The sequence below is a fragment of the Pyrus communis genome, chromosome 8, assembly GCF_963583255.1.
Source record: "Pyrus communis chromosome 8, drPyrComm1.1, whole genome shotgun sequence".
Lineage (NCBI taxonomy): Eukaryota > Viridiplantae > Streptophyta > Magnoliopsida > Rosales > Rosaceae > Pyrus > Pyrus communis.
This window is the reverse complement of record NC_084810.1, coordinates 17,734,580-17,806,668: the sequence shown is the minus strand read 5'-3', so window position 1 is coordinate 17,806,668 and position 72,089 is coordinate 17,734,580. Positions and strand designations below refer to the sequence as shown.

Here is a 72,089-nt window from a genome sequence, read left to right as displayed (position 1 = left end):
TGCAAACTAAATAATATGTCATCAAAAAATAAATAAACACGTTAATCAACACTTGAGTAATAGGGTAATGCTAGGGAGACTAAATTTAGAAACAATGTTTTGAAAACTAAAGGACTTGGAAATAGATGATTGGTTGATTACTCAAATGTTGATAAACATGTTTATTCTTATTAGTGACACATCATTTAGTTTGCAAATTTGAAGACAAAGTTTTGAAAATTAAAGGACTTGGAATTTGATGGTTGGTTAATTACTTAAACGCTGATAACATATTAAGGAAGTTTGGCTGCTTAACACACCAGTTGACTTGGAATTTGGGAGTTTGGAAGGCTCGGGGGAACTAACCATGTAAAAGGTTGCTTGATAGACGTTGTTTGATTGGTTGGCTTAAAGACTTCCATGGCCTCTTACGGGGGAAAGGGATCCTTTCTGGATCCCTTCTACCTAATCCTCCTCATCAAACAATCCAGGTCTTTGAAATTTGATCGAACGGCTAAAATTATTATAACTTTTAGAGTAGACTCGTGTTTTTAGCCGTTAGATTAAATTTCAAGGGCCCGTATTGTTTGATAAGAAAAATTAGGTAGAAGAGATCCGGAAATGATTCATTTCCTATTAGGGGAGTTTCCTTCCCAACTTCCCCAATGACCAGCACCAGAAAGATTTTGACCGCTTGACTATTCAACCATTCTCGTTAAAATGATGTCATTTAAAAAGGGTAATGTTAGAGAGATAAAATTTATAAATTAAATATTAGAAACTAAAGGACGTGAAAGTTCATGATTGATTTATTACTTAAGCATTGATAAACATGTTCATTCTTATTAATGCCACATAATTTAGTTGATAAATTTAACATAAAATATGACTTTAACCCTTAAAATTTAATTTTCACTACATAAAACCTGTCATAAGTTTTTTCCTCAAATAAAACTCATTGACTAGATTCTACATCAGCAAATTCATTAATTATATTTGACTTTACACATTTAAAAATTGTCGATGCCCAAAACACCCCTATTTGAATGTTTGATGTACACAATTAGTTCCATATAGATTGTAAGGGAGAATTAATGGTTTTACAAAATTAAAAAAATAATAAATTTATTGCCTAATATATAATAACAACAAAACATGCCTAATATATGTAATAATACATGCTTAGTTAAGTCAACAAATTATATTTTACATATAAATGTAGGTAAATTATTTCACACACATATATAACAACAACAAAAAACATGGCTGGTATACGTAAAAATTCATGCAAAATAATTTACCTAGAGAAAATGTTATTTGATTCAGTGCACCTACTATTCGAAGTTTAAAATGTTAGATTGCTTAAAAAAAAAGCAAAATAATTTCTCCACTATATGTAAAATACATGCAAAATAATTTACCTACGTATAAAGCAAACCCAATGTATGCAAAATAATGTACCTACATTAAAAAAAATAAAAAATAAAAAAATTATTATTTTATTCAATACCATTTTACCCATTATTTTGTACATATAATAATAAAATGTGCCCAATATATATGATGATGCATACAAAATAAAATAACTACAAAATATATGTTATTTGCTCATCGTAAATTTACATATAGGTAGATTAATTAGTATAATATGTTTGATCATAACTGTAGTACTGTGCATGCATACATACATACATACATATATATATATATATATGTTTTTTTTTAACGTATAGTAGTACTATATATATAGGTAAACTATATATATATATATATATATATATTGAGCTTATGGTAATACTATATACATTTGAACGTATATATGTGTATATATGTGTGTGTTAGGGGTAATAATATGCAATAAATTATTTGTTCATTGTAATTAAGGTGAGCAATAATATTTATTAATTTATTTTGAATATTGTGGTACAAGTTGTAAATATTTTGTATTAATAGGTCAATTACTTTCCTACATGGCAATCACTTTTAAATTTGGGTTTTATTTGGATGTTTATAATTAGGTGAGTTTTTATATAGGAAATAAGAGTTGTAAGGGTCTATATCTAAAGAACCCTAAATTGGTAATTTAATCTCTAAATTTAATCTCATTAGCACTACCCATTCAAAAATCCTTGAAACTCCTCTGAACCACACATATTACGGAAAGGATCGACTGTTCAGTGTTCACTCGTAGCATCGTGAAACTCCTCTGAACCACACATATTACGAAAATGATCGACTGTTCAGTGTTCACTCGTAGCATCGTGAAACATGATTGGCCTTACGTGTCCGGCCCGTCTCGCTTTCGGGTCTACTTATTCGTGTGAACGCTGAATGGATCCATAGCTGAAAAGCATATCCTAGTTCTAACGTTGGAATTTACTTACATCATATGATAAATTTGGTCATTTGTGGCTGTCATTTTCTGTAGCGGTCTTGATGATGTAAGTAGGAGACGGGGCAAGAGAGAAAAACGTATCCACAATGCCACCTTCCCGAAGACTTGTGGTGTTAGTCTTGCTGGTTGGCGCAGTGGCTACGGAAGCAACCACGACTTTCTGGGTTTTGTTATCTATTCTCTCTTTCATCCATCCTTCAGGAGTGTTGAATCCGAAAAGCGCGTCGAGTCTTCAAGCGTCTTAGTGTCTTGCCTGTGATTTCTTCGATATGGGGAGATTCTGGTTTCCTTCGATTGATGGGTTTTGTTGGTTCTTCTATACAGGAAGATTCTAATCGTAAGTTTTATCTTTGTGAAAGATAATCAACTTCCATGTCATAGATTTTGAGAATATATTATGGAAGTTAATATAATCATCGACTTTCATGTTATTTAGTTTACAAAATTTAGTTTAAACAAATAGTCTCACTAGCATTACCATTTCTTTTCAACCCTCCTATTAGTATCGGGTAATATTAGGGAGACAAAATTTGCAGATTAAAATTTTGTAAACTAAATGACATCAAATTGATGATTGAATTATTATTTAAATATTAATTAACGTACTTATTTTTTATTGATGACACATCATTTAAATTTATAATTTTAACTTACGTATTCAGTCTACCTACCGATGCCCATTATTATCATACTTAATATATGTACAATCCTCCACTTACTGGTCAACAATGCAACAAATTCAAACTTATTCTTTCCTATTCCAAATTCCAACTTCCAACTTCCAACTTCCTGGTCTGGTCACATCCCACCGCTCACTCTAATATTTTATTATAGTTATATGAATAAACTTAATAATCTTTATAATATTTGATAAAATACCCTTAACATAAACCTTCACTTTTAAATTTTTTTTAAAAAAATCTCCATCTACTTTGATTAACTTCCAACTTCCTGGTCTGGTTACATCCCACCGCTCACTCTAATATTTTATTATAGTTATATGAATAAACTTAATAATCTTTATAATATTTGATAAAATACCCTTAACATAAACCTTCTGTCACATCCCAACCCGGACGGGACCACTTCTCGGGCCCGATTCCACCGCCGTAGCACGATATTGTCTGCTTTGAGCTCTGACTACGCCCTCACGGTTTTGTTTCTGGGAACTCACATGAGAACTTCCCGATGGGTCACCCATCCTAGGAATGCTCTCGCGCACTACTCGCTTAACTTCGGAGTTCCCATGGAACCTGAAGCCAGTGAGCTCCCAAAAAGTCTCGTGCTAGGTAAGGATGGGAATATACATATAAGAATCACTCCCCTGGACGATGTGGGATGTCACAATCCACCCCCCTTAGGGGCCTGACGTCCTCATCGGCACACTCGCGGCCAGGGTTAGGCTCTGATACCACATTGTCACATCCCAGCCCGGGCGGGATCACTTCCCGGGCCCGACTCCACTGCCGTAGCACGATATTGTCCGCTTTGGGCTTCGACTACGCCCTCACGGTTTTGTTTCTGGGAACTCACATGAGAACTTTCCGATGGGTCATCCATCCTGGAAATGCTCTTGAGCACTCCTCGCTTAACTTCGGAGTTCCCATGGAACCCAAAGCTAGTGAGCTCCCAAAAGGCCTCGTGCTAGGTAGGGATGGGAATATACATATAAGGATCACTCCCCTGGGCGATGTGGGATGATACCAAATGTCACATCCTGGCCCGGGGCGGATCACTTCCAGGCCCGCTCCACCACCGTAGCATGATATTGTCCGTTTTGGAATTACCATTCCTTCACGGTTTTGTTTTTGGGAACTCAAGAGCAACTTCCCAGTGAGTCACCCATCATGAGATTGCTCTAGCCCCTTTCTCGCTTAACTTCGGAGTTCCTACGGAACCCAAAGCCAGTGAGCTCCCAAAATGCCTCGTACTAGGTAGGAATGGGAATATACATTTAAGGATCACTCCCCTGGACGATGTGGGATGTCACACCTTCACTTTTAAAAAAAAAAAAAACCATCTACTTTGATTTTTTTCTCTTTCACTCTGCAACCCTTTGATGCGTTATTTATACGCACACAAATTAAACCCTCTTTTTGTCAATTGTAGTATAAGTATAAGTAGGGATCGTTCTTAACCGGGGATTAGGAGGGATTGCAAATCACTTGGAAACTGACTCAAAAATGTAAAATACAGTTTAAAACACTAAACTAAACTCAAGGAATGCGAAGCTAAACGCTTAAAACACTAAAACAAACCAAAAGACTCAAACATCACCCAAAACACTCAAAACTGCCTTAAAAACACTTTCTGGGCAGTTTTGAACACTTTGGTGAATTTGGACGAAATTGGGAAATAAATTTAATCAAAACTCTTAAAAACACAAACTAAGATACTTTCTAACTAAATTGGACAATAAAGTAAAGGGGGATTGAGGTTTATACGAAATTAAATTAAATGAACAAATTGCAATTAAAACAGAATGTAACTATGAATATGATGAAATGGAATGAATGGATGATAGAATAGCTAAGGGGTTCATCTCCATGCATGTTACACTTGCATAATAAAACGATTTCCAATTGCATTTCAATAAACCATGAATTCTCAATGCTCCAAGTTAATTAGGTCCGCTTAAATTAACTTTCAGATTTCCCTAGATTCATTGGATTGAATGGAATACGCATTACAACCAAATTATTCCTAATCAAAGTCCCTAACTATGGAATACGCATGATAGAGACATTCAACAAAGATCATTAAGTTCAATGGAAATCATAAACATCGACGAGGCATTCGTTACTATGGAATACGCATGAAACTTATGCCAAGAATTCGTTTAACGCGATTGTTTATAAGCAACCTCCACTACTTGTGAATATAAGTTCATAACGATTAGGTGAAACTCACTTATATTCTAGCGTCATATTCATGCATGAAAATTAAGCGCGCATTCTCAATAAACATACATAAATAAGTTATCAATCAAACGGTTAAACAAATTGAATCCACAACTTATGAAACGCAATTAGAAGTAATCAAATCAAAATGCAAGCATAAACATATATTTCGAATCCCCCCCTAGCCAAGGGGGGTTTAGTTCCTCATAACTTTGAAATCAAAGAAACACCTAAACATTCCAACAACTCAAACTTGAATTGTATGAACGTTTAGGCACTCTTCTCTTCCATTCCTCATACGTACAAAACAAAGAGAATTGAATTTAAACATTGAAATCAAAGAAACACCTAAACATTCCAACAACTCAAACTTGAATTGTATGAACGTTTAGGCACTCTTCTCTTCCTCGATGTTGTATCACAAGGTCTAAGGTGAGTTTTGGTGGTGTGAATGGTTTGGGGAGTGGTTGGAGTGGCTGCAATGGAAGAGAAAAGTGTTTTGGTGGCTGCTGCAAGGGTGTGGAGAGGTTTTGACGAATTTCTGGAATATGGAAGAGTCTATTGTGTTGTGAATGGAATGAATCAATTGTGGCTGCAATGGATGCTTATTTATAGGTGAAATGGGGGGAACATGACAGCTAGGAACTTGGTGGAAATCTGGAATGGTGATGGGAGATGCATGTGGCTGATTTATGCATGTGATTAAAGGGTGGAAATGCATGTGTAATGAATATGTGGCTGCATGTGCAAAGGGGACAATCTGGAAATGAAGGTGAATGTGCTGATTTGTGGTGCAATGATGAAAGGCAAAGTGCATGTGCAGAAATGATAAAGGGGGAAATGCATGTGGCTGCAATGGTAAAGGATGGGAGTGCATGTGCAATGTTTTAATGAATTGGGAAAGAATGTGCAAAAGGGGAATGCATGTGGCTGCAAGGTGTGAATGATTATGAGTATGATAAGTGATAAGTGTATGGTTATGATAAGTGATATGATATGTGGTGATGATAAGTGATAAGTGGTGATAATAAGTGATATGATATGTGGTGATGATAAGTGTATGATATGTGATTATGATAAGTGATAAGTGTATGGTTATGATGAGTGATAAGTGATAAGTGTATGATAAGTGATAAGTGATAAATGTATGATATGTGGTGATGATAAGTAATGGGAAAGCATGTGGATTAGGTTGTGAAAGCATGTGAATGCATGTGTTGATGAATGGGATTGTGGAGATGCACGGCATAAGGGAATTGGAAAGGTTTAAATGTCCTAAAACTAAAGGGAACAAGGTTCCAACACTTTGGTCTTCAATTAGGTCTTCAATTTCGTCCAACACTTTGGCTCCAAGCATAAGCTATCCATCCTTAGCCCAAAAGTGCTCCAAAAGTCTCCAAAATGCATCTTTTTGCTCCTTTAGCCCTTTGGACCTACAAACACACGAAAATAGCTTAAAGTACTAAAATAACTAAAGAAACATAACGTAAATGCACGAGAACAAGCCATTTAAGTTGCATGAATATGCTCCTATCACCCTTAAGTAGGACTCCAAGTCTACAACTAATTCAAATTAATAACAACAATAAGATTTGTAAAATCTAACTTATTCTCTATAACTTTTTTTATTGTTTTTCCTCTATCTTACCTATTATTAAATGTTAATGTTTAGCATTTTTTAGCGATTCTCCCTCTTAAATTTAATATCATAGATGACAAGGTTATCATGCAATGACTAATATTGTGCATGTTTGGAAGTATATTTAAAATGACTATAAGTGTTTTTGTGAAAGTGTTGATGGGTTCCAAAAGCACTGTAAGTGAATTTTGGGAGAATCACCAGTTATGTACTTCTTGCAAGAAGTACTTCATGTTCGTTTTCGAGATTCACTTGTATTTTAATTAAGAATTAGTTCTAAAATCACCTTCATCAAAAACTTCTTCAGTTATTTTCAAAGCACTTTCAAATACACCATTATTGATGAATATGTTATTATGATGTTTTGATTAATAGTTTTGTAATTGTTATTTACCATTCTTTTAAATTTATGAAAAGCTTCTCCTCACATGAAATCTTGACTCTACCATTAGCATATATTTTCAAATGAAACTTGGAAAATTGAACGGATTCAATTATTGTAAAAATACTTTTATTTGCAAGAGGTAGTATATATTAGTACATTCCCATGAGCCTTCAAGTTTTTCGCTTATAAATATAAGTGCACACAATCTCCTTCTTGTCTCACTCCCAACTCGTTTATATTCCAAAAGAATTACCAAATGGCAAGTAATTTAGGGCTTTTGGTTCCCCTTACCCTCATCGTCTTTAGTGTCGTCTCCCTCCCTCTCCCGTCCACCGCCATCTCCTCCTGCAATGACGCATGCAAAACCCTCGACGACTGCGCTGGCCAGCTCATCTGCATCAACGGCAAGTGTAACGACGACCCCGATATTGGGTCAACAGAATGCAGACACGGCTCTTCACCACCTCCTACGACTGACAACTGTAAGTCGTCAGGAACTCTAGTTTGTGACGGCAAATCATACCCGACATACACATGCTCTCCAGCTGTGACATCATCCACAAAAGCCAGCCTTACTCTCAACGATTTCAGCCAAGGCGGGGATGGCGGTGGCCCGTCATATTGTGACGGAAATTACCATAACAACAGCGAGCGGGTTGTGGCACTTTCCACTGGGTGGTTTAATAATAAGTCGAGGTGTTTTAATATGATAAGAATTACGGCAAGCAATGGGAAGAGTGTGACGGCAAAAGTGGTTGACGAATGTGATTCGCGTGCTGGATGCGATGAGGAGCATGGAGGTCAACCGCCGTGTCAGAACAACATTGTTGATGGATCTTCGGCTGTGTGGGACGCTTTGGGACTGAACAAAGATTTGGGCGTTGTGCCTGTTACTTGGTCCATGGCCTAGTTATAGTTACCATTATAGAACTTAATAAAATAAAGGGTTCTTTATATATAAGTCCATACAACTCGTAATTTTTAGATTAAAACTCACATATCTTTAAACATCTAAAATAAACCCAAAATTCAAATATGTAGCCACATTAGAAATTAAATGACCTATTACTTCAAATAATTTACAACATATGCCACAACCCTTCTAACGTTTTCTCACACATAACATTCCAATTTTGGCTTCAATCATGCCCACATAATATGGGCATTAAATTCTAATTACTCCTCTTCACGTTTTTTAGCCACTTATAATTATATGTATTTGAAATAAAGTAATATTTTTATATTTTGTAGATAAACCATTACACATATTGTCACATCCCAGCCCGGGCCCCCACCACATCCCGGGCTCGACTCCGCCGTAGCACGATATATATTGTCCGCTTTGGGCCCCAACCACGCCCTCACAGTTTTGTTTCTGGGAACTCACACGAGAACTTTCTAGTAGGTCACCCATCCTGTGATTGCTCTCACGCGAACTTGCTTAATTTCGGAATTTCGATAGAACCCAAAGCTAATGAGCTCCCAAAAGGTCTCGTGCTAGGTAGAGATGAGAATATACATATAAGGCTTACAGGATCCACTCCCCTGGTCGATGTGGGATGTTACACACACACACACACACACACATATATATATATATATATATATATATATATATATATATATATTCATCACATTATTATCATGGTCTGTAACATAATTTACCTATATTTATATGTCATATATAGGTAAATTAATGTTGTAGTTAAATTAATTTGCATGTATTAGTACATATGTTAGGCTTGGATAAAAAAAAAAATTACATATGTTAGGCACATTTTATTGTTACCATATGTATGTATGTGTAAAGTAATTTACCAATATCTATATGTAAAATATAGGTAATTAACTTTGAATAAAATAACATTTCTATATGTTATAGATAAATTATTTTACATGTATTAATATATATATATAAGGCACATGTTATTATTATTATTATTATTATTATTATTATTATTATTATTATTATTATTATTATTATATGTGCGTGTAAAATAATTTGCCTATATTTATATGTAAAATATTATTATTATATATGTGTGTGTAAAATAATTTACCTATATTTATATGTAAAATAACTTTGAGGCAAATAACATTTCTTTATGTAGTAGGTAAATTATTCTCCATATATTAGCACAACTATTAGGCACATTTATTGATTCCCCACATATTAGTTAAATTATATCATATATATATTGTGATCAAATCACAGTATGAATATTAATGCTTATTTCTCTTTTCAAGAATCACTAATCCACCTTTTAATCCGTATACAATTACTTGTATAGGTCAAAAATGTAATTAAGGGTATATTAGGCATTCAAAAAATGTACAATGGTGTCACATCCTGGCCCGGGGCGGATCACTTCCCGGGCCCGCTCCACCACCGTAGCACGATATTGTCCGCTTTGGGCCCCAACCACGCCCTCACGGTTTTGTTTCTGGGAACTCACACGAGAACTTCCCAATGGGTCACCCATCCTGAGAGTGCTCTCGCGCGCTACTCGCTTAACTTCGGAGTTCCCATGGAACCCGAAGCCAGTGAGCTCCCAAAAGGCCTCGTGCTAGGTAGAGATGGGAATATATATATGAGGATCACTCCCCTGAGTGAAGTGGGATGGCACAAATGGTGAAGTCAAACATAGTTAATGAATTTGTTTGTGTGGAGCCTAATCAATGAGTTTTAATCAAGTAAAAAAATTATGTTGGGTTTTATGTAATGAAAATTAAGTTTCAGGGGCTAAAGTCATATTTTCAGGAAAATAAATAGGAAACTTCATTTTAATTATTGGCAAAGTTGACTTTTAGACTAAAACCATACGTAAGATCAAAATCTAATTTTAATCCCTTGATACATTAATCACCTCATTTATTAATTATATTTTTGATGTTTTAATTATTTCTCTTTTTCTTCCTAATTTTAATGTATTAATTTTATTTCATTATAATTATATAATTTTCATTTAATTCATTGTAATATATTTTGCTGTAAACATTTAGATAAACTAATGTTTATTTTACAATATATTTTGTCTTCTTCATTTAGGTACATTAAATTCATTATAATACATTTCGGTGCATACATTTAGGTACACACATTTAGGTACATTAGTTTAATATAATACATTTGGGTACATACATTTCGGTACTAACATTTAAATACATTAATTCAATATAATACATTTCAGTGCTAACATTTGAGTACATACATTTCGATACTAACATTTAGGCACATTAATTAAGTTTGAAGAATGTCAAATAAAATTAATAAATTTAAAATAAAATAAAATAAAAAAAACTTTGGTTTGGTCAAAAATGTATTAATAAATTTAAATATTTAATGGGAGATATTGAATAAAATATACATGAATTATTTTGAATTAAGGACACATCAAGAGACTATAATCAATTTGTAATCTAACACTAGGTTTATTTTAAATTTCAATTTTCTTCAAGGATTAAAGTTAGAAAATCCCTCAAATAATTAATGAATAAATCAAGGCCTAGAACTTTGTAAGACACCAATATGGATCATCAAATTGTAATTTATGCCACTACAGTTTCCATCCTTGTTTCTGTTAATTTGTGTTTGATATTACATAATTGAGTCTCCATTTCAAGTCTGAAAGCAACTCCTTACCTAATTATATTGTTGTTAACCTCTATAAAATTTGATGGAGCTTGCGTGGCTACATATTTCAAGAATTCCGTTTTAATCCTCCTAAAAACGGTAAGATTAGAAGAGACGTGTCACATCCCGACCCGGGCCCCCACCACATCCCGGGCTCGACTCCACTGTAGCACGACATTGTCCGCTTTGGGTCCCGATCATGCCCTCATGGTTTTGTTTCTGGGAACTCACACGAGAACTTCCAAGTGGGTCACCCATCCTGGGATTGCTCTTGTGCAAACTCATTTAACTTCGGAGTTCTAATGAACTCCGAAGCCAATGAGCTCCCAAAAAGCCTCGTGCTAGGTAGAGATGAGAATATACATATAAGGCTTGCAGGATCCACCCCTCTGGGCGATGTGGGATGTCACAATCCACCCCCCTTAAGGGGCCCGACGTCCTCGTTGGCACGGCACACATCTGGCCAGGGATTGGCTCTGATACCAAATTGTCACATCCCGGCCTGGGGTCCACCACATCCCGGGCCCGCTCCACTACCATAGCACGATATTGTCCGTTTTGGGCCCCGACCACACCCTCACGGTTTTGTTTCTGGGAACTCACACAAGAATTTCCCAATGGGTCACCCATCATGGGATTGCTCTAGCGCAAACTCGTTTAACTTCAGAGTTTCGATGAACTCTGAAGCCAGTGAGCTCCCAAAAAGCCTTGTGCTAGGTAGAGATGAAAATATACATATAAAGCTTACAGGATCCATTCCCCTGAGCGATGTGGGATGTTACAGACGAATTTCCTTCATATCTAATTCTTTCCTAGTCATCTCTAAATGATTATCAAATGACCTTACCTTTTTCAAGTTTTGAAATTGTTTTCACAGCATGAGTATAAGATAATTACCACGAAATTGTTGGAATTTTGTTAGATTGACGGGTTCGAGAAGTCTACTCTAACGATACCGATACTAAGTGTGGAGTTTTACCACAAAAAGCCTCGTATTAGTTAGAGTGGGGTAATCATATTTAAAGTCATTGCTTTTCTTTACTCCCACCGATGTGGGACTACTAACATGCCCCCTCACGTGTAACCTCATTCAGTGGTTCACACGTGAAGATCCACACATCAACAATTGAAACTCAGAGGTCGACTCTAATGGAATCCAAAACTTCTTTCCAATCTCTTTTAGGAAGTGACTCTCATTTAGTGGTTCATAAGTAGAGATCCACACATCGGCAATTGAAACTCAAAGGTCGGCTCCAATGGAGTCCAAACTTGTTTTCAATCTTTTTTCAGGAAGTGACTCTTAAGAACTCAGAGGCCGACTCTATGTTAAGAGTCCAAGCTTGTTTCCAAGCCCACACTTCCTAGTGACAAGCCCGTTGGCTTGCATGGGCCCGTAACCGTGGACTCTGATACCATGTTGGAATTTTTTTAGATCGACGGGCCTAGGGGACCACTCTAATGACACTGATATTGTCCCCAACTTTACCACCTGCCCAATCTGTCAGGTGTGAAATTTTACCACAAAAAGCATCGGTCATAGTTAAAGTAAGGTAATCCTATTTAAAGTCATTACCTTTCTTTACCCCCACCGATGTGGGACTGCTAACAGAAATGCCACTTATTTCTTACCCCAGTATCTTTACCACTATTGTGGATCATACATCGTATTCTTAGTTATAACTATTACATATATTATACACTTCATTAATTAATTGGCATATTTGGGCTTGGTGCACTACATGTACCACCACTCAATATTACATCACCAGCCACTTTGCCGCCTCCTCCCACTGTTGCGACCTTATCTTCTCATCAGTTCCTTCATCCCTCTCTATGGTGACAAGGTCAAAGACAGGTTCTCTTAAGCCTAATTCCAAGTCTACCCATTCTGCTACACTTGATTCAACAAACGCTTCCATTGAGCCCACACGCTATAGCCAGGCCCACATTCTAACCCGAAAATGGTTAGCCACTTTCGAGCCATTTTCCGGTCAAACCAGAAAGGTACCATTATTTTCGTCTCGTCGAGAAGTATGATTTTCGTTTTTGAATCACTTGATTTCGTTGAGTATTGACGTTTAAAATTTCCCCAGTTTCCGGCGAGTTTTCCAGTTTTCCAGCGGACCAGTCACCTTTCAAGCTATTTTCTGACCATCTTCGACAACCATTGGGCTTCCAAATAGGTATAATCTTGTTCTACACTTTCCTATCTTCATTTTGATATATTATGCGTCGAATTTAGTTAAGAAACGATTGAGTTACGAAGCTTTGAAAATTGCCCAAAGAGTTTTCAACAGAAGGACCAAAATCATGGATAGTGGACAATCTCAGGAACCATTTCTATTGATTTTCAATCTCAGAGACCATTTCTATTGATTATGTAAATCTCAGAGACCATTTTGACTATTTAGCCATTATTTACTGTTGTTTTAACTTTAGCATGTCTCTTCAGTTTAAGTGGCATGTTCGATAGTTGGATGTTCAAAATGCATTTATTCAAGGGACTTTATCAGAGAAGGTGATTTTCGTTTTTGAATCACTTGATTTCATTGAGTATTGAAGAAGTTATGAACGTTTAAAATTTACCTAGTTTCCGACGAGTTTTCCAGTTTTCCAGCGGACCAGTCACCTTTCAAGCTATTTTCCGACCATCTCCGGCAACCATTGGGTTTCCAAATAGGTATAATCTTGTTCTACACTTTCCTATCTTCATTTTGATATATTATGCGTTGAATTTAGTTAAGAAACGATTGAGTTACGAAGCTTTGAAAATTGCCCAAAGAGTTTTCAACAGAAGGACCAAAATCATGGATAGTAGACAATCTCAGGGACCATTTCTATTGATTTTCAATCTCAGAGACCATTTATAGTAGACAATCTACCATTTCTATTTAGCCATTATTTACTGTTGTTTTAACTTTAGCATGTCTCTTCAGTTTAAGTGGCATTTTCGACAGTTGGATGTTCAGAATGCATTTCTTCAAGGGACTTTATCATAGAAGGTGTACATGCAATACCCTCATAGTTTTATTTATCCTCAATTTCTTCACCATGTCTGCAAGTTACGCGGCTTTCTATTAGCTCAAACAGGTACCTAGAGCCTGGTTTCAATGTTTTTTCACTCATTTGGAGGATTTGGGTTTTCGTTCGTCTCATGCGAATACTTCAATTTTTACTTATATTCATGGCTCTTTTCTCATTATTTGTTTGATATACGTTGACGATATCCTGATTACATGAAATAATACTGCTCATACTGTACAGGAAATAATTCTGCTCATATTACTACTCTTATACGCGATTTGGGAAATCATTTATCCATGAAGGATCTTGACCATGTTCATTATTTTTTGGGCATGGAGGTTGTTAACACCTCTGATGGGCTCTCTTTCCCAGCATAAATACATTATTGAAAGACTCAAACGCACCAAAATGGATGGTGTCAAATCAGTCCCTACACCTGCTGCTAGTGGGAAAAGGCTCAGCCTTCACGATGGTGATCCTTTGCCGGATCCAACCGAATATCGCAGTGTTGTTGGCGCTTTTCAATATCTAATTTCTTAGGTACTGTATAACATATTATAACATAAACCCACACTCTTTTATTTGGTGTATGTTAGTAACGTTGAGACAGTCATGAAACGAAATAATTATAATGCCTAGTCCAAGTAATAGAAGTGGAAATGGCACATTCAACTAATGGCAATAATGATAAATATATCCATAATCCAATCCTTGATTTATTCATATACACACTTGGTATACATGATAGTTAACACCAAATCAAGACAATTAACCAGGGACTTGACTAAATGGCCAGTATGTACTGAAACTCAAAATCATATGGCATTTTCTCAACAGTCGTACTAATCTTGCCCCTGCTAATGTGGCCCCTGAAGCAATCCACCATTGATTTTCTCAATGATCCAGATGTTGGTAACTGGTGGCAAACCCACTGAACTAGTGAGTCCACATCCACAGCAAAATCAAGCAAGTTTCCTAGCAGTAGTTCTGGGATCACAATTTTCTTTGAGCTGGTCACCACAATTGATGCTTGCAGGTACTCCAACTTTGATTTCTCCAACTCAGCTACGACACCGTCGGCTGTGTATATCCTCACCTAAAAAAACTTAACATTATTTTCCAGAAAAAAAAAAAAAAAAAAAATCGTGATAATAGCACGCTAATGAAATGCAATGTTAGATCGTTTATATGCAATTTTACCGCAGGAGAAGAACGAGTTCCACAACACAGAGCAAATGTGACATTGGGATCCATGGAATCGAGACCATAGAGTTCGTGAGCAACGGATTTATCGACTGTGTCACCATTCTGAAACGCCTATGATCACATGATATATTGAGATCTTTTATACTAATACAATTACTACTGATAAAACATGTATTTGATTCATAGGATCAGTCATATTTACCTCTTGCATATTGGAAGGTGCTGGCTTCCTCAGAATGTAATGCTCTATGGATTCAGCATTTAAAATCTTACCCCCTATGTTTAGAGTTGCCTGAATCAAATATCACTCGTTATTCGTTAGATTAATAAGAAAATAAACTTTTGAGCCAATATCCAAAGTCGTTTTCTGCCAGTCAACGCCTAATTTCATATATATAACAATTTGATGCTTAATTTCAGCTAAATTTTGGAGCTTACCTTGGTCATCAATGTGAGTAATTTTTCCACCGAAGCAGGCACTCCGTACTGGAGAAAACCCTGAGAAATGAAAAAAATTCAGTAATCCAACACGAGAGCTTGAACAGGAACGGTCACAATTCAAACTGACGTCTCTTAATTCAAATTGAATAGCAGAATATTAATAGCATTTTTTTTTACACATTTACATTCATGATACAAGCATTGTAAATGTTGATCCAGAATGCTAGCTTCTGTTGGTATGTCAAGGACCCCAAATCCACCACCTGGAGATTGTTCATCAATACCCTGTGATGCACAAGGATAATAGGGAAAATAATTTTTAAAAAAAAGTCATGATCTGGTACCATGTGATAGTGTTACAATCACAAAGACAAAAACAACTTGGAAGTAGTGGAGACTATATAAGTAGTTTTTTTTTTTTTTTTTAGTACATTGATATTTTTACACTACGTAGAGGGGGAGTTCGGCTAAGCCACACAATAGGCAGCCTAATTTGGTATCGAATTCGTCATCTACGAGATTCAAACCTAAGACCTCTCACTTCCAAATGAAGAGGAATATCATCATACCGTAGTACTGAGTGGCAACTATATACGTAGTTATGTACCTTAATTTTTTTAGTAAAGGAAAAGAGTTGGAGGCTGAAATGGATTTTGGGTCCATAGAGATTGAGGTGAAAATAACCAAGTTCTTGTAAGGGCCAATGTCTCTAGGAATACACTCTTCCACATTGAAGATGCCATAAGGGTCTTGTTGCCTTGATTCCTTTTGTAACAAAAGGTTTGACTTTGAGTTTACGCCGGTATCATCTCTGAAGCTTCTTGAGGTTGTGGAAGAGTTGACAGACCTTGAAATGGGGCCTGACTTCTCTAATTCCATTGTTCTTGTTGTTCTAAGCAGCCTAATGTATATGAAGTTTAGGCACTTCATGATTTCCTCAGAGAGCCTGTTTGGTTGCCAGTTATGGCTGTTCTCTTCTAATTGTGTTGGAACCGGTAGAGATTTTGGTGGGAGTTCTGAAGTAATCCCTGGATTACGTTCTTTTAGCTGGAAAAATAAAAAGAACAAAAAACCATCGATTAATTAGTGATACGTATCTAGGGGCATAACATTTTGAAAATTGATTGGCCTCATGCAATTAACAAAATTAGTAGTCCATTTTACCTAGCATGATAAAATAAAAAAAGGAAAAATAACTTTTGGATGCAACTAGTTATACACACCACAATAAATCTCGCTCTCAAAACATGCATGTATAGTATCAGTTAGATCCACATGCATATTATAACAAAAGGTTGTTGCATATAACCGACGCATACAATAATTATTTTTAAACTATAAAGACAGAATTAAATGGAATGCAACAAGTTAGGGCACACCTTGGGTGATGGAGGTCTTGGGGCTCGTAGGGGCGAGAGTGCCCTCAAAATTCCGTTTTTTCTCGGAAACTTATTTCCAAATTTAACATCCTCATAGAAATAATTTTCTTTCTGATGAGAAAATCCTCTCGAGTTTCCAATTTTCTCGTTCTGCCTACGATCGTTAAAATGATCATAATCACCTTTGATAGCTTTACTTATGAAATGCAACGCCTTGGTCTCATAATACGCCATTCTCTGGCTCTCGTTGTTAACACTTTTGTGCATGGGACTTGACATTGCTATATTTGATGCACGAGGAATGGGGTTACTAATTAGGTTTCCATGTTGCCATTGGTTTGATAGTTTTGATTCCTTTGGAGCTTCTTGTTCATGCTTCAATCCAGGTTGTAGTTGGCTGATTTGGCCTTCAAGTCGAGCAATTTCTCCTTCAACCATAGCTAGCTCTGCCAAAAGCTCCTTCATCTGCATTACTCATAGAGACAGTATTATATTTACTCTTTTATGAACAATAAAGTAGTTATATACTAGTAGAACAATAAAGTAATTTTATGAACATCATATTTTTTTTGGAACTTTAACGAAAAGTTACCAGTACTGTTTACTTTAACGAAAAATCACATTTTTATATTAAAAAGTCAACCATGGTACTATTCACTTTACCCTTTATTTTGTCCTTATCGTTAAAACTCAAAGTTTTCAAGCCATTTTCATTGGTTTTCCATATTTTTTTTGGTATATATACAGTGATCCTCTGTTGAGTCAGTTGGGATTCCTTAAACAAGTTTGTTTGAGGGACACTGTTGAAGGGCTCACTCCATTGTACTTCAACATTTTGAACTATCTAGTGTTTAGGTCTTTTTTTCAAAGATCATCTTTACAAAAGTAAATACCCAAATCGGACATATGGGTGATTTTAGGTCTTTCCATAGCCAAAATGGAAACCAAAAGTCCTCTCTACAATGCTAGTTTAAATGGCGGCCATGTTAGTGTTTCTTTGAATCACCGTATTCTTATATATTTTTTTCATTATAATTGGATGTCTTAGTAATTTTGAATTTATCTATTTGCTCCGAAGAATATTTGTGAGTGATGAGTTATGCAATGTGTATATGCTGGCAAACTGTAAATCATTAGTATATATAATGTCCAATGTCTAATCTTGACTTACTCATAGTATCTAACCATATAAGATACATCATGCATGCCATGCAAGATATAGTATCTAACGTGTGATTTATAATTAATTCTTAAATATTTGTAATATAACTTCGTATAAATCGTTAACTTTCAAAAAATTCCCTGATAAAAATAAAAGTCAGCCGCATGGGGTGGCTTGAAAGGAAGAAGATCAATATACCTTGGGAGGAAGAAATTTTGGGATAGAAACAGCAGAATCACCATTTTTCTGATTCTGGACTTGGCCCAAAGCCTCATGGACTCTCTCTTCTTGATTCAGCATTCTTTGAAGCAAAGAAACCTATAAGAAATTTGTCAATGCGACTCTCTTATCATGGTCTAGAAGATGAATGATACGTTATATGACTACTAAATTTAGATTGTGAGAAAAGTTTAAGACTACTAAACTTATATTAAGAGAAAAGTTTAAACTCCTTAACTTATTATTTTATACAACAATGTTTACACTAATGAGTGAGGAATTCGGGCTAAGCTATATAAAGAACCAACTATGTATAATAATTTAGTATCAAAATTTGTCATCTACGAGATTCAACATTTAAGACCTCTTAATTACTTACAAATTTTTGTTTTGTTATACAAAATTATAAGTTTTTCTTTAGTACTAGATACTACAACCTTTTTTCTAATTAAAATTGAAGGAAAACTAATGAAAATAGCTTGAAAACTTTGAGTTGTAACGATAAGGACAAAATAAAGGGTAAAGTAAATAGTACCAGGTTTGACTTTTTAGTGTAAAAATATGATTTTTTGTTAAAGTGAACAGTATCACGGATTTTTCGTTAAAACTTCCTAAAATTGAAGGTTATAGAAAAATAATAGGAGATAACCAATTAAAAACGAATCCCACCACTCCACTTTTGTTTTATCAGTCCCACCACCACGAGAAAATTTTAGTTGAGACGGAAACACAGACGGTATAGCACGTGTTTTTATATAAGTGGTGGAAAATTTTAATTTTTAAGTTATTAACATTTTAACACACATATCCCACCATTTATATGAGGACACGTAGTGTACCACCTCGTGTGACGGTCACACTGAAAAATCTCTCCACCACCACTTAACCTTATTCTCTTTCTTCTCCGTTGCTGCAGCCCTACAGAGGCAAAGCCACCCAATTTTCTTAGCATCAGATCATACCACGCCAAACCTAGAAAATCAAATAGCATGCTTTCTAGAAGCCGCATAAGGGTTCAAAGTTCAAGCTTTCAATTTCCAAGTTGCAAACCAAATAATTCCAACAAAAATAACCCACCAAACTAAATCAACCCCAACCAATCCCCAGATAAAACAGGTTACAACTCAATGCGAGCCCGGCTGATCAGTATGATTCGGTCTTAACTCTCAAGTGGTTCAAGATTATTGGTTGATAAAAATGGCGGTGCGGTGGTTTACCGGAATTAGTTATATAATTATGGTGAAATGTAATATTTTCGTTGCTGTAGAATGCTGGTAAGGGATTTCACTAAGGGGTATGGTTCTCATTTATTGCTTCAAGCTTTTGCGGAACGAACTGAAACTGATTAGCGGTCATGAGTTTGCTATATCAGTAGAGACTGGTGATGCTGGGTAACGACTACTTTTTCAAAAGTTACACTTCAATAGTGACAGTTCAAAAATTTTTAATTTCGTTTCCTTGACATAGAAGATGCCCTAAATTGGCCATGGGAATCCAATCAAGTACATACTCTCTTTGAAAAATCACGATTTAACAGTTATTTTAACTCTGATTTTGATGATTTTTTATAACTACACTCCTTGACCCTATATGAATACAATGAATGAATTCGATCTTCAATTTAAAATATTTACACAAGTGGATACCACAAAATCTTATGTTATACTTAATGAAAGTATAAATAAACTCTAAGTGTTAGTCAATCTATCGTTTTACGAATTCTCCAAAACTAATTTCAACGATCCAAACCGTCAAAATTGTTTGTATATGCTTGGAGATCACATCAGCAAAAAATCACAAAAGAAAAACATTCAGAGATCAAGTAACGGGACAAAGCTTTTCAACGGTTATAAATGAAAAATCACGATTTAACGGTTATTTTAACTCCGATTTTGATGATTTTTTATAACTACACTCCTTGACCCTATATGAATACAATGAATGAATTCGATCTTCAATTTAAAATATTTACACAAGTGGATACCACAAAATCTTATGTTATACTTAATAAAAGTATAAATAAACTCTAAGTGTTAGTCAATCTATCGTTTTACGAATTCTCCAAAACTAATTTCAACGATCCAAACCGTCAAAATTGTTTGTATATGCTTGGATATCACATCAGCAAAAAATCACAAAAAAAAAAACATTCAGAGATCAAGTAACGGGACAAAGCTTTTCAACGGTTATAAACGAAAAATCACGATTTAACGGTTATTTTAACTCCGATTTTGATGATTTTTTATAACTACACTCCTTGACCCTATATGAATACAATGAATGAATTCGATCTTCAATTTAAAATATTTACACAAGTGGATACCACAAAATCTTATGTTATACTTAATAAAAGTATAAATAAACTCTAAGTGTTAGTCAATCTATCGTTTTACGAATTCTCCAAAACTAATTTCAATGATCCAAACCCTCAAAATTGTTTGTATATGCTTGGAGATCACATCAGCAAAAAATCACAAAAAAAAAAAACATTCAGAGATCAAGTAACGGGACAAAGCTTTTCAACGGTTATAAACGAAAAATCACGATTTAACGGTTATTTTAACTCCGATTTTGATGATTTTTTATAACTACACTCATTGACCCTATATGAATACAATGAATGAATTCGATCTTCAATTTAAAATATTTACACAAGTGGATACCACAAAATCTTATGTTATACTTAATGAAAGTATAAATAAACTCTAAGTGTTAGTCAATCTATCGTTTTACGAATTCTCCAAAACTAATTTCAACGATCCAAACCGTCAAAATTGTTTGTATGTGCTTGGAGATCACATCAGCAAAAAATCACAAAAAAAAAACATTCAGAGATCAAGTAACGGGACAATCTTAAAAACAAAAACTCTTTATCCTTGCACATTTAATATTTGTAATAGATTAGTAGTGTATGTATTATTTTTTTTATTAGGCTTTCATTTTCGAGTATAGATATAGTACTTGAACGAGAAATGTTTTAATGTTTTCAAGTAATATTTATGTCGCAATGTGTGGTATGTGCAAATTTTAAAAAAATATTTTTTTTTCTTAACGGGTCATAACGGGTCGGGTCACTTTACCCGTTGGGTAAAGTGACACGACCTGTTAAGGACCCGTTAAGATAACGGGTGTGACAGGACACGACCCGTTAAGATAACAGGTGTTACACGAAAACGACACGAACACGACAGACACGACCCGTTTGCCAGGCCTAAGCCCTACAGAGGCAAAGCCACCCAATTTTCTTAGCATCAGATCATACCACGCCAAACCTAAAAAATCAAATAGCATGCTTTCTAGAAGCCGCATAAGGGTTCAAAGTTCAAGCTTTCAATTTCCAAGTTGCAAACCAAATAATTCCAACAAAAATAACCCACCAAACTAAATCAACCCCAACCAATCCCCAGATAAAACAGGTTACAACTCAATGCGAGCCCCGCTGATCAGTATGATTCGGTCTTAACTCTCAAGTGGTTCAAGATTATTGGTTGATAAAAATGGCGGTGCGGTGGTTTACCGGAATTAGTTATATAATTATGGTGAAATGTAATATTTTCATTGCTGTAGAATGCTGGTAAGGGATTTCACTAAGGGGTATGGTTCTCATTTATTGCTTCAAGCTTTTGCGGAACGAACTGAAACTGATTAGCGGTCATGAGTTTGCTATATCAGTAGAGACTGGTGATGCTGGGTAACGACTACTTTTTCAAAAGTTACACTTCAATAGTGACAGTTCAAAAATTTTTAATTTCGTTTCCTTGCCTTGGAAGATGCCCTAAATTGGCCATGGGAATCCAATCAAGTACATATTCTCTTTGAAAAATATGGCTCCCCAGCTGGAAGAACAATCTAATGGTAAATAGTTATGGAGGCCTAAAAATGATGTGTTCATAAACATGGTTTCACCACTATCAATTTTAGCCACTTTTCCTATCCTAGTTACACCAACGTAAACCTGGAAGGTGAACCCATCACCCTAAGATTGCAAAATTTTATGGGCTAGTGTTCAGTCCTCCTGTGATATATTTTATACACACACACACACACACACACACAAAAATTAACTCAGACAAATACTCTAAACCTGGAAGGTGAACCCATCACCCTAAGATTGCAAAATTTTATGGGCTAGTGTTCAGTCCTCCTGTGATATATTTTATACACACACACACACACACACACACACAAAAATTAACTCAGACAAATACTCTGACAGAGGTGGATTTTATCTTTGCACGTGAGACGTATTATTAGAGCGAATGTTAGCAAGTATTTAATTGAATTTGTATACATTTGTAACTCCTCTCATGTGTATAAATTAATAAAATATACTTGCTTTGAGCGCCAATAACTAAACTGGGAGATTTTTTTTATGTTTTTGGAATACGAGTCGGTACAACACGTGTTATAATATAAGAAAAGAGATGATAACTTTTCAAATGTTCTTTTACTTGTATTATGACACGTAATGTATCACTTATGTTCCGGGGTATAATAAAATCTCACAGCTAATCTAATGGTGTCAAATTGCTAGATACTCTTTGTTTAAACAACTTTAATCAAATATTAATATTCAGAGATGGACTAAAATACCATCCTACGTACCTCTCTTCCAAGCTCTCTCCATCGTTGCCCAGAAAGTTTCTTTTTTCTCTGTATTTCCGAATTAACAAACTCTCATGCATAAGAAATTGATCATGAAATAGCTAGCGACAAAGAGTACTACTCTCGAGACTAACCAAAATAAATTGTAAAGATATAACAGATGGTATGTATTATGTAACATTTTTAACAACATGATCAATAGCGTCATAGATTCATATGGAACTTACAATCTCCGATGGAGTGCGAACGGACAAGTCGCCGGGGCTCGCCATGAACAAAGCCTTTAACTTCAGCCAACTCCAGCGCCTACAAGAGGCAACGTAAAGCCAAGAGGGTAAGATATTATTGGCAGTATTTTTGATGAAGTTTTGGATGTATTCAAAGTAGTGTTGGTGTGAGGACTTTATAAGGGTGGCTGCTACTGGTTGTTTCTGCTGTTGACGTTTGATTTGATGAATGGAAAGAACTTTGAGTGAAGATGGTGATGAGAGAGAGCTTTCAGGCTGATGATGACGATGATGAGGTTCATCATGTTATGGGTGGGACATCATGCAGAGAAAATAAGAGGGGGTGGTGGTGGAGTGAGAGGTACGTGGGGAAATTTTGGGGTTTGGCGTAGCTTGCAATTCTGGATTTGGGGTGGTTAGCGGTTATACCTTACAATTACAAAGATCTAAAGCTCTTGTATAATTATGGCAAATAGTAAACACAATCATATGAATGAATGATCAATTACGTACTTTTACTTTCACCATATCTAGAAGGAAAAAAATCATAAAATCCGGAATATACGTATAAGTAAATGTTCTTTTGTGAAACAATCTGTCAAGTTAAGTGGATAGATATTTAAGTTGTTAAATTGTCAAATTGCACCCTCAACGGTCATATATTTTTTTCTTATCATCAAAATATGTTATTCAGATTTTCGTAGTTCAACAAGTAGTCAATCATGTTTAATCAAATAAATAGTCCTCGTGGTGATAAAGTAATTGAAAGATAGTCTTTGCGGTAAAAAAAAAAAAAAAAAAAAAAAAATTAAGTTTTAAACCCTCATGATGTAGTCCATTAACAAATTTAATCCAAAAATGATTTTTTTCTGTTAACTGTCCGTTAAATGCAAAGGTAAATGAGGTAATAGATTCCCAAAGTTCCAAAATTTCAAGACTTCAACATCGCCACAACCACCACCACCTTACTACGGCCACCACCACCATGTTAGATGTCCACATTCTCCTCTTTCTATACATCATGGTAAAGAGGGTCAATACCAAAAACAACCCGAACTTCCCTTCCCCCTCTTTAAAATGGACACCTCCAACAAACAAAAAGATTGTTCTCTTCTTCCTTTCTTTCCCATGTGGGTGAGCTCCATCCTTCCCATGAATCTTTGGGACCGAGGCCCCAAATGCCGAGCTCAGGCCTCAAGTCCTAAAGACCGTGGATTGTGGACCACAATCCCCAAGGCCGGAGCTCATATTCAAAATTTCAACCAACATTTCGTTCCTCAATTTCATTCTTTGATTGCATTCCAATTCTAATTTCACCCTTTCAAACAAAACACAACTAAACAGTATCATACAAACACGTGTAGGCAACATAAATTTCAAAAACGCAGAACCCTGTGGATACAGATCATAAACATACAAGTGATAATGTACGTCAAATGCGTAACTACAAACCTTCGGAGGAAGAGCTACACTGAATATATAAAATGCCACTGCTATCTAAGCCTGCAGACAGGAAGAACTACCTAAAGGCTATGCCACACTTACCTCTTATCTACAGGTTGCCACTATATTAGTTCTTCTGCACGACTTCTCGATATCTTTAGACTCCAAGGATTTCCAATTATGTACAGAGGGAATGGGTTGAAAGTATCAGAATGATTTGTCTACTTCTTTTGCAAGAGTACCATTAAAAAGAAAGCAATCCCTCGAGTAACAATACCGGTGATGATGAGGAAGATTAAACTGCAGTTCCAATGATTGAGATCATATCCATTTTTCATTAGTGAACCACATCGTGTGATTAGCCACACTCCAGAGTACCTAAAATTAAAAGAAAGCAAGAAGCTCTAATATCTGCTCGAAGGATGATGCACAATGATTTTGTAGAAATAACAGGTTATTCCAAACCTTTTGGCATTTGATATGACAAAAGCTTCCAAAGCCCACTTAGTGTAGCACAAATTAGCTATTCTTGAAACAAGTTTGTTCTCGTTGTAGTTTGCTACTAGAGTCAAAACGACTGGAAGAAGTACTGACCACTGCACGACATAACAAATGGCTTAAAACTGGAAAAAGAAAACACATGCAGATACATGAATACATTTGATTAATAGATCCTCAACGTGAAAAAATTCTTACCAGTTGGGCTGGACCAGGTTCCAGGTATATGGACAGTGCATAAGCTATACCGGTTACGCAGTAAACCAGACAAATCAAAACAATGTAATTATCTATGATGGATGATCTTGGATTGTTGAAGAAATAGAACATAGAAAGATACACTAGAGGTTTCATGATTGTATTGAAATGATCAACTGTATCCTTTGAAAGAAAGTACGCCAAACTACTCATGCCAGAAGAGCTCTCTCTCCAGTAGTGTAACTTATCCAGTCCAAACGTTCTTAAAGCTGCAATCTTGCACAGGAGAGCTGAAATGCAAACAAAATTAGGAGGGGTGAGAAGTATAATATGTCTAGGTAAAAAGCTATGATTTCAGGACACGAGCATGAGTAGTGATTGGACATGAATGTGGGTGTCAAACACATCAATTTCCAAAAATACATAACGCCATGCAAACAACTACAGGGTAATGTTTTTTTCACAAGAAATCCAGTGCTAACAAGAATGTTGCAGACTGTCAATTGAGAACATACATCCAAACGAGAATCCACTTGATCGATGATTCAGATCTATAGTTTAACTTCCTTCAAACAGTTTTCAGTTAACGTAAATAGAAATTTACCCTCATACACATTTGTTTAGTAAAAGCCCAGTAATTTTTTTCCTATCAGTCGTTAACAAGTACCCCACCTTCCATAGCCATAGGCTGAAAAGCACTCACCATAACACCACTTGTTAATACAACGAAAATTAGAAAAGAATATGGGAAATAGACATAAAAAGGTTGGCAAAGAGAGAGTCAGGTTTCCAGTGAGTATGGGAGGCCAAACTGGTGAGATACTGTTGACCCTAAAAATTGCAAAGCTTATGGGGCAATCAGGTCGAGTAACTGTTGAGCTAACTACGTCCTTGTGAATGCGAGCGTGCCACCTCGTGACCGAGCTCGGTCGGGCAAGTAGAATAGATGTGATGGTGGTGTGGAGTGGCTGCTGATTTCTGCACTTGAGAAACTACGACCGAGGAAGGAACACCTCTTGGCCCAGGGTTCTAAAACCTCAGGACAAGGTTGCTAATTATCAAGATCTTGTGTAACAGGTTCGGCTGCTTCAACCATATTCGTGAGAAAAAAGTGCGCCAAATCGGTCTCAAACTGTAGGGACAAAGACACTCAAAGGAAATGAGTGTCTTTATGGTGAACGTGGTTCAGCCGTCTGAATGTTGAACTATGAAGTGCACAAGAGTAACAGATCATAGAACACTTCACTTCACTAAGAAGCTAATGAAGTGACCTCTTTGGACGAAAGAATTAAGAACTCTTCACTTGCCAAGACTTGGATAGATAACGAACCAAAAAGAAACGGTGTTGATTACTTGTCCAAACTGAAGATGCTCCTAAATAGTTTGATTCTACGGCCCTAGTGTTGTTTACTTATCCAAGCTCAAGATGTCACCAGTTGTCAACATAGTATTGTTTTTACTTACCAAACTGAAGATGTGTTGATCAGAGGGTTAGGATAGTGAGTATTTTTCTCAGGGTTATGAGAAGGGTTTCGAAAAGAGCAAGGGTTTTCTCGTAGAGCGTTTTGAATTGTGTGTTGAGTTGAAGGGGCTTTTCACATTGCAAAACCTCTTCTATTTATAAAGGTGAACTTTGTGATAAACAGGTCTGCCGAGGTAGAAGCCTGACAGGACTATGCCTACTCGGCATTTACTTAGGATACTCTCTCTTTATCCCTTAATCCCTTCTTTAGCTGAACTCAATTTCAATCCAGTCTTGGCCTCTTTGTCTTGAACCAGGGTTCTGAACCTAGTCCCTTTATGCACTTGATTCATCCTCATCTGATCAAGCATACATTCTGATCTTTACAACAATTCGAATCTTATCAGAACCTATCATGATCCTTAGCAATTTTAATTCACTTACGACATGACCAAGCCATACCTCAGCCTGATCCTTTAATAGTCCTACTCTTATAGGGAGTCGGTCGAATCAGCACTCTTTTGGGCTGGGAGCCAACTCGCCAGAGGAATCATTACTGTCCCAGAGTCATGGCCTTTCAATTCGGGTTATCCTGTCTCGGCCCAAACCTATATTTCAGGCCCAAAAAGTTCAGGTATGTTGCTCTCTTTTAGTCAAAAGTTAATTTTTACTCAACAAACTACATACATGTAAATGGCATGGTCCAGTAACTTCTAATAGAGGCAAGTTGATTGAAAAAATCTGAGACCATAAAGTACATAACTTCTAATAGAGGCAAGTTGATCATGAAAAAATCTGAGACCATAAAGTACAATGACAGTTTAAGGAAGTGTGCATAATAAAGAAACAAAAAGTAGTTTACTTACAAACTGATATGACTGTGTACGTATAACCAAGTGCACCAAAGGTTTCATCGCGCACTTTGGCAATTGTTCCTAAGCAGATTCCAGCTAGCAATAAAATCAGAAAATCTACAGCTTGTGTTCTAGCTTCTCGTAACCACTGCTTACAGGCCCTGTTAAATCCAGAAATACAACAAATCAAGTTGAAACATTCAAATCTATAATCTTAAAGGAAGTCAGCAGTTGCAAATTTTGGGTAAAATAGACTCTGCCAGGGGTAACAGTCACACTGCGTTAATATGTTAATATCATCTAAGCCTTCACAGATAACTATGTTAATATCGTCTTAGCATCTTGATTCTTTTTCAGGTGTACTGGGAAAGTAAAAAATGATAAGTGCCATCCTTACTAGCATAATATGTATGTGCAACAGTGCAAAACATAATCCCCACCTGCTCTTTTTCCACTTTATAGTTACAATTCCCAATGTCTTAATGTTCCTTGCATAATAGAACCCAACTAATTTCTACGACACTCATCATATTCATATGGTTAATATCTCTAGAGAAATAGGAATATTTTGTGCAACAAAATTACTAAAAATGGAATATCCACCTTCCAAGGAAATATTTATATTGCTGGAACACGCCAGGGTTAGTCCGCTCAGATAAGTCGTTTAACGTTATAAAATTATGTTTTAAAGCGTCCTTCTTCACCTCAACATGACACTTGACATCCTTCCAAAAGTCTCCAGCAAAGGACTGTCCCTCGGATCCAGCATTTGGAGTACTTCCTCCATGAGCTGAATTTTCACCTGCGGATGCAGCCATCCCATCAACACTCTGAAGCATATCCATAGGAACTGGGTACCCATTATGAAGCATCCATCTAACAGGTAGTTGCTTATAGGTGACCCCTGTGGTTGTGTTTGGTTTTACTATGCCTTCCAAAATATCAATGTAATAGTCTGGAGGGTTGACACGCTCAGGGACAGTAATCCCAAGACTACCAAAGTACTCTTCAATTTTCTTCACTGGTCCATGATACACCATAAGTCCCCCTTTAGCCAGAAGGATCAAATCATCAAACATCTTGAACAAGGTATAGCTGAAGCACCCAAAAAAGACAATTAGGAAAACGAACTATTTAAAAATGACTTCCAATGAATTTTAAATATTACTTTTCCTTCAAAGGTCCACAGAGTTTGGTACCCCAATTCCCAAGACTTGTTTTATGTATGCTCATTGTTTTACAAAGATATGTAGTAAATCTTATGGGTTTTCACTTTCCTTCTCTGAGGATTCAATCACATCCTAAGCATTTAGGAGCACAAATTGTAGATTAAAAAATTAATATAAAAGCAAAAGCTAGCATACAAATAAAGCGTGTCCCGCAACCTTTAGCCAATTGTCTTTTCTACCTACCAAAGAAATAACCTTGAAAAGAAATCAAATTTTAATAAAATGATTTCCAAATCAATATCTATCTGAGTGTAATACAAAATGTAGGGACACATTGTGAATTTTTCATGTGAAAGAGAGGCTTTGTGTTCTAGGATATATCTGAAGTATTTAGAATGCTCTGAAGGATTTAAAAGCCCACAAAGAAAAACCATGCAAATGTTAAAATAAACAAGTTACCTCAAAATGTGCATTCTTGTACTTACGACAAGTTAAATTACCTAGGTTGGTGGACAACCATGCAAATGTTAACTCCTTCAAGAGCCTCACGTCGAAGAGCTTTCAGTAACAAAATAGAAGACGAACTATCCAAACCAGATGTGGGTTCATCTAAAATTAGAAGTGATGGTTCCATGACCATTTCCAGCCCAACATTTACTCGCTTTCTTTGACCTCCAGAGATTCCTCGCTTCTCCACCGTTCCAACCAGGGAATCCCGCACTGCCTGCAGACCCAAAGATTCAATAACCCTTTCAACGACTAAGACCTTCTCTGGTTTAGGCAGATCAGCAGAGAGTCTACAATAACCAAAAATCCAGAAGAAAAGGATAGTAGAAGAACTAATGTCAGTACCAGTAAAAGAATGTGATCAAGGAGGTAAGAAAAGAAACAAAATAAAAAAGGGGAACAACAGAAGAGCAGAACAGTCCAAAACCGATCACAGTGTCCTTGATATTGCCTATTAAGTAGCCCTACAAGCCCAAGTTCTATAGAATCGTGATCATATTTCGAATATGCAGAAACATTGCATGAATCAACAGAGATGCAGGTTTCACAAATTTTATGAGAAAATGCAGGCTCTGAAATTCAGAAAATACAGACTATACAGAGACCAGGGAAAGCAGAAGAACAATGTCAAGTAAGAACATTTCTTGGTTGATTCCAAAAATAGTAGACATGGTATATACACGAAATTCAAACAAGAAATGAAAAATATGTATAAAAAATAACATTTAGAAGCTTAAAAGCTTTACTGTTTCATTTTAGAATCCACATCTTTCGAGCTAGTAGTTGACTCAACAACAATATTTGGTAGGACGTGGACGTGTATTCACAAATTCACAGAACAATTATGAATCATATAAATGTCACTTTCTTTTTCGACAGACCACTCCTAGAACACCAAGTGCGACTTCCAAGATTATTAGAGTTCTATTATTCTTAAAGCAAATGGACCTAAAGAAAGGAATCAAGAATTTTATTAGATACATTGATTATTGCTTCCAGAGATTGAAGTCATGAATCTTAGGGCTTAATGAAGTAATTAAAAACCAAACCAAACCAATAGATGCTAAACGTGTACATGCTAGTAAGTAATATATTTTCACAAGATCGTTTTGGAAGCATTGCACTTTAAATATCAATGTTAGAAAACCACCCTGCATCATCAGATTAACAAATAAGAGGTGACTAGGAATGGGCGATTCCAAACCCAAAGACCTCTTGCAACCAATATCATGTTAGAAAACCATCAGACCCAAAGTTTAAGCTGTTAGAGAATGGACCAACCACGCATACAAAACTACCAGCAACTATACAAAGTGGTTGCATACCTGCATCTTGCGCTAAACCAGAGATTCTCTTCAACTGTCAAATTTCCATGCACAATATCATCTTGTGGCACAAAGCCAATGATTTTCTTGTAACAGTGGATAGCTTCCATCTTTCCATTTACAAGTATCATACCACTCACTGTGCACCCCCTCAATTTTCCAACCAAGGCAGAAAGAAATGTTGTTTTTCCAGCCCCAGATGGACCCATGACAGCTGAAACCCGGCCAGGCGATATTTTCCCAGTCACACACCTCAAAAGATGTTTGTTTTTCCCTTTCAACGTGAAAGTTAGATCTTTAAAAACAACCTCAATTGGAGGTCTCTTCCTGATTTCAAGATCACCAGCCATTTGTATGACCCCGGAGAAGGTTAAGTTCGCATTCTGCTCCTGTAATGCCTTTTCCTTCTCAATTTGACCATATGCATACTTGAATATTTGACTCTGAGTATGCAACTGCTTACCTTTCGGTGCTTTTGGTGCTTGCTTTTTAATGTTTTTATCTCCTATTTCTAGATTGAAGCCTTCATGACTATTTGGGTCTTCCTCGATTGCTTTTATCATTTGTGTGAGGTTTCTTTTTTCCTTTTCCTTTCCTTTAGATGTTCCAGCTGATTGCTCACCTATCCCGGTTGGCATAGATGGCAAGGCAGCATCTGATCCAGGTTTAGCCTGTCCAAATCCTCTCAGCGGGTCTGACTTGGTGGATTTTCTGCGAGAAAAGGTACGTGAAAACTGTGTTGACAGTCCAACTGCATGCTTCTTAGCAATGTCTTTTGCAGATTTCCATTTTTCACGCACTTGTGTATTTTCTCTTACACTTTCAACTGCTCTTTCCCTGGATTTTGCTTGTCTTTTTTCTCGGGTGGCAAGAACTTGGTCAGAAAAATTATATATAACGAGAAAGATGAAAATTAATCCTGCCTGCATTCACAGTGAAGGTTCATCAGTACAGATGTTCTAAAAAACATTGTGAAAAACATATGAGACAAGCTGTTAACTCTTTGGAAAATATTGTGTTTGAAACATATTATAGAAGGGTGCTAAGAATGTAAGTACTCCATGAATAGGTCATTCCACAAGCTTACATTTACCATTTTAATTTTAAAGGAGTAAGACCACTCACAAAAATCATGATACCATATGCAGTTATATTTTGATTTTCTGAATGCGACTTACAAGTCGCCATCCGGAAACAATCTGCAAGTTAAACAACAATGGATATTATCACTAGATTCAAAAGGATCGATAAACAACTAGACTTGAAGCACAAAAGCAAAAGACTATTGTAGAGAAAAAAAAAAAAAAAAAAAAAAAAAAAAAAAAAAAAAAAAAGCGCATTATCTGGCATCTAACAGGATGTTAATTGAAGCAAAGAAAATCATATAATATTAACCTACAAAAACGTCTCCAGTTACTTGTAAATTTTCTTGTGAAGGTTCAGAATACTACTCCAAACTGGCATTGTGTTAATTCTTAACAAAATCAGGCAAACCAAGCAGTTGTATCCAGGTAATAAATATACCGAGAGAGGTGATACCAAAATTATGCAGCTTGCCAAACTTGCCTATCTGAGAGTAGTTTGAAAATCCACTAGTGATCAAACAATTACAAGGATTTTCATATCTCTCAACCTCACAACCCACGTCCGTATGTTCCCAAGCCCAACACTCCCCATACAATTTTTCACTCAAATTCCTCAAACATTCCCTTCTCATGTCATCTCACACCCTTCCAACCCCTGGTTCTTGTACTTCGTGGAGCAACCACTCTACCCTAGTGTTGACCCTCTTTTTGACATAGACATAATTGGTATCTCCAACAACAACTCTGAAGATCAAGTTTTTGAGGATTAGGTCCAATATAATTACCTTGTCAAAATTATCACCATTAACTAGCGCCCCCACAGAAAACTCCTTTCAAAATTTCCCACACAAATTGTAAAATTGTGGTACCAATTTTCATAAAGATCTTTATTCATTACAGTAGAAGGAACCAAAGCAAAAATAGACTGAACCGAAACCCTAAAATTCGGTGCGGGAATCAGTATGAAATGTTGATTTGTTCGGTAATACTGTGCCGAACTAATAATACATAATATAATTTTAATTTTAAATACTGTACGGAATCCAAATCAACCCCTCTCGACCTCACCTCACTCTACTCTCAAGTCTCGACTCCTCCACCCTTTCATCTCTGATTCTCTCGATCTCTCTCCTCCTCTCTATTCTCCGTCCTTGAATTTGGCCACACCACACCACAGTGACCAGTGACCACACCGACTCTCTTTCTCTCTCCAGCTAGATACTTCTCTCAGACTCTCTTTCGATTTTCTCTGCACTGCACAAACCTGAAGGTAAGAAACTGCGACCTTCCTGAATCATTTCATTTCTCAACTTTGATTTGAATTCAAGATTACGGTTTCTGATTTGTATTAAATTTAGGGGTCGTGATTTCGAAATTAGGGATTGTCTACTTTGAACTGGAATTGGAATTGGATTCTGAAAGTGGGGACTAGGATTTCGAAATTAAGGATTGGAATTTGTATGTATGCAGATTACAGATTACAGACAGGAGGTTGGTTCTAAATTGTAATCTAATGTCTCTGTGTGTACTTCAATCAGGACCCTTGAATTACAAGAATTGAAATCTTGATCTACTTAATTAGGAACAAGCAAGTCTGCATGGTTAGTGAATTGGAATTTGGAATTTGAATTGTGATATTTTGAATTGGATTGGAATTGAGGTATTTTGAATTGGAATTTTTATTGGAATAGGTATCTAGTTTGAATTGGAATAGGTATCTAGTTTGAATTGGAATTGTAACTTAATTTGTTGCATTTGGATTTGGTTGCATGTAATTTGATTTAAGTAGTTTGCTAGTATAGAGATAGTAATGATGCTAATGAACATTATATTTAAGCAGTTTGCTAGTAGTTTGTTAGTATCCTAAATTGTGTAAAGAATTGTGTATGTGCCAACGGCCCATTACCGATCCCGAACCAAAAAACCAAAATAATTTCAGTATAGAGAATTTTGGGAAAACCAAAACTTTGGTTCGGTTTAGGTATTCAAAATCCTATCTCGAAAATTTTCAGTTCAGTTTTCGGTTTAGTATCCTGAACCGAACCAGCCCTGGAAATATTTGCTTTGACATGAGTTTCATGTTGATTTTAGATGCATATTTTTTTCTACCATTTTCTAAGATTTAAATTTCAAATGCTAATATTAGAAATTATGTCTTCCTTCACAGATGACCAAGTCGCACACCTACTATGGAATTGTTCCCTTCTTCCATACCGTATAACTAGCCATTTTTTTCCTTCTCAAAAGGAGTAATTGGCAGTTATTCTTTCAAGATTCATGTGTCCTATAATTCCTATCAAATTTAGGACTAAAATGCAGGTCGCTGTTGCTGAAATGTCCCCTTGCTAATTTAGTTTTTCCAATTTTTGGCAACTAATGAAACAAAATGAGATTTTGGTATTTGTGATTCTATTCCATGCATGAAAAGAGAAGCTTACCTTCCTCAGTTGTGGAACCTTGCCTGCAAAAGTGTCTGCAATGGGCAGAAATTGTCACGTAAGTATAAACAAAGTGAGCAACTGATGCATTCTCTATTTAGTGTAAGGACAAGTGCTAGAAGTTCTGGGATAATTATACCCACTACTGCAAGGGATTTTTCGGATGGTTGATGGACAATATGATCCACCGGTACAGAATACCTCTCTACTACTAACGACATCAGCCCACTTAGCTGCTCCTCCACAAGTATGGTTTTGCTTCCCAGGAGGTAGCTGATAGCTGTATCTGTGGAATATTTCTGCCGATAAATATTAATGTATGCTAAGCATAAGGAAAATCAAAAAGTAGAAAGAATTCAGAAGTGAAAAACAAAAGTTACAAAAAGAATATGAACTTACGGCTCACATATCCCAGATCCGTTATTGAGTTTTCCAAGTGGGCAGTAAGCACCCTTTGGGCAAGCTTCATTGATACAGATGAGAAAAGTTAATAACGAAAATTAAGTCATGAACACTCAACAATGTTTCAGGCCTAACATGAACATAGATAAAATTCAATGGAAGAAGATAGATAACACATACGAACAAACAAAGATGTCAAGAACTGCATTAACAAGTATTAAACACTAGTTATTTTGAAAACATAGTCATTTAACAGGTTTGAAATACTCACGGAGCATGCAAGTAAGACCTTGCGGGCAGAAGAAACCCTCACAACAAGGTTGACACTCGACAGTTCTGGCAGGCACATAAGTTCGATTTTTCAGTTCAACTTGCTCAGCAGAAGCACAAGCCCACCCAGGCTCACATCCAGAAATCCATGCTGACAGATTGCAGTTCTTGTTCGGTTTTAAGTATGTGGTCTTCTTGGTTTGCAATATACCACCAGCGTAGATCCGCATTTCTGCGGCTGTGCACAATCGACCCAAAACCTCCCCAATCGTTCCACCTACAAACATCATCAGAAATGATAAATGAAACTGACTGAATCGGTCATATAATTATCAAGAAAGAGGAGATTGCATAACAGTGTGTCAGTGTCAGTATGCTTTACACAGCACAATTTATGTTTAATACCAAGTTATTGTTTAACACGGAAGTAAAAATCTGAGTACAAATCTAATTGATCTTCTTTTCAACTAGAATGAAAAACTTTCTAGAATTTATCATTAATATGGTAATATTTCCACTGCTTTTCGCACCGAACCTGTCCTTAAAGTTTTGCAAGAAAACAGAAAAACCATATCCCCATTGCCTCCTAAACTCTATATCTAAGTTCACTCTGGCGAACTCACACTTTGTTCTGCAATTACAAAATGGAATTTCATTCAAGTTTCGTGCTTTCTCGATCCCACTTCGCTGCGGAAATTTCATTCAAGTCTTCTCACCCTACCATTCGTAACATTTATTACAACGAAATTAAAAATTGAAGACATTGGTAATAACTAAGGTTGTATGTACCTGCCATTTTTTTAGCACAGTTGGTAATGAAGCTTGAATCTTGTGAGAAATTGAAAGCCCCATTCAAATCCTCGTCTCTGGAGTACAAAAGAAAGTAAATTTTCACATAACCAAATCAAAATAATAATAAAAAAAATGCAAAGTGGTGGATTGCCCTGGTTGAAGAGGTTCCTGCTGCGACCAGGTTCAAACCCTCTCATCCCCATAGTATAGCTTAGAATAGTAATATTGCTTGTAATTTAAAATAAAATATAAATATAAATAAAAAGAGAAAAACACAGACAAAGTGATAGAAGCAAACCCACACGTCGATGATGCAGAAGCCAAACTTTTTGAGGAGTTCATCATGGAAGACATGGGTGAGATTGGAGTAGCGACTCAAGACGAGCTCGGTGGCGAGGTCATACACTCTGCCGCCACCATCGCGGCCTTCGGAATCCTGCCCCGCCGCTCGGGGCAGAGGCGAGCTGAAGAAGAAGCTGGAGAAAACGAGCAAAGAGAAAACCCTAACAGAGAGAATTTGGAGATGCTCTCTGCTCATACCGGCCGCCTTCACCCTCCAAACGGAGAAATCGACTGACGGATTGCAATGTAGCGGTCTAATTGGCGGTTGCGATCGGTTGAAGGTGGCGATTCGGGAAATGTACGGTGGGGATAAGGAAGTGTGGTTAGAGGGTGAGAAGGAGGAGTGGTGGGGGAAGAATGTGAGAGGGGTGGTGGAGGATAGTGGGAAGCCATGGGGAAACAGAAAACCTGAGGAGCTTTGGGGGTTTTGCTTGTTTGGCTGGGAGAAAGAGCTGGCGAGGGAAAAGGAGGGGAGAGAGGACTGATTGGTTGGACTGTTTGGGGGTTTTAGTGGTATTCTCAATTTCTTATTCACCGTTTTAAGTTTGATTATCGTTAACAAGTTACCCTTATTTTTAGACCATCTTCGATTATTGGGAATAAAGCTTAAAAATTTAGAAATTTGTTTTTTTTCTTCAACCTTTATATGTTAAAATTTTAACTGAGATTATGAAATAATGAGTTTAGTCTAATTTTTGTTTTTTTGGTAACTTTTGTTTATAAAATAAAATTTATGTAGATTATTCTAATTTATTTTTATGAATATTTTAATTAAAAACATTAAATTCCGATAAGTAATTAAAAATCATGCAAATACATAAGTATTTATAAATATTTAAATGAAATTTGATTTAAATAATTTTCTTACATTATTTTAAACGTCAGATTTAATTTTGGGCAATCAAATCTTCTTCTTTTTTTACCATTAGATTTGATCTCATTTGATCACAGTTGTTAGATTATAAGTGAAAAATAAAAAAATAATTGAAATATAACAGTTTGGTAACTCCAGAATAATTTTAGTCAGGCTTAAATTCTAAGGGTAATCTAGTCCAAAGTATATTTTATCCCAGAGATCATTTTAATCCATTGGTAAAAGATGGTTTGAAAGGATTTTAAAACATATATTTTAAGTTTTATCACAAAATGAAAATGATCTTAAGATAAATAATGCCGTTTGTTAAAAAATAAAAATAAAAATAAAAAGTCATCGTGCGGCTCAAGGCCCGTGCCTCTATTTACATTTAACTACGAAGGGGAGATTTGAAGACGGGCCCAAAACATAAGCCCAATTAAAAATATAGAAAAAACTAAAAAGCATAACTCATGGCGCACGGTAGCATCGGGCCTCAAATCAAAAGAGGCTTCAACAAGGGGTGGTGTTTCTGGAAGTAGGAGAGAGTTCTGGAACGTCGTCGGTTCTGTCGCCCAACAATAATAACACCCCAAACGGCAAAACCCTAGTAAAGTAAAAGCTGCGAGAGCCTCTTATCCACACTCACACTCTTCCTACTCCCTCACGAAAGCTGCGACCTTTGAAGCTCTGACAATGGCGTCGGCCAACGCTCTTACTTCTGCTTCCGTCCTCTGCTCTCCCAAACAGGTGCGCACTGGCTCCTTGGATTACTTGCTATTGCAGAAGTGTTTGAAATTTTGCGTTTTGTGTGCTTCATATTTTGGTTACTCATTTTCTGTCAGCCAAACGTGGTTTAAACTCTGTGGGTTGGTTTGACTGTGTTTTTGGGTTGCATTTTGGGATAATTTGAGGTTTATTTGCTTTGATTTGCCTGGGTTTTGTTTGGTTGGTTCAATTTTCACAATTTCGTTGATGGTGTGAATTACTGGTAGCTATAGGCTTGAATTAGTGGATAGTGTTGTGACTGGTAATTGGTTCTCGTTGGAAAGGATGGAAAATGCAGAGTGTAATAATCTGGGGTTTTTGATTTCTGTGTTTTTTGGTTGCTTGTTAATTGCATTTGAGAATTATTATGTTTAATCTGTTTCGGCTTTCTTCGCTTTGGTTAGTTTCGTAATTTCATTTCTATGGTGTGATTTGATGGTGTTAGCAGAGTTTGAGAAGGGGGGTGAATCAGCAGCAAAACAATAGGGTGAATTACAGGCAATCAAGGGGTCGCTTTGTTGTGAAGTCCTCTGCAAAGGAAATTGCTTTTGACCAGCATTCAAGGCGTGCGCTACAGGCCGGAATTGATAAGCTTGCGGACGCTGTTGGCCTTACTCTTGGTCCTAGGGGTATCTTCTTTCTTTATCTTGCATATTTCTTTGGTGTGCGTTGGTAACCAAATAAAAAAATAGAAAACACCCCGCTTTAATTTGTTTCAACGGTTTTTAGTATGGAGAGGTTTCTTTTCATGGTATGCTCTTTGAAAGGGAGCTGTTCTTGATATTGATTTGCGTTTTGTATTTTGAAGGGAGGAATGTTGTATTGGATGAGTATGGTAGTCCTAAAGTTGTCAATGATGGAGTCACTATTGCTAGAGCTATTGAGTTACCTGACGCAATGGAAAATGCTGGTGCAGCCCTAATTAGAGAGGTTTGACAGTTATGTTTATAGTAATTTCCTCGAAGTAGTACTGTACTATCGCAAATTTCCCAATTTACATTTTAATAATTGGTTTACCATGTTTCAACTGTGGGATTTAGGTTGCTAGCAAGACCAATGACTCTGCTGGTGATGGAACAACAACTGCATCAATTCTTGCACGGGAGATAATCAAGCTAGGGCTCTTGAGTGTGACCTCTGGTGCAAATCCTGTTTCGATAAAGAAGGGTATTGAGAAAACGGTACAAGGGCTGGTGGAGGAGCTAGAGAATAAGTCTAGGCCTGTTAAGGGTCGTGATGACGTTAAGGGTACTGTGGCTTGATGAGTGTAGGGTTATTTTGTTAAGTAATTTACTGAAAGCCCCACATTCTTATATTGATCATTGTGTTTCTTACAGCTGTCGCAACTATTTCTGCTGGAAATGATGAGCAAATTGGGACAATGATTGCTGATGCTATTGACAAGGTTGGACCTGATGGTGTCCTGTCGATTGAGTCATCCTCCTCATTTGAGACTACCGTTGAGGTAGAAGAAGGAATGGAGGTGTGTTTTCTTTCTCTGGTTTTAGTGGCAGTTCAACTTTTCCTTCCTGTCCTGTATTTTATGATTTTCATCTCTTGATGTTTGTTGTCTTCGGTTACAGATTGACAGAGGATATATCTCCCCTCAATTTGTTACAAACCCTGAGAAATTGGTTGTTGAATTTGAGAATGCAAGAGTTTTGGTTACTGACCAGAAGATTTCAGCTATCAAGGACATAATTCCATTGTTGGAGAAAACCACTCAGTTGAGAACCCCTCTGCTTATAATTGCTGAGGATGTCTCTGGGGAGGCTTTGGCGACTCTTGTTGTGAACAAGTTGAGGGGTATACTGAATGTTGCCGCTATCAAAGCTCCCGGTTTTGGTGAACGGAGAAAGGCTCTCCTCCAAGATATTGCGATTTTGACAGGTAAATATATGGCTTAGTTTATCAGATTATATTTCAAGAACACAAGTCAAGTTTGATATCTCATGTTCAATTAGTTATCTTGTATCTTCTTCTTTAACTTCATATTTAGTGGAGCATAATGCTTGGTTAGTTTGTTACATATGTTAGATATTATGATTATTATCTAGTGGTGCAATAAATAGTGATCAAACTTTACATGGATATGATACTCATTTGGCTTCTTCTTGATATATTCAGGAGCTGAGTTTCAAGCCAGTGATCTGAGTCTACTGGTTGAGAACACCTCAGTTGAGCAGCTTGGTTTGGCCCGAAAGGTGACAATCTCAAAGGACTCAACTACCATTATTGCTGATGCAGCATCAAAAGATGAGTTGCAGGCCAGAATTGCACAGCTGAAGAAAGAGTTGTCTGAGACAGATTCTGTTTATGATTCAGAAAAACTGGCTGAGAGGATTGCCAAATTATCAGGTGGGGTTGCTGTTATAAAGGTCGGTGCTGCAACAGAGACTGAACTTGAGGACCGTAAGCTCCGTATTGAGGATGCCAAGAATGCTACTTTTGCTGCCATAGAGGAAGGGATTGTCCCTGGTGGTGGTGCTGCTTTGGTGCATCTCTCAGTATATGTTCCTGCCATCAAGGAAAAACTTCTCGATGCAGATGAGCAGCTAGGTGCTGACATTGTCCAGAAGGTAACAATAATACCTCATTTCTATATTCCATGATAAATCTCTTTTTAAGACTACTGTGCACGTAATTTGGTACCCTCCGGCTAATTTGAATATTTTCTGAATGTTCCGAACAGTATTTTGCACAAATACGTATCTATCCATGTTATTTAAATCAGAAAATGGATCTTAGAGTGTCTAGGGCTGGGCCATGAGGGTCTCTTAATGCCTTTTTTCGTCTCACCTTAGTTATTTCAGAAAGACCTCAATCTATGTGCTGCTTGCAGGCACTTGTAGCACCAGCAGCATTGATAGCTCAAAACGCAGGAATTGAAGGCGAAGTGGTGGTGGAAAAAATAAGGGATAGTGAATGGGAGGTTGGTTACAATGCAATGACAGACAAGTACGAGAACTTGGTGGATGCCGGTGTTATCGATCCAGCAAAGGTAACAAGATGTGCTTTGCAGAACGCAGCCTCGGTTGCCGGAATGGTCTTGACCACTCAGGCCATTGTGGTGGAAAAGGCTAAGCCCAAGTCGGCTGCGGCCGCTGCCCCACAAGGCATGACTCTGTAATATGTAGTTTTTTTAGATTGTCAGAATTTTGGTAGAGTGGATTCTGCGGTGAATTCGGGCCAAAGACGGTTGTTAAAACTTTGTGTTATCACTAAGAATGTGCCCTTTTTGTACGGATTGACAACAATGATTGTTTCTACATAAAAGATGTGATAAAATTGAAAGCTCTCGCTTTGCTTTCACTAATTTTCTTTGATTACATATTTATGCAGCAGAAACAAGTTTGTTTTATTTTACCCGGGTTAATAAATATGCCTAGTTGCGCATTGGTGTTGGAGTCCTTTGTGTTTAAGGCATGGTTGAAGAGTGGAATAAAGAGATTAACACTTCTTAAACCAAAGATTGACGATTTCAGGGAAATGTTTTCCGCACTCAAGTTTGCTCCTTCTACGTTCCTCTTTGTGTGTTCTTAGGAAATGTTTTCCGCACTCACGTTTGCTCCATTGTATACTCCCGTGGGTCGGAAGGCGGCGGGGAAGGGGTTCCGAAAGAAACGAAGATCGGGCTCTCCTGGCAGTCATATTAGTGCTTACCTAAATCAGTCGAACAAGACTTCCGTGAAGAAGATTCACTATGTTGGAGCAATTCTCGTTAGCTTGGCACTCTCTGAGTGTCTCCGTGGGGTTTTAGTATTGTGCTCCTTCTGCGTTCCTCTTTGTTTGTTCCTGGATCTTCCTTTGTTCGAACAAAAGAGTAGCGTTTTGTTCCTGGATCCTCTGCTATTCGAACAAAAGAGGAGCATCAAGTGGAGGAAGGGAGTGCGGAAATTATTTTTCCTAGTTTTCGAGGCCAAGTGAACTGTTCAATGCTTTTAGAGGCATATAACACTTGCAAGTTGCAAATCCCTATTGTTTGTTAGTTTTCCACATTTGTTCTTTTGGTTCCAAAAGCGAGATGCTACCCCGTTGGGAGTTTTATGTCTACGTTTGGAGTGAGAGACTTTCTAAATTTCATGAGACTGAAACTGAATTAGTACAGAAAATGTTAAAGAGGATAAGAAATGACTTTCATTAGTATTACAAAGGCATGTGAGACAAATTTGTAAATGATTTCTTCTAAATAGAAATTTGTAAATTTCGCCCACATGCCCTTGCAATGCTCGTGCCGAGGGTTTCTAATACAATCTCTGCATTTTGTAATACATTTCTTCTTGACTTACCTAGAAATCTCTCACCCCAGTCACAACCTGTAGGACCAGGTAGGACATAGTCTCAGATCCTGTCATAATGTTGGGGCAGTGAACAAGCAATCGTACTTTAATGTTATGTTTGGTTGAAGGATTTTCAGTTATCAAGTAATTTCAATTAGGATAATGCTTGTGACCCGCTCATGAGCGACTTCCTTCCCTACTTGCAATTAACGACTTTATCATCTGAACATCGTAATCAGAATCGTTCATTCTCTTTGTCAACATCTGAGAGTTATATTTGTAAAAAATCATTCAACTTCGAAATCATGTAATCATCCATATGTGTTAAACTAGTCAACAGATTTAGTAACAAATAGCAATCCTTATGATGAGCTGTCCATTTGTTTTATGCATATGAATGGCTGAAAAATCTCCAAATTGAATAATTTTTTCCACATATGATCTTAAAGTAATGCTAGAGATAATGAACGGTTCTGGTTATAATGTTTAGACGGTAAAAATTCGTTAATCTTAATTCGTAAATGAGAAGACAAGTAAGCCTCCACAACAAAAAGACACAAACATTATCCTTTAAATTAAATTAGTTAGAAATACGCTACAAAATGTTAGATTTGCGATTGAAAATTCATTATCTGAACCACCACCAATCTTGGTTTGGATTATGAAAAGAGCAACATTAGGTCACTGAAATATTTACATCTTAAATTAAAATTAGAGAAAATTATAATTAGATTCCTCATTTTAGACTTTTGTAGACTAAACATTTATGCTTTTGGAGTTTTTTTATTAAGCTTATGAAACATTTGATTAAGATACTCAGACTTGAACTATTTCAGATTAATTGAAATTAATTTACATTTAAATATCTGTTATATATTTTAAATAATTTCAACTATATTTAAGTCTAAAAATTTAAACTTTTCAAATCTAAATGTACATCCACGCCAAATGGAAATGTACCAACATTAAATTAAAACGTATCAAAGTCAAACGAAAACGTACCAACTCCGAATTAAAACATACCCAATTATAAACTATATTAAAATGAATATTCATCTTTTTGGAATGTTTAAAAATATGTTTGATTCATACACAATGCTCCAGGTAGTCTTGTTTTTTAGTAGATAAGTCTCTAGAACCACTTTTGGTTGATTGGAGATAAATCCTTATTATTGTTGATAATGCTAAATAATAACAATAAATCATATAATTTTGAATTAACAAAAAGGCTATTGTCTGTTAATTAATGACTCTTTGTATAAAAAATAAAATAAAAATAATAATTAATTAAAGTAATTTAAACTTTTACATTTTTAATGACCCTTTCTATAAAAAAAAATTAATTAAAGTAATTCCTTGTTATTAGGACAAAGTAATAAAACTTATGTTTTGAAAACAAACGTACCAAAAATTCAAATGTATCAAGAAGCTAAATAGACCAAAAATTCAAACGTACTAAGTGTGACAACCCGTTCCAAATTTTACGTTTTTATTTTATTTAAAAAGCGTGAATTTACGAAATTGCCCTAGAGGCAAGGACTTTGACTTCTGTTAACCATCGTCTAGAGAGACGTATGACTTATTCTTTTAACATATTATCATAATACTCGTGGATTTGAACGCATAGGCAAAAGCCGTTTGCGAGTCCGGATTATAACGGTATAGTTACGGACGTTCGAAATTGGTTATTCAAGGTTTAGTGTTGATTAAATTAAATTCCCAATCAGAAATTGGTTATTTAAGGTGAAGCCCAATCAGAAAAAGGAAAGAAAAGAAAAGAAAAAAAAAAAAAAAATCCCAGCTTTCCCGTGGGTTTTTCCCACTCGCGACCACCCACTTTCCAAGGCCGATTCTGGCCAACTCCGGTGGATTTTTTCGATGCCACCACCACCATCTTGAAGCTCTCATTCCCCTCTACAAAACCCACCCAAGAACCACCTTGATGAACCATGGTATGAGGCGGTTTGAGGCCACGAAAGTTGACGAAAATCAATGGTGCTCCGGCCACCCTTCTCGATTTTCCGGCAAATCGGCAAAGCAATGGCCGATGCCACCACTTGGGCTTTGTAGCCCATCATCCCAGGAGCAAAACCCAACCAACCTTGACCCCGTTGGACCACCATAGACGACGAATCGATGTCGTGAAGTTTTAGGCACCCGCCGGCTTCGTGGGAAAAATTGACCATCTTCCGTCCACTTTTGGACTTCGTGGCAGGTATGAAAGTTGCTCCACTCACTGAGATATTCATTTCTGTGAAGTTTGAGAATTTTTTGAAATAGTTGAATTTTCCGGCGAGTTGGGGCGGCCGACCGCCACCCGCTGCGGCGCGTGGCCAGTGGGCCGCCAATGCTATTTTTAGGCTATGTCAAATGTCTTGAATTCAGTTTTGTCATTTGAATGACGTAGGTTGATAGTTGGAACCTAAATTCGTTACGATACGTTACTTGATAAAATGTGAATCGATGATCCGACCGTTGGATCGTCACCAAAATTGGATACATTATAATACGTAATATTTAAAGATTATAGGAATTTACGGATCGGGAATCCGACTTACGGATCTTCCTGAATTGGATTTGTAAGTTAGTAAAATAAATGTTCACGGCCACTTGTTTTAGGCAATTGGCGGAGATTTGACTGTTGGATCGTAATGAAATTTTAATATGTTATTCTAGAAACATATTTTGAATCGTTGGGAGTTGCGGATTGGAAATCTGATATGCGGATCTTCCGGGTCAAGTTATACAGGGTTGTAAACCCTACCGTCGATCTTTGATTGACAGTTGACTTGTGGTCAATGGGTATCAAACTATTTTAGAATGTCGTTGAGGTTGTGTTTTATGTGAATTACATATTCTATGGATAAGAGTTCTGAGATGTGATTTGATAATTGGTCACAGGGACCAATCATTCAGGACGCCTCGATGCGTGCGCTAGAAAATCATAGCGTGGACTCCAGGTGAGTGCATCTTTTCCTTTTTATCGTACATATTATTGAGAGTTCTATCGACACTTTTAAATTGATTAGGCATATTACTTTCATACATATTTATTGTGAATGCTTGAAGTACTATATGAACTACGAATGGCTTGATCCCTATCTAAGGTACGTAGGCAGTCTAACGAGACGTTAGATGCAGCCATAAAATATTTAAGACAAAAGCCTTGCTTGGGAAATTGAGTAATGCGAAGGAAATTTGTAAAGGCAAGTTTTAGTTTTGTGAATTAGTTAGTTAAATTAGAGTTAATTGGGTTGTCATGAATAATTATCCCTGAAAATAAGTAGTTTGGGAGTAGGGCGTTACTAATTGTACACTTCACACCATATTGTTTATAATTGAAAATGCTACGACATGGTTAAGTAGTAGATTGCATCATGATATATCCATATGTATATTACTTGCATATAATTATTGGGAATGCTTTCAAGTGCAAAGGTGAACTCAGGACACCCAGGTAAGTTCAGGTGAGTTTATGGTAATAGTTGAATCGATTGCGTTATAGCATGACTATAGTTATGAGTTAGGCAACTTCGATATTGTCGTACTGGTTGCCATGAGTTGCACATGTTATATTGAGATGCATTGAGAGCTCATAAACCTGCACTCCGGTGTTAGTGCTCCCGCCCGTGGTCAGGGCACAGTCCTTCACGTGATGTTCACCTCCCGCACCTTACGCTCACCTTGGATTCAAGGTAGGTGCACAGTCCTGTCGTATAGACCACTTTAGGTGGTTCCGACTCGTAGGTGACCCGCGATTATTCGCCCAGTCTTCACGTGATCGTAGCACTTGAGCGTATTTATTTACACCCAGTCCTGTCGTACAGACCACTTTAGGTGGTTCTGACTCGTGTGCAGGTATACTTATTGAGCTATTGGCTAGCCAGGATTAATGAGATATGGATAAGTCGTACAGGTCACTATAGGTGACTCCGACTTATATGCTAGCCATGATTGATGAGATATGGATAAGTCGTACAGGTCACTATAGGTGACTCCGACTTATATGTTAGCCATGATTGATGAGATATGGATAAGTCGTACAGGTCACTATAGGTGACTCCGACTTATATGCTAGCCATGATTGATGAGATATGGATAAGTCGTACAGGTCACTATAGGTGACTCCGACTTATATGCTAGCTAGGATTGATGAGATATGGATAAGTCGTACAGGTCACTATAGGTGACTCCGACATGGATAAGTCATACAGGTTACTATAGGTGACTCCGACTTATATGCTAGCCATGATTGATGAGATATGGATAAGTTGTACAGGTCACAATAGGTGACTCCGACTTATATGCTAGCCAGGATTGATGAGATATGGATAACTCGTACAGGTCACTATAGGTGACTCCGACTTATATGCTAGCCATGATTGATGAGATATGGATAAGATGTACAAGTCATTTTAGATGACTCTGACTGATATATCACTTTGTATTGATTTAGTTCATTTGGCCTACTTATTAATGTATGGTGGAGTTGATGGCAAACCGTGGTTTTGGTCATTTCTGAGTATGGTTTGGATATATGTATATATGTTGTACTGTCTTATGGAAAACGATACGGGTTTTACATTTAGGGGCATTACTTTTTGAGAGGTAGTAACTTTGGGAAGCTTGGTTTTATTGCTTACTCACATCTTCTGTTTGGTGCCCTCCAGGTTTTAACTGCTGAGTTTGTATCGACAAGAATCTGTGGCGAATCTTAGTATTGATGGATATTTTTGAGGGTATGATTCTTACCCACACTGCTGTACTTTACTTATGCTCTGACATCGCGTGTGAAATGGGTTCGCTCCCACTCGTAGCGCACTCTGGTATTTAGACACTTTTAGATTCAAATTCATTCACTTTTTATACACTATCACATTTTATGGCTTCGTCACCTTCCAGGTGTCGGCCAGCACAGCTCGATTCAGGGTCCAAGTGGACTTTCTGGGTCGGGATGTGTCACTAAGTAACTAAATGTATCATTATAATCAAACGTACCGATATAACCTAACGTACCTAAAAACAAATTTTGTTACATTCTATTTAATTTACTAAAATAAATATTTTAATAAAAAATAATAAAAAAATCTTAAATCGTCATAATAAGAGATGCATAAAAATAGGAGAAAAAAAGAGAATGCTAATGTGAATAGACTTCTAATAAAATAAAAGGAAATAAAATTAAAGTATCAAAATTGTAAGGAAAATGTTTAATCAAAATTTTAAAATGAATAGATATTTAGTTTATAACATTAAAAAACGAAGCATCTATATCAAAACGTTCCTTAAAATTATTTGAGATTTGCGGGCCAGATTACGAAGAATCGGCTCTACGAATCACCAACAGGCCAATGCAATAAAATAATTAAGTTGGGCTTCAGTGCTTGTGTGAGTGACGGTGCCACTTGGATTACAATACTTACTATTGACTGCCAACCACCTGGCCCATGACTCAGTGGATCGGTCCAAAAGAAAGTGCTTTGTTCTTTTTGTTTTCCAATTTTTAGGATTAATTATATTTTTTTGTCTTCCCATTGCAGCCTAAATTTTTTAAAATTGTATCAGTTTATATTTTTTTATTTGTTTAAGCATTTTAGCTATAATATGATCCAAATGTATCTTACATGTTAATCCGCATAAGATCTCATGCTTATCATGCCACTTATTTATTGAAGGACCAAACAATCAATACGATCAAAAATATAAACTGATACAATTTCAATACTTTATAGTTATGATGAAAAATTGAAACTTCATTACTCATTGTGAAAATTACGCAAATCTAAGGGGTGTGAAAACTAGTTAGCTTTTTTTTTTTTTTTTATATACAAAAACAGTTTGAGAATTTGATTTGCTGGGAAAATAAACAAAACAAAACTTCCCATTTTGATGCTCTTTTCCCATTATATTGTGAGTTGGATTATTTTTGGGTATTTTTATTGGCACTTTAATAAATTTATTATGCACTCATCATAAGTATATTTTTCTTTCTAAATATAAAATATTCAAAGTACACAATGAGTTTTTTAGAGTGCTAGTATTAATATATTTTTTTCTTCTAAAATTTAATTTAATTTGGAAAAGAAAAACGTGTAAACTGTGACGACCCATCCCGAATTATAATATATTTTATCTTCGAAAGCGTGGGAATGACGATTTTACCCTTGAAACGATGTGTGGTGGTTATATAAGCAGACTAAGAAAATAGAAAAAAGGCCAAGACAATGGACCAATTACCTTATTTTCCTATCTCTAGGGATCCAATTAAAATTGTAGGGTTGTTTAGGACCAAATTGGTGGCCCTAAGTTGTAGCCCAATAGAAATTATGGCAACTTAAAATTGCCCAATCCGAACAAGGTCACACACACATACACCGCACGTGCCCTTCTTCCTTCATACGCTCTCTTGTTCTCGAACTCTCTTTCCATACAACCTGAGCTCACAACTCCCAAAATCCTTTCTAAACTTCACAGATCGAGTGTAAGGTTAGCATCATCGTGCTTCTTTTGACCTCACGAGTCGAGCCATACCCTTGGTTTGAGGAAAGGATTGGTAGAACTTGAGATACCCGAGCTCCGGCAAGGGGTGCAATTTTCTCCGATGTGATCGTGAAGGTTTTAGTTAGTTTTGAGGTTTAGTAAGGTAATTACTCAACTTCCTTGGCACGTTAGACTAGTTTTGGTTAAGTTTGGATGTCAAAATAAGCTCAGTAGTGGGTATGCAAGAATAACCGATTTTTCAAGGATTTTTCTGGCCATTTTCCATTGGATTTTGGAGTTTTAACAGGTATGGATGTGTTCCCCTTGTTGAGAGTTTTAAATCCATATAAATTTCATGAAATTTGGTTGAGAAATGATGAAGATGTTAAGGTTTTAATCTTTTCCAGTTTCCGGTGACATAGTCAGCGGTCGGCGATGGAATCCGGCGAACCACCGGGGAAGAAGGCGAATATTCCGTCAAGTTTGACGGAATATAGCTAACGGGATCAGGTATATTTAGCGGTATATTCCATTATTTAACGGAATATTCTTTAACAGCGTTAAAGATTCCATCCAACGTGCCAGGCACGTGGCTGCTCATGTGGCCGTGCCTTGGCCGGCGCGTGGAACGTCGAAAAATTATTCTAAAAATATGGGGGTGCTCATGGTGTTGAGTATGCCACGATGGTATATTCAAACACCCCAATTGAGCAATGTATGAGAAGTTATTTCATAGTGATGGTTATGTGCTTTCAAATAACATTAAATTAGTTGTTTCACATATAGGTGAGACGTTTCCAGATGACGAGCGTAGTCAGGCGAGACTTGGGGGTTATGACCCGGCTACATATCAGTGAGTGGGCTTTTGGTTATATATACATATATATATATATGCCTTATGTTTCCCAGAAACTGTTTAAATGGTTTTTATGTTTTAAATACCATGTCGTATGCATTACATATTAGTATATGTTATAATATAGCTATGCATATTACTACTCGACGTCGTGGACGCTCATGTAAGCTTCAGGTGAGTATATAGTGATAGTTGTGATGGTAGTGTGTATGACTATGATGAATTTCTTTTAGTGAATTATATCCTACACCCTGGTGTTAGTGCTCCGCCCGAGGGTAGGGCTTAGCCTTCACGTGATCGTTCACCTCCCATATCACATGCTCACCTTGGATCCAAGGTAGGTGTCAGCCTGTCGTACAGACCACGTTAGGTGGTTCCAACTCGTAGGTAACTTGCAATACTTCGCACAAGTTTCACGTGATCGTAGCACTTGAGCGTACTTATTTACACCTAGCCTGTCATACAAACCACATAGGTGGTTCCGACTCATGTGCAGGATTTGATTTGATCGTTAAGTTATTAATTCAGCCGTACAAGTCACGTTAGGTGACTTCGGTTGATGTGTCACTTTATATTAGTGCAATTCACCTGGCTTACTTATTCATGGTTGCGATAGTTGTCATGGCATACACATGGTTCTGTTATTCTTGAGTATAGTTTTCATACATGTTTACAGTATTATTTCTGGGAAACTTATACGGGTTTCACAACAAAGGGTTATTACATTTGAAAATATAAATGGTTTTGAAAGTTTTGTTTTTGCCCACTCACACTTTCTGTTTTGCACCCCTCCAGGTTCTAGATAGAAGTTCGTGTCGGTAGCTCGCAAGGACTTCACAACGGTTCTGACAGACATCCACCAATGTAGAGTTTCTTTTATGATCTGTATAATTATTACTTAGTCTTCTGGACTGCACTTCGATACCTATGCTCTCGTTGTGTGTGTTTTTACTCTAATCACTTTTACTCATACTTATAGGCTAGTCCAAGGTAAGACAGTTAGTGGTTTTTGTTTATTCACATTTTCATATCATTACCGCTTCAGCACAGCTCACATGGTTACGTCATCCTCACGTGACGGCCAGCATGCCTCGATTGAGATTAAGGTGTGTCATAAACGACCATGAGGCAATTCACTAAGACTAGCACACTAGAAATAAAAATCCGGTTATGTAAAGGATATTGTACTTCTATATATCTTGGTGGGAAATCAAGGCAATCATTCAACAAATCTCCTTTTTAATGAATAGAAACTACATACGTATAGGTGCTAGAATGCAAGTGTTGACAACAATAATACTCTTAAGACATGTTGCGTAACTCAAATAAAACAAGTGGAAAACACATTTTTGAGCGATACCAAAGAAGCACTTGTGATCGTTGGAGAAAATTAATAATTAGTATGTTCGGAAACTATATTAGAATGTGAAAATGCAACATAAAATAAATGGACATTAGGTTGATAAATTTGATATTTTTTCAACTACTAATGCCTACTCTCAACAATAGGGAAATTCTATCATTCCCAAACTAGTGAGATCATACGACCATACTCACACAATAGAGAACCCTCCCAAGTTTTGGTCTCACACTCCTTAAAATTGTCACAAGAGAAATTCTTAGACCATCTCCAACTGAGGGCTGGCCAGAGGGCTCGTTTTAGCCCTCTGGCCTTCCAAGAAATTAATATTTTAATGAACAGTACATGGTCATATTTGCTTCCATCTCCAACCGAGGGCCAAAGGATCATAGGGCTCGTTTTAGCCTTGTCACAAAAAACTGTCTCCAACCAAGAGTCATAGGGCTAAACATAATTTATTATTTAAATTTAATGTTATTTAATGTTGTATAATGGCTTAGGAAGTTATAGGAAACAAATAGAATTAAAAAAAATAATAATAATTTTAAAAAATTTTGTAAAAAATAAAAAAATAAATAACGGTTAGTTGACGTCAACTAGCCATTATATTCAAAATTTTTCATATTTGTGTCAGTTATAACCAACACTACTTCTATTAGATAGCTGTTTATTTCAAAAAATTTCAGGCTATTTGTATCGGTTATAACCGACACCATTTCCCTTATTTCTGTCGGTTATAATCGACACTACTTCAAAAATTCCCAGGTTGGCTGGTTGGTTGCATATGGCTAGCCCTTTGGCCCTTTCAAATTCTATGGGGTCCACGAACCTTCTGGCCTAACCCTCGATGGAGATGATTTTCGGACTATTTTCGGCCATCTGACCCTCTAGACCCTTTGGTTGGAGATGACCTTAGGTCCTGACATCCAGACCACCTTATCCTTCTGGCCTAGACTCAAAAAATCCCCCATACCCCCACCACCCTCCGATTTGAGTCCCACCACTACCCCACATCTAGAATCCACCCCCTCTTACACCAATATTCCACTCTATACGCCGCACACAAGACCCTCTCCACCCAATCAAATGTATGCCGGTAGGCAACTACCTCTAACAATGGAGAGCCCCTAGGAACACCAAGGAGTCCTATCGTCACCACAATTGGAAAATAAATCCAAAGTTTTTATTTAGTTTTTATCAATGAGGACGGAGTGACTTGAACCTAGAGGAATTGTTGAATATTTTAATAATATATTAATATATTCGTATGGAAGAAGTTGGGTATTTGTCCAACAGTTGCTCTTCATCAGATTTAAGCAATGTGACTTTTCAAACTTTGCTAAAAGACATGATCCACGTCTGACTAGTGCATAGTTCAGACACAACCTTTGGTAATTGATGCTTTGCATCAGACATGCGAATTGGCATATTGCTGTAATATTAATTCAGTTGTATCCTATGGCGAGAAGGCATATCCAAAACCAAAGGATATGTCTAACAGGTGCAATTTCCTCTATATATTGGTAAATTGGTAGAAGAGAAATTCATTCAGAAATTTATTGTCTACACAATTTCTTTGATCTCTCTTCTCTCTTCATCACATTCATATAATTTCTTTCTAGTTATTTCTAAGGGAATACAATTCGGTTTTGCTAATTGAATATTACATACTTTGTTGTATCTTAGAAGTGATTTACCAAGAACCCTTTAGTAAACTCATTCGAGTGGGGGCAAATAACACTTCAAGAAAACGATTCAAGTCATACCATTATTCTCTATATTTCAACATTTACTCTAATAAGAGAATCACTAATAGACTAAAAACTAGTAAAACTAATTATTATGAGTTCAAGTTTAAAGGGTAAAAATAGAAAGAAATAAAATCAAACGATGAAACAAACCCATTAAAATTCTTGTTACATATCAGAATGATAATGTTATTTAACACATTTATACCACATTATGTGATCCATGAAATGGAAAACTTGTTTTTTGTTTTTTTGGATTGAAAGTTGACAACTTGATGTTGAATCCCTACCGTCGCAAATACTTAAAAAATATGCGACGATTCCACAGTTGAGAAAGAAAGCACGTATAAATTGAATGGTGGTATGCAAGCGACTTACGACCGTCATGCACATTGCAAATTTGCAATTGATAAGTGCTTCTTCTTTTTGTACCAAAAGCAGCAATATCTAGGTTCTGAATTTCTGAAATAGAATCTGCTTTTTTCTCAACATTATATGCACGTCACTCCCACAAATCGTTGTCTGCTTTTTTAAAATAATTTTTGGGGAATTTGGACTTTTGGATGTGATTTAAACATCATGGTCTTTGTATGATCCATGATGCTTATCCCAGACCACCACCATCTGGTAAATTGATATGATCACATTATTGCTTTTTAATCTTTTTTTTCTTTTTTTTTTTCTTTTTTTTTATTGAAAACAAATGATAGTATCTACATTAAAAAGATGGAGAAATGAGCTAAACTTTACAATGAATTTACTATAATAATGTGGTTCAACTTCACTGTCTAAATAAGATATTTTCTTTCAAACAAAACAAAGGAAAGAAATGGGACATTATAAGTAAATAATGTTTCTTGACGGAAAAAAGAAAACATATAAGTTGTCGGTTATTTTATGTATCTTCTAGGTTCATTAATTTGGTAGGCGGGTTCTGAGGAAATTGGTATGTGAAACTATTATCGTGTTTAGTAAAATTAGTAATGAGATTATGCAAGAAATTTATATTGGTAAATCACATTTGTACTATTTTTCTAGGGTAAATTATACAAAATTACCTTAACTATAGATCGAACAATATTATCATATCTTATCTTTTTAAAGTGACAATGTCATATCTCATCTTACTAATTGTGACAATGTCAGACCTATCCAGTTGGATTAGTGAGTGGGCCCCATCTCTAACCATGTCAGAAATTAATAGAAAAATTGACCGAGGTCTGACAATGTCATATCTCATCTTACTAATTGTGACAATGGCAGACCTCGGTCAATTTTTCTATTAATTTCTGACATGGTTAGAGATGGGGCCCACTCACTAATCCAACTGGATTAAAAAAATAATAAAAAATATTTTTAATAATTAAATATTAAAAAAATTAAAAAAAACTAAGAATAAAAAACAAAACAAAAATAAAAATGGTCTAGGGGTGCGGGTCTTCCCTTTCTTCCACTTGCACCAACCCTTTTTCTTCTTCTCTTCGACAGCCACCAAACCCTTCCCCATCCCCTTAACCTTCCTCTACCACCCTTTCTTTGGGATGCGGTCTCCCTCGTCCTTTTCTTCATCCTCTAACCACCCTCCTTACAACATTCGTGACGAGGCTCACCGCCACAACACCACCCACTCCCATCATTTTTCCGCCCGCTATGTTCTCTTCAACGCCGACCCTTCGTCCTCCTCTGCCGCCGCCGAGTCCTACTCCTTTGATGAGATCGTCTACCGATCCAACTCTGGCAGCATGCGGTCTCCCTCGTCCTTTTCTTCATTCTCCGACCACCCTCCCCACAACATTCGAGACGAGGCTCGCTGCCACAACACCACCCACTCCCACCACTTTTCCGCCCGCTACGTCCTCTTCAACGTCTACCGTTCGTCCTCCTCCGCCGCCATCGCTGAGTCCTACTCCCTCAATGACATCGTCTACCGATCCAACTCCGGCGACATGCGGTCACCCTTGTCCTCTTCTTCATCCTCCGACTACCCTCCCCACAACATTCGCGACGAGGCTCGCTGCCACAACACCACCCATTCCCACCACTTTTTCGCCAGCTACGACCTCTTCAACGCCGACCCCTCATCCCCTTTCACCGCGGATGAGTCTTACTCCCTCAATGAGATCGTCTACAGATCCAACTCCGGCGACATGCAGTCTTCCTCATCTTCTTCTTCATCCTCCGACCACTTTCCCCACAACATTCGCAACAAGGCTTGCCGCCACAACACCCCCGACTTCCACCACTTTTCCACCCGCTACATCCCCTTCAACGCCGACCCCTCGTCCTTCTCCGCCGCTGCCAAGTCCCACTCCCTCGATGAGATCGTCTACCTATCCAACTTTGGCAGCATGCGGTCTCCCTCGTCCTCTTCTTCATCCTTCGACCACCCTTCCCACAACATTAGCGATGAAGTTCGCCGCCACAACCCCACCCATTCCCACCACTTTTCCGCTCGCTACGTCCCCTTCAACGCCGACCCCTCATTCTCTTCCATTGTTGCCGTCGAGTCCTACTCCCTCGACGAGATCGTCTACCGATCTAACTCCAACAGCCTCCTCGACGTCTAGCACGACATAGCCGCCCTAAAAAACTACGATGGCAAGTACTGGCGCGACCTCTTCGACTCCCAGACAGAGAGGAGAGAGAGAGAGAGAGAGAGTGGTGGAGGAAGGTTGGGGGGACAAGGAAGAGTTTGGTGGTTATCGAAGAGAAGAAGAAAAAAGGTTGGTGCAAGTGGAGGAAAGGAAAGGCCTGCACCCCTAGGCCATTATTATTATTATTATTTTATTCTTTTTTTTTTTAATTTTTTAATATTTAATTATTAAAAATATATTTAATTATTTTTTAATCCAGTTGGATTAGTGAGTGGGCCCCGTCTCTAGCTACGTCAGCATTTAACGGAGAAATTAACAGAAAAACTGACAGAGGTTTGACACTGTCACAAATTCATAAGATGAGGTATGACATTGTCATTTTAAAAAATGAGGTATGATAGTGTCGTTTGACCTATAATTGAGGTAGTTTTGTGTAATTTACCCATTTTTCTAATAGTAATAGTAGCATCAATACAATTAAGTTTCATCTCTATTAAAAATACAATACAAATGTGATTTATGGAAAGGGATCTTCTCCGGATCTATTTTGTGGGGATCCTAGGGATCCCCACATCCTAACTGTTCATCGTATATCATGCAGTTAGTTTTCGTCAGATACTATTTGTGTTTAATTTTAAATAAAAAAATCAAATGATTTCTAACCATTTGATACACGATGAATAACTAAGATGTGGGGATCCTTATGATACCCACAAAGTGAATCCTTATGGGATCCAATTCCACACGATTTCCCTGAGATTTTCCATTTTATTGTCCACTATTTCCTTTCTTTTGTCACATTTTCCCTTAAATGCACTATGTTTGAATTTTCTATATAGTTTCTATGTTGGTGTACTTGACCACTTTCACACGTTAATATTGTTCGATTATTTTACACGTTGAAATTTTAAACTACTCTAATTTAGATAAAAAGGGATCAAAATTTTAGTGTAAAAAGATGATCACATTGCTTTAACCAATTGGCGTAACCCACATTGCATTGCTTTTTTTTTTTTTGGTTGGATGTGTTCATTTCGTTATGAATGAGAGGGGCATTGATGTCTTGAAAGGGATTTAACAAAAAAATTGAAGAGTCGTTTTTATTTGACTTGATTTCTTTTAGCAATTTCTACCGGCTACCAACTTCATCAGTCCTCGCCTAATTGGAGCTTTCTTTTTTTAACCACGATGTGACATCATTTTATCATGTGAACGTTTTAGTTTGAACTATTATTTTTTTATCATGTAAGATTATCTTTAGAAGATTCATTCGATTTTGAGATTATTTTTTTCTTCCATGTGAATCAAACAATTGACGGTACACAATTACGGAGCCAGATATTTTTCAATGGGAAGTCAATTTTACATGTATAAGATCTTTTTTTTTATACAACAATATTTTATTTTACACAACGAGGTGAGGGATTTAACTAAGTTACACAATGAGAGTCTCACTTTCAACTAAAAATGATCAATGCTAAAAAAATTGAACTCATTTGTGTTAAAAAAAAAGTACACATCCACAAACACTATATATCTTTAATACTAATATATAATCTCGGAATCATTCTAATTGTAAAATATCTCAATTTTTTTAGTGTTGCACTATTTCTCCAAACTGTTTATAATAAATTCAATATATGTGTAGTAGGATAATTATCATTCCAAAAGTTATTATTATATATATAGACTTTTCTTGACCGACTTTAACTAAAAGCCAAAACAGTCTTAGTAAGGAATTCAATAATTATCAGCACGAGAAGGGTCAAAGCTGAACAAACTTAGCAAAATGTTAGAAGAATAACTACATTACTACAGTGATGCAAAATTTCAGAAGGGTCAGCTACACTTAATTGGTTCTGCCTCTGATGGTACATCATGGGAATGTTACTTGTTATCATAACAATCAATTTATATGACATATATTGATGACTAAAATGTCTCAAAATTAAATAATTTTTTGTACAGATGATTAAATAATGATACAAAGAATGAATGATTTCAATTATAACATTTATACGAAGAAATTATGTGAAGAAAGAATAACTCTTTACATATAAACATCAAATAATTGTCATATTTTTCATAAGCAAAGAAGTAGGCTACATATCCAAGTAACTCTCACCTTTCTTGAAAATATAGTACAAATGTGATCTACCAAACATGATTTTCCTTAGATTTTCCATTTTATACTCTTGGCCACTTATGTTGTATCTTTAAAATTGGACTTTTAAATAGGGTAATGTTATGGAGACTAAAATTCTAAACTAAATGATATGTCATTAATAAGAAACAAGCATGTTAATTAACACTGAAGTAATAATTCAATCATCAACAACAACATCATTTAATTTGCAAAATTTAGTTAAAAATTTAATCACATTACCCTTTTAAGGGTAAAAATATTCAATGCAAGATTATCATAATGGACACCCATGTTTGATTTCTATTACTGCAAAAACCAAATGTAGGATGTATATCCTTGTTTACATGTCCCATCATTGTTAAATACTACATTGAATGTTTTCCATTCACATGCCATATCCATGTGTATGAGAATGAACGTTCTAAAGAGCTTATTCCACGAACCAAAATGGACCGTTGTTGGCCACTATTTCCTTTCCTTTGTCCCATTTTCCTTTTAATGTACTATGCTTTCAATTTATATAGTTTCTCTTTTGGTGTAGTTGACCATTGTCTCATTTAATATTGTTCGGTTATTTTACATTTCGAATGTGAGCAATAATGTTGTTCAAATTCGTCTTTGATGAGAATAGAACCCAGTAGCGGAGCACAAGAATTTAAAATTATGGGGTCAAAAAATAGCTTTAAAAAATCGATCATACTTTCAATTATAATTGTCCATGAATTGTTATTATATTTTGGAAATGTTGTATCACAACATCATTATCAATAGAATCAAATACATATTTCTCAATGTCCACAACCAAACTATCATTGAGATATTGGTCACCATCTTATTACGATGTGGATTCTTCACAATTTTCATTACTGGAAAATTAAGCTCTTTCAAGTGAATTTCATAAGAGGTAAAATCGATGTTAATATCACTAGCAAGTACACCAATGAATATTTTCTTGTCTCCACCTATTTTTATGCAAGGCTACTAATTCCTTTAAACCTAGAAAATTCATTATGCAAACGCACGTCAAAAATATAATTCTTAAGTGCATCCTCAAGAAGTATGAGCTCCATATTAGAAAAATCTGTTGGATAAAATTGAGCAAGATGAACTATCTTTTGGATATAGCGCCTGTGTTGTGGTGGAGGAGTCATGCGTAGATGAAACCCAAAAGACGTGCATGTGTTGTGGTAGAGAAGCAGCGTGTAAGTTCATGTTTCCTTTTTAAAGTGAAAAGGAAAAACGACGTAGCTTGGTTAAATGAAAAAAATATTACTTACAAATCATTTTATTTCTTAAGGATAAGTTTATAAAGGTATAAGTTTACTAGGTTATTGGGGATAAAGCTTACATAACCAGTGTGCGTGCTGCTGCTGCAGTGTTGCGGTGCTGTTATTGGGGACATGTTTACAAGTTGATGCAGTGCTGCAGTGCTGCTGTGCTGCTACAGGGGTCAAATTTTTTGAAGTAAGGATAAGTTTACAAGGTCATTGGGGTCAAGGGATGCCAATGTCCCCGCATTGGCTCCGCCACTGATCGAACCTACGACCTCTCATTTACAAGTGAAAAATAATATTACTAGACCGTAATACTAAATAACCACATTTCGAAATTTTAAACTACTCTAATTTAAACAAAAAGAAATCAAAACTTAACTGTAAAAGGGTGGGCACAGTGCTCTTAGTAATTGGGTAAGGCACGGCATTGCTTTTTGTAGTTGGATGCTTGATGTGTTCATTTCGTTATCAAAGGGGTATTGATGTCCTGAAAGGGATTTAACAAACAAATTTAAAATTTTAAAATGACTTTATTGCTTTTAGCAATTTCTATAAACTATTAGGCATGCTTCGTGGGTCGTTGCCTAATTGGAGCTTTCCTCTTTTAATAACGATGTAACATACAAACATCCTAATCGATTATTTATTATTTTTATTATTTGAAGATCATTTTTAAAAAATTCACAAAATATGGTGATTATTTATTCATTTATATAAATCAAATAAATTAACAGTACGTTATGTTATTTGTTATCATGATCATTGATTTGTTGGACAAATATGAATGACTAAAACGTATCATAATTAAATGAGTTTTTTAAAATAATTAGATAATGATAAAGAATAAATGATTTTGATTATAACATTTTGTTTGAACCCAATTTTACACTATCGGCCTGAGCAATCGAGACCGTAGAATGAGTAAAATTCTGAGTCATTGGATTGGAAGAAGGTTGAGATAATTGATTAATAATTTGTCTAGATAATATTATGATTTTAATAATCACAATGTTATCTGGCGAATTATTAAGAAAATTATTTCTAAAAGTAAGGAGATAATGATGACATCTAAAAAATAGGTTGTTGCTTATCTTGAGAAGTCTTTGACCTAGACTCTAGCTGGTGAGTTTGAATTAAAATCAAATTCTACACAAGTGAACCCGCACCACACATCTGCTTCTATAAATACAAGGTTGCGAACACCATTCAGAAGATCTCCAATTCAACACACAACTGCCTGCGCAAAACCTCTCAAACATCTTGAGAGTTTTTTTTTATTTTATTTTTTCCGCCGACACATCTTCAGTTTGGATAAACAGCACTGTGAAGGCAACCGGCGAACATCTTCAGTTTGGATAAACAGCACTGTTGCCGTAGAATCAACCGTTCCCGAAGCACCTTCAGTTTGGATAAACAGTACTGCGTCGAGGCCGACTGGTTATCTATCCAAGTCTCGGTCGAGAAGGATTTTCAAATCCTTATTGGCAGAGGTCATCTCATTAGCCTTCTCGGCGAAGTTAGGTGTTACCAGGTTACTACATTCGGCACCTTGAGAGCCGAATTTGATATTGAACTTCGTAGAACTAGCAGCCTTGTCTTCAGGCTCGAGAATCCAAAGGCCGAGATTTGTTCCTTCCTCGGCCGCAGTCGCAAGATAGAGAAGTCACCGACGCGCTTAACGCAACATTAACAAATTTTACTCCTCGGCCGAGCTCGGCCGACGAGTTGGCACGCCCCGCATTCAACCGAAGGACGTAGTTAGCTTATTAGTTACTCGGCCTGCGCGCTACGTAGGCTTTGTAATTTTTAGGGTCAACATTTTGGCACGCCCGGTGGGACCCAGTGCTAAAACTACGAAGTTCATATGATATATCAAGATTCCAATCTGGCTCAACGTAGCCGATTGTACGAGCGCCTAGAGGAATTGAAAAAACACAATGAAGAACGAAAAAGATCTTTGGAAGTGGAAAAAGTTTTTCGTGGCCATAAAGAGTTGCAAAAATCATTCGCTTACATGTTGAGAATAAAAGCTCATGTTGCCCTGCAAGAGCAATGGGTAAATGAAGACAAGGCTCGATTTAATGCCTGGCTAGATGGAAAATTTTTTCCTTACGTTTTCGACTACAAATCAATTCCATTTGAGGAATGGTTGGTTGAAAAGACTGGGGGGCAATTTTCCGCTTCGGCCGTAATCAGACATCGGCCTAAGAAAATTGTTAATTTGGTCGAGGAACAAAGGCCACCTATTTTTTCGGTCGAGACTGAAAGTGTGGTAGGCCTAGAAGAAAATGTTCAAGTTTCTGAGCCAAAAATTGACTCAGAAAATGATTCTTTAGAGGAGTGTTCCAATGACGAACAATACCGATACACGACTTCGGACCATAAAACCACATCAATTGATATGGTAATTAGAGACATGGTTTTAGATGCCGAAACTACGCCAATCAATATGATTATTGGTGATAACACCGATATAGAGAAATCTCATTCGGCTAAGTTGTTTGAATTAAAAGCCGAAATTATGCTTGTGGGGCATAATAATTGTTCAACACATTCGGCGGCCGAAAATGAAAAAATTTTCACCAAGTTACAAATATTGGAGAAAATTCTTTATTCGGCCTAGAGAGAAATCAATTTGAAAATTTTGATATTAAACGATCTCGGCTTGGAATAAAACATCGTTGGCCTCCTCCTATTTATGGTTCGACCACTTTTATTGCCGTATGCTAAAAATATATATATAATAAATAAATTATTTTCTTAAACATACGGCTATGCAAGCCGATGTAAAGAAAATGGGGGGCAGACATTATGGGCTTGCTCTCAATAAGCTTCTCCTCAGTGAAATTTAAGCGGTGATGGCCTGATGCTTAGTGCAGTGTGCAATTTGTTTGAAATTTCAAGCCTAACCTTGGTTTTAAAGTTAGCTTACATCAGGATGCCGTGTGTGTGTATATATATATATATATATATATATTTATATATGCCACTTTTATATATAAATATGTATATATAGGCAGGCCGAGCTCCAGGAATGGTTTTCATCGTCTTCGACCCTAGTTCTACTTGGTCTCGGCCCCACTTTATCCTCGACCCCAGTTCTTCTCGGTCTCGTACCAATATACTTTCCAAGTGATGTAACCAAGTCTATGGAACTTTTGAAGGCGAAGAAACTGGAAAAAGGAATGGAATTTTAAACATTAGTTTGCCGAATACATTTTGTTCGGCGGTGGTTTCTCAACAAGTTCTCAGCTATATGTTTTTCGTGGTCATTTGGCGGAATTACAAGTTTCAAAACTATATGGCCGAAGCTGGGGAAATTTTTGATACCTGTTGACAAATAAATTCCTGGACCATTCGGCTCCTCGGCCGATGCGAAGAAAATAAAGGGGGCAACTACAGTACGGCAATCCAAATATATATATATGGCCGGATTGGCTGAATATATATATATATATATAGGTTCTACACCCAATTCTTCTTGGCCTCGGCCTCGGCCTACTTTACAAAACTATATGGCCGAATACAATTCTTTGGCCGAATAAAAGAAAGTTTGGCCGAATACAATGGGATATATATATATATATATATATATATATATATATATATATATATAGGTTCTACACCCAATTCTTCTTGGCCTCGGCCTCGGCCCACTTTACAAAACTATATGGCCGAATACAAAAAAAAAAAAAAAAATAAAATTTGGCCGAATGGTTTGTGTTCGCAGTTCCAAGACACGAATAGTGAGATGCTCATTCGGTTAATAAGAGGAGGCCCCTGAGACTGGCGTGGAGCCCATTGGTGGAAAACAGATGAATTTCCTCAAAGCCGAGTGATGGTGGTTTTGATGATGTGACTTTAACCCAATGCTTCTTGAACTCGGCTAATTTCTCTCGGCCCCATATGGTTTAGCCACTTTTATAAGTCACTAACATATATATACACGAACACACATGCCGAGCTTGGCGAGATGATGCTCGGCACAGGTTTGTTTTATGTGTATGTGTGTTTGTGTGTATGTGTGTCTATATATATATATATATGCTAAAGGCATGGCAGACAAATCATATCAGGCAATCAACTACCTCTCTATATATATATATATATTCCGAGTACCATGAGAAGCAGTGGGCGAGAGCCTTCAGGACTTCGACCCTATTTGGTTTTTTCTCGGCCAGCTCGTCGAGGTTTATTTCGAGACTTGTCAGGCTATGGAATGGATTTCTCGACCATATATTTCTTCGACTGCGCTAATTTCCTTAACCATTCGGCTTATGAGCCGAAGCTCAAGGAAATTGGGGGGCAATGTTTGAACCCGATTTTACACTATCGGCCTAAGCAATCGAGACCGTAGAATGAGTAAAATTCTGAGCCATTGGATTGGAAGAAGGTTGAGATAATTGATTAATAATTTGTCTAGATAATATTTTGATTTTAATAATCACAATGTTATCTGGCGAATTATTAAGAAAATTATTTCTAAAAGTAAGGAGATAATGATGACATCTAAAAAATAGGTTGTTGCTTATCTTGAGAAGTCTTTGACCTAGACTCTAGCTGGTGAGTTTGAATTAAAATCAAATTCTACACAAGTGAACCCGCACCACACATCTGCTTCTATAAATGCAAGGCTGCGAACACCATTCAGAAGATCTCCAATTCAACACACAACTGCCCTGCGCAAAACCTCTCAAACATCTTGAGAGTTTTTTTTTATTTTATTTTTTCCGCCGACACATCTTCAGTTTGGATAAACAGCACTGTGAAGGCAACCGGCGAACATCTTCAGTTTGGATAAACAGCACTGTTGCCGTAGAATCAGCCGTTCCCGAAGCACCTTAAGTTTGGATAAACAGCACTGCGTCGAGGCCGACGGTTATCTATCCAAGTCTCGGTCGAGAAGGATTTTCAAATCCTTATTGGCAGAGGTCATCTCATTAGCCTTCTCGGCGAAGTTAGGTGTTACCAGGTTACTACATTCGGCACCTTGAGAGCCGAATTTGATATTGAACTTCGTAGAACTAGCAGCCTTGTCTTCAGGCTCGAGAATCCAAAGGCCGAGATTTGTTCCTTCCTCGGCCGCAGTCGCAAGATAGAGAAGTCACCGACGCGCTTAACGCAACATCAACAAATTTTACTCCTCGGCCGAGCTCGGCCGACGAGTTGGCACGCCCCGCATTCAACCAAAGGACGTAGTTAGCTTATTAGTTACTCGGCCTGCGCGCCACGTAGGCTTTGTAATTTTTAGGATCAACACATTTGTACGAAGAAATGATGTGAAAAAAGAACAACTCTTTACTTGTAAACAACAAAGTATAGTCATATTTTTCATTAGCAGAGTAGGCTACCATACATTTGCAGTGTACGTGACAACCATGCAGTTCGGCAGAGTAGGCCACATCCCTATAGGGTTCGGCAGCATAAAAATTCCATGTCAACGTCGTGCTAAGAAACCAGAGCTCTGCAGATCTTAGTGAAAGAAAGCTCTGCCATGGTCCCAATTCCAATTATCCTCCCTTTTTCTTTTCTTTTTTCTTCGTTTTTTAACACCAGCACTTTGTAGTTTCTACTACGACAAGCAACTTCTTTGTGTCTATGACCGGTTCATCTATTTGGCCTTTTCACCCTCTATGTCGACATTGGTCAATGGGCACGTTACATCCTTCTCTTGTTTGGTCTTTCGATTCGAGAACCTTCTTAGACTCATTGAGTCGCCTACGTTCTTAGACGACGGTTTACACATATTATTTTACGAATAATATGTTTAAAAGGGTATCAAATACTATATCATTCATGTTAAATGAACGCATACTTAATGTCATCATGTCTACACCAAAAAATTGTGTGTTTAAATCTTAGGATTGTGATTCATATTACATAGAAGTTCAGTGGAAAGATATATTCAAAGTAAAAGTGTATAGTGTTGAACGATGTATATATTCCTCAGAACCTAGTACCTATTGGAAATTTTGAGTAGAATTTCATTGTCCCACATTACTCACCACCAAAACGTCCCATCACTTTATAAGGCTTTATCCCTCATAGAAAGTGATTAGAGTGATGGGCCATGGAGAATAAATTTGGGCTCACCCTTGGGGTTGAGCTTTGGGATGTACTAATTAATTATCAAAAGATGGGCCTTCGGTGTAACGACCCGTTCCCAATTTTACAGTTTATATAATTTTAATAAGTGAATTTACGAAAATGCCCTTTGAGGCAAAGTGCTAACTTTTGTTGACTGCCGTGTCGTGTCACGTAAGACACATTTTCTTGGCATATCCTTGTAGTACTCGTTGCTACGAAAGCATGGGCACAAACGGAACGTGATTTGGAATTATAACGAAGGAGATATTAACGTTTAAAGTCGGGGGCATTTTAGTAAATTGGTTATTTTCTAGAAAGCTCCAGATTTTTGGAGCTTAATATGAAAAGCCATGTGTGTGGCCTAGATTTAAAGAAAGAAGAAATGGACAGTTGGGAGAAGAGGTAAAGGAGAGAAAGGAGGGGTGGGAAGCCTATTTAGAAGAGGAGAGAGAAGAGACTGCCCAATCAGAAGGAAGAGAAGGGAGAGAAAGAAGGGAATGAAGGTTTAGCCAACCCGGACCCTAACCCATTCACAACCGAGACCTGGTCTTTGACCCAATTTTCCGCAACCTTTCCGACACCTTTAATGGCGTTTTTCCGGTGAACCACCTTCATCTATCACTTGCGTTACCTTCCAGCTTGTATCTCCACCCAAATTTGATGGGTTTTGGTTTTGGTTTCTCTGAGAATGAGCTCGTCGGGTTTCTGGTGTATAAAACGGCAATTCCGCCGTTCCCAAAGCAAATTCCGTTGACCACCACAATGGGTCGACTCCCCTTGAGGTTAGGAACAAAGCCCCTGCATTGGTTGGGGCGTCAGAGTTCGACTTGAGGACGGATTGAAGAACACCCAAGGGTTCGAGGGAAATTGGAGCTTTTCCCGGCCAAATTGGCCTTAGCCACAGGTATGAAAATTACTCCCCTCATTGTGATCTACTTTCTTGTAAAATTTGGTAATTTTTAGAAATAGTTGATTTTTCCTGCGAGTCCACCACCGTGCACTGCGGCGCATGGGCCGAGGCATCCCTTGACTTTCCTAGGCTAAATTTGATTCTCCAATTTCGTATGTGAAGTCCGATTGATGAATTATTGTCATTTGAACCTAGTTCCATTAAGGTCCGCCACTTAATTATTGTCAATCGATGATCCCGACTGTTGGATCGTCACCAACCTTGATACGTTATAGTATGTAATATTTAAGGATATTAAAAACTTACGAATCAGGAATTCGACATACGGATCTTCCGGAATAGGCTATGTAAGTTGTTTTATTGATAAGAATTTGGAGACATGATTTGATAATTGTTCTAAGCGCCGATCGTTTGTAACGCCTCGATATTCATGTTAGGGAGTTGTAGCACGAACTCCAGGTGAGTGGGTCTTTCCCTTTTAAAATGTGTGTGTGTATATATATATATATATGTATGTATATAAATGATAGCTTCCACAAATGCTCTTTATGCCATGTCTAAAATGTGTGATACTTTAAATATTGCATTACACACACACACACACACACAAATTAACAAAGTAGAAAGAAAAGATAAAGCAAACTAAAAGGAGTTGGCAAATTACAGATAGATGAATGAGAAATGTATAAACCTATGTGGAATCCAATTGCCAATTAAACAAATAAGAAAATTGGAATCCTAGAGAGAGAGAGGGAGAGGGAGATATAGAGAGAGAAAGAACCTAGGACTTGTTGGGGTTGAAGGGTAGGGGGAGATTGACGGATGGTTTTGGCAAGTAGTTTTGATGTGATTTTCTTTGAACGTGGAGGCATGGTTTAATTTGTTGACTGGTTGAATTGTATTTATATTGAATGATGCTGTGGAGGCTCAGGTAAGCTCCAAGTGAGTATTGGTTGCATTGCACATTGTTATGCATAGATGCATTTAGAGCTCATCATTGTTACACCTCTGTGTTAATGCTCCCGTCCGAGGCCAGGGCATAGTCCTTCGCATGATGTTCACCTCCTGCACCGCACGCTCACCGTTGATCCAAATTTGGTGCCAGCCCTGTTGTATAGACCACAATAGGTGGTTCCGACTCATAGGTGACCCACGATTATTCGCACAGCCTTCATGTGGTCGTAGCACTTGAGCGTACATATTTACACCCAACCCTGTCGTATAGACCACAATAAGTGGTTCCGACTCGTGTGCTAGCATATATTGATGAGTTATAGGTCCAGTCGTACAGGTCACATTAGGTGGCTCCGACTGGAATGTTATTTTATATTGATTTCACCTGACTTACATCTTTTAATGCTAAAACATATGACATCGCATACTTCAGTTTTTACTGACCTTATGCATTGGTTTTCATATGTATATACGTAGTATTATTTTCTAGAAGCTATACGGGTTTTACGGCGAGGGGTTATAACGTTTTCACAAGGTTTTTATTAAAACTTTATTTTTAGGCTTACTCACACTTATTTTTGTGCCCCTCCAGGTTCTAGTAGCAGAGTTTTCATACCGACGAGGACTATGGCAATCTTGGTGTAAACGATTACCATCAATGGTATTCTCACCTTACTTTACTGTATTGTACTTATGCTCTGACATTACGTGTAATTTGGGCTCATTCCCACTCACAATGCACTATGGTATTTAGGCACTTTAGGATTAAATTTATTCACATTCTTCACATCACTACACTTTATGGCTTCGTCACTTTCCAGGTGTCGGCCAGCACAGCTCGATTCAGAATCCTAGTGGACATCCCAGGTTGGGGTGTGTCATTGGGGCTCGGGCTCAAATAATTAAATTATTTAATTAATTGTTTTTGGATTTAATTAATTAATTTCGAATTTAATTAATTAATTATTTTTTACCAACAGACTCATCCTTTCAGAAGAAGTCTGAAGTGTGGTGAAAGAACGCAGAAAGCAAACACCCATATGAGAAGACAGATGCATCCCTTCTCCGTACATGTTGCGAACATGCATAATCATATTATATATACATTCATCTGCATGGCATTTAAAATACAGAAAAACATAATTCTTCTTCTACAATCCAAAACATTCTTATTGAGAGAACCACAAAGAAATTGGCCAGAAGTTAAGTTTTCCGGTGCTGGAATTTTAACTAGATCATTGAATCCTGACGAAGCAGACGTCCGTACAAGCACTAGTAAGGGCAAAATATCTGTTTTAAGGACATTGCGGTACGCAAGCCTCGATATTTAGTTTTTTTTTTATTATTTAATATTATTTATTAAGTTAGTTGTTCGCATTCATCATTTATTAGCACATATAAAATTATCATTGATTGTTGATATCTATCCAATAGTAACCATATGGAAAACCAGTTTACAGCAATTCTTGCCGTTATTGCAATTTGACTTTAACTTGTTCTCACGAAAGTCCATGACTCCATTGGTCCATCGCTCAAATTCGGCAGGCATCAAAAAACCATATTTCAAGATGCCTTCTAAGATATGGACGTTGCTACAAAATTTGGCTTATAATTTTGATGTCCTTTTGGAATTCAATTGCCCTTTATAAGAATTAAAAAAAAAAAAAAAGAAACACACATTTGTTTATTAGCAGCATCTTCAAGAGATGTTATAAAACAACTAAAACTCTCTTTCAAAGAGCCAAATCTAAAAAATTCATCTTCAAGAGATGCGGTAAAAGAATCTCTATTATAGCAAAATGAACAATCACTCTTTAGAGTGCAACTATTCACTTGCTAAATATAAAAAAATAAAAAAATAAATGTAAAACTCAAGGGTAGATTGCTGAGCAAGGAGAAAAGGAAGAGATAATTAAGAATGTCGTTTTAGAAAAGAGTTGGTTGAATTTGAATTGTTACTAATAAAATATTTTAAATTCGTTAAAATAGAGAGCATTATTGAAGATAAAAGGTTTAACTGAGTAGCTAAAACAGTTTTTCAGTACTGTTTACTTGATAATTTAACAAAATTTAGAGTTTCCCTCGAAGATGCTTTAAAAATTTGTGGAATAATATTCGCTTTACCAAGGGAGAAATGTTGAAGAGTCTCAAAATGAGGTTCTTTATAAACTTTATGACACCTCACAGTTTAACGTTAATTCTTACACCAACATTATATAATATAGTACTAAAAATATGAGGTAGCAGATATTCTATGGAATATCTTGCAATGATCGTGATAATGGAATATCTGCTAAGCACTCATGCTTGTCGTCAATTAATCATGTTCTTCATCATTAAATAAAAAAAAGTTGGGAGTTTTAATGAAAAACCCGATGTACTGTTCACTTTAACGAAAAATCACATTTTTACATTAAAAAGTCAAACCTGATACTATTCACTTTACCTTTTATTTTGTCCTTATCGTTAAAATTCAAAGTTTTCAATCCATTTTCATTAATTTTCCTAAAAAAGTTTCACAAAATATAAAAAGCGTGATAAGTGGCCAATAGAATGTCTTGCAATGATCGTGATTAATGGGTTCCATTGAAGTTTGGAACCTGAATATAGGCAAAGCTAAATTTTAAGGTGGGGTTTTAAATGAAAGAATACTTTCACTTTTTCAAAAGATATCCATGCTGCTTCACACTTCTTTATGAAACTATGAGAGACTATGCAGAGAAAGGAGATCGCTACGCCAAATCATCTTACGATTTCAAAGCGCCATTAAACAGTAGATCCAACAAACCAAATCATCTTGCCCTCTGGTGAACCACTCACTATTAAAAGTCTTCGATTAGCTAAATCACCTTACGATTTCAAAGTACAATTAATGATACCTCCCAAGCTGCTTTTGTTCTTAGAAATGAAGAGGGGCAACATGTTGATGCTAGGGCGTTGAACCTTAATGGCACCATCATTTCGATTGTGGAGGCTGTTGCTTTAAAGGAAGGGCTTTTGTTTGCCAAGCGCGAAGGTGTGAAGAAGCTAATGGTAGAAGGAGATTCTAAGCTAGTCATCCAGGTAGTGCAAGATATTTGGATGCCCCCTTGGCATCTTAAACCTATCATAGAAGATATCAAATGGTTGGCTTCTGGGTTTCAACATATCAGTTGGAAGCATATTTATAGAGAGGCAAATTTCGTAGCGGACGCATTAGCCCATATGGACCTCCAACCCTTATATTTGGGATTATTGTCTTCCGGTTTCGGCTATGGAGGCCTTTAGTTTTGATTGTATTGGAAACGGTTATATTAGAGGTTTGAAGCTTTAATAAATTTCTTCTTCATAAAAAAAAATAAAAAAATAAAAAAAAATAAAAAAACTTCAATTACTGTTGCCAAGGCTTCGTCTATGCGCTAGGCTAATCACCATTACGATTAATCATTAGGCAATTGAAAATTAAAAAAAGGCACTTAGACCTGCTTAGGCACCGCCTAACCCGCTTATGTCACGACTTTCACTTATACAGAATATAGATAACTTTCATTTTTTGCATTTTATTTTTTTTTGTTCACTAATTTGTTAGAGACCTGTTGAATACTTGGATGAATACTCATTATATGCTTGTTCCCTATGTTTTCAATATGTTCTAATACTTTATAATTTATATGTCATTCTACTTTGCAATTCATGTATGTCCATACAATTATGTATTTTTTAAGTATAAATAAACACTTATTTATACAATATATAATAAATTTACTTAAATCTGCCCAGTCCCTAGGCCCCCGCCTAGCCGCTAGGCCCTAAACCGTTGCGGCGTTGCATGACTAGTGCCTAACGTTTTTTAGAATCTTGGAACCATCATATCGACCTCCATTTGATTCTTTAATTATCATGACTTCCATCCCATAGTAGAATATTCGAGATCCTGTTGTTGTTTAAGTTTATAAATAAGTATGTTAGGCACGTCATTCTAAACTTCTCAAGGTCCGATTCTCCTTTTTCCACCCTTATAATTATAAGGATTAACGACTTTGATATTTGGTGTGACATACAATAAGAAATTTGGTAGAAGAATCAATGGTGTGGTTACTAATTCATAACATAGTTAATATAAGGAGTTGAATCCCGATTTTCGATTTTGAAAGTATTCATTTACGTACTAACCATGAACGAAGCCCGCACAAAATAAGAAATCCAACTACTCGGCTCGGGTTGTTGGAGGAGTTGGATTCTTTGTGAAGCAAGTTGTTCACTACAACTGATTTGTCTCAACTTAATCATGTATAATTAGGTACTCAGTTTTATTACAAAAAGGCATCGGTGATATTAGGGGTGAAAACTCTTATATATTAATTGTGTATTATATTGTCATATGCTTGATGTGGACCTCTATTCTCCAACGCGTCGCCTCATTGGTCAAGTCACTATATCGGTGCCAATGCCAATCTTTTTTAAGGCCCAATCTTCTCAGTCGGTATTCAATCATTGGAGCCAACACCAATCTTTTTGAAGGCCCAATCGTTCATTCAATACCCTTAAAGTTGGAGCTAGGGCAACTTTTCGAAATTCCAACTTAAGGGAGCAGATTGCAGACCAGTAATTCGGCCCTACAAAGTGTTGAAAGAATAGCCTGCTTTGATACTACGAAGAAAATTGAGATTTCACCATAAAATCAATTGACAATATGAGAAGAACCTAATTTACTTATAAACTCATGCAAGATCTCTAATCCCATCAACGTAAGATTTATTTTCAACACTTTGCAAGATATGGTATTTCAAATGCAGCAGGAAGAAAAAATTGGGATTGCAAAATTGTTTTCCCACTATGCACCCACATAATTATAAAAATTCCAAATCACCGTTGATTAACATATATAAAGTTATTCGTTAAAACGAGGACACAAAAAACAGCGGAATCAATGAGATCGAATGGAATTAGAACACAACAAGGCGCGCATGTGGCGCTGAAACTTTTGAATTCCAAGATGCACCCGCCAAAGTTTGCAGTAAAAGTTTCCCTCCTTGACCACCGTGCCACCACTCACGACCGTGTCTTTTTCTTTCTATCCTTTTTTGTTGTTTTCTTCCTCTGCTTTTGCCTTTTATTATTTATATATTTTACTCTTTAATTTCATAACATATCTTCTACTAAAAATAAAATAAAATAATTTGGTATACCGCGGCGTCTGCGCGTTTCGTCAAAGGCCTTGGTTTTTTTCTTCTTTCCTTTCTTAGTATATAATTGTGATATATCTTTTTTTACAAATTTAATAGAATTTAAATAATACGCATCTAAAACGAAATTTTGATTTGTTAAATGTTACTTGAGTTAAGTTGGTTGGCAGTTTGGTCCGTTTACCGGTTTTGGTCTAATCATTTTCTTTTTTTATTGTTTAGGAGTTTGAAGTGGTCTTATGATATGACTATTATTAAGACAACGGTTTAAGATTTTTTCTAATTTATTGGGTTAAGATTCTTAGACAATTCCCTTTATTAGACGTGTTCTTTTGCTTTTGTGTTTTCAAGCTTGTTTCGTCCTCAAATTCACTAATACGGTGACAATTTGTGTCAATAAGTTGACATTTTATATTTTTATTAAAATTTCCTTGGATGGAAGACCTCTTAAATGTTATCTCGAATATTTTTTTGGTATATATTGATTTCTTAGTATTACAATAAAACAACTATCGTTTTGCTTCAATTCCTTTTCTATGAGGTAATCTTCCTTGCTTAACCCTATAAAGTGTTCCATTAAAAAAAAAAAAACCTATAAAGTGTTTGAAGATCATAAAATGACTTGTAATTTTCC

The 72,089-nt window shown here is 36.7% G+C and overlaps 4 protein-coding genes across 7 annotated transcripts; 2 read left to right on the top strand and 2 right to left on the bottom strand.

The window, feature by feature from the left end:
• The first annotated feature begins 7,467 nt into the window (after positions 1-7,467).
• LOC137743828 (kiwellin-like) lies at positions 7,468-8,252 on the top strand. The gene has a single exon (XM_068483762.1). It carries the CDS (start codon positions 7,555-7,557, stop codon positions 8,206-8,208), a length of 654 nt encoding a protein of 217 aa, XP_068339863.1. The 5' UTR covers positions 7,468-7,554; the 3' UTR covers positions 8,209-8,252.
• Positions 8,253-14,740: 6,488 nt separating this feature from the next.
• LOC137743055 (uncharacterized) lies at positions 14,741-23,240 on the bottom strand. Its single transcript, XM_068482972.1, has 10 exons — positions 23,196-23,240; positions 22,969-23,016; positions 18,343-18,462; positions 16,983-17,447; positions 16,211-16,650; positions 15,789-15,888; positions 15,601-15,660; positions 15,365-15,454; positions 15,157-15,264; positions 14,741-15,052 (listed from the first exon to the last, which is right to left on the bottom strand). Exons 1-10 carry the CDS (start codon positions 23,238-23,240, stop codon positions 14,741-14,743), a joined length of 1,788 nt encoding a protein of 595 aa, XP_068339073.1.
• Positions 23,241-24,569: 1,329 nt separating this feature from the next.
• Positions 24,570-36,460, bottom strand: LOC137742561 (ABC transporter G family member 28-like). Of its 3 annotated transcripts, none has more exons than XM_068482465.1 (14): positions 35,941-36,460; positions 35,636-35,712; positions 34,848-35,123; positions 34,574-34,637; positions 34,314-34,460; positions 34,175-34,209; positions 31,777-31,850; positions 30,652-31,574; positions 29,320-29,616; positions 28,254-28,745; positions 27,663-27,811; positions 25,335-25,624; positions 25,104-25,234; positions 24,570-25,016 (listed from the first exon to the last, which is right to left on the bottom strand). In XM_068482465.1, exons 1-14 carry the CDS (start codon positions 36,174-36,176, stop codon positions 24,860-24,862), a joined length of 3,348 nt encoding a protein of 1,115 aa, XP_068338566.1. In that variant the 5' UTR covers positions 36,177-36,460; the 3' UTR covers positions 24,570-24,859. The 3 variants fall into 3 exon arrangements, with proteins under 3 accessions (XP_068338566.1, XP_068338567.1, XP_068338568.1); XM_068482466.1 differs by having other exon boundaries at positions 35,937-36,141; XM_068482467.1 differs by lacking the exons at positions 35,636-35,712; positions 35,941-36,460 and having other exon boundaries at positions 34,314-34,473; positions 34,848-35,055.
• Positions 36,461-37,350: 890 nt separating this feature from the next.
• LOC137742027 (ruBisCO large subunit-binding protein subunit alpha-like) lies at positions 37,351-40,917 on the top strand. 2 transcript variants are annotated; one of them, XM_068481759.1, is made up of 8 exons: positions 37,351-37,583; positions 38,047-38,230; positions 38,410-38,531; positions 38,642-38,849; positions 38,939-39,084; positions 39,185-39,491; positions 39,729-40,180; positions 40,444-40,917. In XM_068481759.1, the coding sequence occupies exons 1-8, from the start codon at positions 37,530-37,532 to the stop codon at positions 40,729-40,731; spliced, it is 1,761 nt and encodes a 586-aa protein (XP_068337860.1). In that variant the 5' UTR covers positions 37,351-37,529; the 3' UTR covers positions 40,732-40,917. The 2 variants fall into 2 exon arrangements, with proteins under 2 accessions (XP_068337860.1, XP_068337861.1); XM_068481760.1 differs by having other exon boundaries at positions 37,352-37,583; positions 38,050-38,230.
• Positions 40,918-72,089: the final 31,172 nt, after the last annotated feature.

Excerpts from the sequence above, each read along its gene's own strand:
- LOC137743828 (XM_068483762.1), top strand. The coding sequence starts at position 7,555 with ATGGCAAGTAATTTAGGGCTTTTGGTTCCCCTTACCCTCATCGTCTTT.
- LOC137743055 (XM_068482972.1), bottom strand. The coding sequence starts at position 23,240 with ATGGCGAGCCCCGGCGACTTGTCCGTTCGCACTCCATCGGAGATT. Across the intron at positions 18,463-22,968 it reads GGAGAGAGCTTGGAAGAGAG|GTTTCTTTGCTTCAAAGAAT; the intron begins GTACGTAGGATG and ends AATTTCTTATAG. Across the intron at positions 15,661-15,788 it reads ACAATGCTTGTATCATGAAT|GGTTTTCTCCAGTACGGAGT; the intron begins GTAAATGTGTAA and ends TTCATTTCTCAG.
- LOC137742561 (XM_068482465.1), bottom strand. The coding sequence starts at position 36,176 with ATGAGCAGAGAGCATCTCCAAATTCTCTCTGTTAGGGTTTTCTCTTTG. Across the intron at positions 28,746-29,319 it reads ATGGTTGTCCACCAACCTAG|CTATACCTTGTTCAAGATGT; the intron begins GTAATTTAACTT and ends TGGGTGCTTCAG. Across the intron at positions 27,812-28,253 it reads TATAAATATTTCCTTGGAAG|GGCCTGTAAGCAGTGGTTAC; the intron begins GTGGATATTCCA and ends TGGATTTAACAG.
- LOC137742027 (XM_068481759.1), top strand. The coding sequence starts at position 37,530 with ATGGCGTCGGCCAACGCTCTTACTTCTGCTTCCGTCCTCTGCTCTCCC. Across the intron at positions 38,532-38,641 it reads GTGCAGCCCTAATTAGAGAG|GTTGCTAGCAAGACCAATGA; the intron begins GTTTGACAGTTA and ends TGTGGGATTTAG. Across the intron at positions 39,085-39,184 it reads AGGTAGAAGAAGGAATGGAG|ATTGACAGAGGATATATCTC; the intron begins GTGTGTTTTCTT and ends CTTCGGTTACAG.